The sequence below is a fragment of the Epinephelus moara genome, chromosome 12, assembly GCF_006386435.1.
Source record: "Epinephelus moara isolate mb chromosome 12, YSFRI_EMoa_1.0, whole genome shotgun sequence".
NCBI classification, from domain to species: Eukaryota; Metazoa; Chordata; class Actinopteri; order Perciformes; family Serranidae; genus Epinephelus; species Epinephelus moara.
Genome location: NC_065517.1, coordinates 12881490 through 12953578, shown reverse-complemented (window position 1 = coordinate 12953578; position 72089 = coordinate 12881490). Strand labels below are relative to the sequence as shown.

The 72089-nt window shown below is 38.6% G+C and overlaps 2 protein-coding genes across 2 annotated transcripts; one reads left to right on the top strand and one right to left on the bottom strand.

The window, feature by feature from the left end:
• Positions 1–15955: 15955 nt before the first annotated feature.
• nkx2.4b (NK2 homeobox 4b) lies at positions 15956–18872 on the top strand. The gene is made up of 2 exons (XM_050058053.1): positions 15956–16606; positions 17361–18872. The coding sequence occupies exons 1-2, from the start codon at positions 16105–16107 to the stop codon at positions 18041–18043; spliced, it is 1185 nt and encodes a 394-aa protein (XP_049914010.1). The 5' UTR covers positions 15956–16104; the 3' UTR covers positions 18044–18872.
• A 150-nt stretch (positions 18873–19022) lies between these two features.
• xrn2 (5'-3' exoribonuclease 2) lies at positions 19023–69836 on the bottom strand. Its single transcript, XM_050058052.1, has 31 exons — positions 69607–69836; positions 68173–68300; positions 67133–67244; positions 66682–66793; positions 65072–65130; positions 64741–64830; positions 64438–64510; positions 63975–64025; positions 63664–63821; positions 63345–63419; positions 62334–62467; positions 61647–61704; positions 61432–61539; positions 61246–61290; positions 60703–60834; positions 60543–60587; positions 58002–58093; positions 52565–52700; positions 46107–46214; positions 45666–45755; positions 45340–45412; positions 41816–41899; positions 41356–41453; positions 39327–39406; positions 39114–39170; positions 36714–36782; positions 35031–35159; positions 32747–32865; positions 23545–23605; positions 21147–21360; positions 19023–19394 (listed from the first exon to the last, which is right to left on the bottom strand). Exons 1-31 carry the CDS (start codon positions 69679–69681, stop codon positions 19329–19331), a joined length of 2931 nt encoding a protein of 976 aa, XP_049914009.1. The 5' UTR covers positions 69682–69836; the 3' UTR covers positions 19023–19328.
• Positions 69837–72089: the final 2253 nt, after the last annotated feature.

Here is a 72089-nt window from a genome sequence, read left to right as displayed (position 1 = left end):
CTATAAAAGAAAAATAAAATGATCTATTTACAGGCCTGATTTAGAGATGGTCAGTCACTGGAAGTAATATTTTAGGAATACATTTAGGTCATATTTTAGCTAATTTATAATATTCCTAAAACTGTCCCAAAAGTTAATGGAGTTGGTGCATTTGCAGATTTGTTTTTCTTAGAAAAAAAATATTGTAATGCAGCCTAATGCATTTATAGGAAGTAAAAGTCTTCATTAAAGCTAATTTATTTATTTATTCTTTCAACAGCTATTTTGCCTTAGTTGAAATATCAGAACAAATTCAGCAGCAGCATTTAAGGCACTGCCCAAAACTGACACTGTCTCATTTTAAAGAGGCTTCAAGTCACTGCAGCTATCATGTCCTCAATTAGTTAAGGACCGAGTTGAGTTGTTTTACTTTTACTCTGAAGTCAAGGGCAGGTTACCTACAGGGCAAAGTGGGCAACTAAAGTCCCAAGTTCACTTTGATTTAATTAATTTAATAAGTCCCACACATAGCATCAAACAAAACTGCAAATTGTTATTTTTACACTTTGGTTTTTGTACAAATTCAGCAAAAGAGATGGATAATTATCAACCAGAAAGTTTCAGGAACTAGAGAAACTGACATTCGGAACTGAACTGAGAGCTAAAAGTCTCTCCTGAACATCTTTGTTTTTGTTTCCACCACATCTGAAGAACTGTGAAGAAAAATTAGACCCTTAATGGATTAAAACGATGGTGAAAACAACATTTAATTATGTGATGTTCTTCGCATTTACTGTCGCCTGATTCTGGTGTTTGAGTTGGATGTGAAGAATAAAGAAATGCAGGGGAGGAAGAGGGAAACTGAAAGCCTCGTCTGTCTCAGATCTGCCTCCTGTTTGATGGTTATTTCTGCTTTTACAGCAAATAACCACCATGGAATTGTTAGTAAGTAAAGTTTATGAGTCATGAAGCTGACAACAAAGGACTCTCATCCTGATATAAACCTGGAGCAGGGACCGGTTTGCTCCATAGATCTACTGCACAAAAGTTAAAATGCAGGTTTAGTTCCTCAGTTCCTCAAAAAGCTCCTGTTCCCTGGGAAAATTTGGTCAAATCAGGCGAGCTGTTTCCCTCTGTTTCCAGTCTTTAAGCTTACTAACTTCATTTTTATTTTTTTTTATTATAACTAGTTCACTTAAGCAGTTGTGTGCGTGTGTTTTATATTTCATGTTGCTGTTTGATCGTTGTAGTTTCATCAATACTGACAGAGCTTTATTTGAGTTTGATTAATATAAACTTTTTAGACTGAGCGAAGAGACTTTTCTTCGTAAACAAAAACAAAATACTTCTTGAAAATTGGAAAATGTCCTCTATAAAAAGAATTGGATTATTATTTTATAGCACCAGATGTGTCTTAGCTTCAGTCCTTAAGTTGGTTGGGGGGTTTTATCATCTTTGGACTGAATATTTTTGTTTTCTTTTCAACATCTGACAGGATTTCCACAGCAGACGACTTCATTCACAGAGAGAAAACCAGCTATTTACTGTGTTGTGACAAAGAAAAGAAAGACCCCCCTATGTGTGTGTGTGTGTGTGTGTGTGTGTGTGTTGGGGGGGTCTCTGAATACAGAGGCGTCAGAGGTCAGCTCATCTCAGAGGGATGATGTCACAAGAGGATGGGGGGGGGATGTCAAAGCTTTGAGACAGTTATAATGTGTCACCTGCTGCTATAAAAGAGGAGAAGAAGAAGAAAAGCTGAAAGATACCAGGATGAGGAGAAGAGGGAAAACAGGTCCAAGAGTTTGAAGGAGTAGTCTGCTGTTTTTCATTTCACACTAAACACATAGATAAAGTGTTGTGTCAAAGCCTTCTATATCTTCTCTGTCTGTGTCACATGAGCTTCATTGTTGTCCAAATACTATTAAAAACACATCAGTAATCCACACTGCTGCACTGGGTGACATGTCCCTTCATTACCATGGACGCACACACTGGAGTTTTTTCTGACTCAATCCCATGTACACCGTCCTGCGGTTTGAAATACTCACAAGATTATTTAAAATTTAAACACATGCTGTAGCAAGATTTTTGACATTTGTGAAGCACTGAAACAATCAGTCATCTTCCTCAGATACACAAGGGAAGGCAAAGTACACTTACATGTAAATTAGTTCACACAATTAGCACACACAAAATCAAATTCAAAAGTAACTCAATATAAAGAGCACTGCAGTAACAAGAAAAAACATCAGCCAGATGCAGTCACGGTTTAGTAAAAAGAAAGTACATGCTGAACTTATTTTAGGCTTTATTCGGCAGTTATTATAAATCACATGGGTTTCGCAGTAAATTGGCTAAAACAAAAAAAAGGTACTGGCCTTTAAGGAGCTTCTTTTTCACATAAACCCATATTTGGAACAATGTCTGTAAGTTTCTTTTATGTTATTTTCCTCTATTGCTTTGATCAATGCTGTAGTAAAAATATTTATGTGCTAGGCTACTGTATATTCTTTATATTTCATTGAGCTTGTTTCTCATTTTATACCTTTATATTGAAGGAAACATCATCATTTTATTAGTGATTATTTTAGTAATTTCTTCTCACGTCTACCTCACTCTCATGTCTCATATTTGAGTTTCAATACAGAATTTCCCCATTTGTTTCATCTCTTTATCCTTTATTCCTTTTATTATTTCTACATGTGAACCGTCTATTATGACTCTGCATATATATATTTTTATATATATTTTGTTGTCACCCTCTAGTTTTTTTGTTTTTTTTTACTTATTTAAGCTTGGTGTAGTTTATTCATGCAGTATTTTTTCATTTGAACTCATATAATTCAAAGATGTAAAATGCAGCGGGCATCTCATTTGTTGTTCATAATGCAGTCAGCAGGTGGCAGCAAAAGCCTGATCAACACGTACTTTTGCCGACACACACACACACACACACACACACACACACACACACACAATAATATACCCCAGCCCCTTAACCATCACAATTAATACGTAACCCTTAACTTATCCTGGTTTTCTCAACCCTGCACACAAGCAGAAATGTCCTCTCTCTCCAGGTTTAAAACTCAAACTGGTCGTCACAAAGATAGACACACAAAATGGGACGAAGCAATTTTTGTCCAGTCTCTATCGCATCTATACATCATTCATTGTTTCAGTATTGATCAGGCTGTTCATTGCTCAGTAGATTTAAAATGTGTCTGTGGACGGCCTGAAACTGGAAACTGAAGTCATGATTCGCCATAATACTAATGACTGTATTCATACAGTCTCTTTTTAAAGTAAGTAAGGTAGTAATTTCCTTCAACAGCTGGTCACTGTAGTTTTTATCAAACAGGAATTACAGCTTTTGTTGGGGACTATTTTCAGCGGCGGATTAATCCACATTTGGTGCTCTACTGAGTATTTGTGGCTGCAGGACAGTGTTTGTGGGACTGAGTCAAAATAAACAACAGTGTGTGTGTTCATGGTAATGAAGGAACATGTCACCCAGTGTTTGTGTGACTTACTGATGTGTTTTTAATAGTTTTTGGACAACAATGGAGCTCATGTGGGCCAGAAGAATAAGATATATCAGGCTTCGATACACACACAGTATTTGTCAGCAGAAACATTTTTTTCTTGGCTTAAGTAGTCAAACACTAACCTGATATTTTGCAATACAGGTGACTTGCAGCTCTGGGTATGTGAAGTTTGACTCGTTGCAGTTCATGGATGATCTCTAGCTTGAAATCTTGTTTGAGCTGCAAGAACTTCCCTCCATCTGAAACACTCACACAAACTCAGCACACAGGTGAATGATATTTTGTCATAGTCAGGGCGATACAATAACGATGTGTCACCCCCTACTGGTCTGGAGTGGACGTGGTAACTTCAACAAGAATAAAAACACCAATATTGGCCTTTTTTGTCCCAGTAAGAGAAGCACAGGTGTAAATAATAAAATAAGTATTGGCTGAATCCCATTTAGCTGTTTCAGTTTCAGGGTCCTGACAACTGAAATGTCTACTACGAAAAATACATTTTGGCTTCAACAGTCATCAAGCAGCTGCTTCTGAACCAGTGAGGAAGAATGAAATTAAAGCTCCCCTTCAGATCCATGTTTTATGGCATAAAAAATTACTCTGCTTTAAATAACAAATATAACAAATTATATGATAAATCCAAAAAAGAGGTTCATTTAATTTGTTAATAATTCTTAAATTGACATCTTCTCCTTCTCATTTTTTAGAAAATGAGTGTATGAATGAAGATTGACATATTATTCATTTCAAATGTTTAACTAGTCACAAGATGTTTCATTGTTTAATTCTATGAAAATTAATTTGCAATACCATATGTGGCCAAAATGAAGTGCAAAGAAGCACCTGGTATGGTAGGTGGAGCTCAGTGTGGCGAAGGTGGGGAGCTGGGCAGACTATTGAATAAAACCCACTGTAGCAGGCTAAGTTTTACAGCGGGGATACTGGAATCGTAGATAACGTAAGACATCCATTGGTACCAACCATGTCATGCTATCTTGTCCAGAAGCAGCTAAATAATGCTGCAAACCTAGGTTAAATTTTGGCAGGCTTAAAAATGGCATTGTAATTTTTCATTATGGTGTATTTACACATTTCTGCATACTGGGGTCCCTAAACAGTCTTGGAGATGTGTGAATTGGGTATGACTGGAATGCTGTCGAGTCAGTCAGTCCAGTTGCATTCATGTGTGATGATGTTATCATGACACATGAATGCAACTCATTGCCCATGTTGGTATTAAAGCCAAGGGTGGGTGTGAAGTGTTGGTGCTGGAGAAGGTGTGAATGAGGCAGCCATCAGGAAATACTCAGTTCCTAAAGGCTGGCCTGTTGCATCACATTGTTAAGGTTAGAGAAGGATCATGTTCCTGGTGTACTGCAGAAAAATCGACTTTAAACACTAGACATGATAGAACAATCAATATTTGACCCAAACTCTGATCTTTCCTGCCTTAAATGTAACTACAGACCTGAAAATGGCAATTTAAATGTAAAACCTTTGCCTCTGAACATAATCCAGACAGTGATTACATTTGACAACATCATTATGAAAACAATTTATTCTTATGTAAATATTATTTCTGGACAGGGTTTCCACATCACATTTAGAGCACATTTTGAGTCACTATATCTTAATGAAAAATGTGTTGAATTTAATTCAACCTGATTGAGCTATCTCTACCTTTCCGTTTAGGGATCTTATGCTAAAAAAAAAGTCCACTAGATGTCGCTGTGTCTTTCAGTTTGATTTTTCAAGGACGTCTGGTATAAAAAAAAAAAAGTCACTCCAGACATGAGGGCTCTATGTGGTGGGATGTTTAAAGGTAGGCATGCTTATTTAACATGTTACAGTTTCAGAGGTCTTACCAAAGAAATTTAATGTAACATTATACAAATAATAAAAATCTAATAAGGGTCAAATAATTTTAAAACATGCCTCTTAAAAGGTACTGAAGCAAAGCTAATCTAAATAAACTGAGGATTTGCTAAGAAAAAAAATCTGATCATTCAGGTTTTTTGAACGATACATGATACATTATGGTGAAATACTTTTAGAAGTATACATTTTTACTGTCTAATGCCACGGTCAGCCAAACAGTTGAATCCTTTTATAGTAAAGATAGTGAGGCTAGAATAATAAATTTACAATTTTTATCAAATATAAAAGGATATATTCACTGTTGTTAATACCATACATTTAATGTTATTCCATTATATATTTCATGGAAAAGAAATCTATCAGTATAATGTTTCACCATTTCTGAGATGTTTTCAAAGTACTGTAATGATAAATATCTAAAATACACACATGGAAATAATACTAGCACTGGTAATAGTATTAATTCCATGGTCACAAATTGATATTTGTTGGTATACTTACATATTACAAGCATAATAACAGTACATGATTTGTAATTTTGATTTGTTTTCTTTCTGTTTTGCCATTACCATGAAGGGCCATCTCAACCGTTTGGCCGAGGCCTAAATTAAAAAACAAACAAACAAACAAACAAACAAAACCCTTGATTTTTGTTAATATAGCCCCAAGGAAATATGAAACGCAAAGATAAAAATCCATTGCCTTTTTTCGTAGGAGGACATGAAAGGGTTAAGATAAATATTGCACAGTGATGGGTAAAAACTAGTTGTGATGTCATAAAACCAGTTGGTACATCCAGGTGTTAAAATGAGATTTAAGGTGAGCGAAGAGAAACTTTCCATCTTCAGCAGGTGAATGTGAAAACAAACCGCACAATCATTATCTTGCAGAGTGACGCTCAAACATCCATGTGAACAAACGACATGCAAAACAGACAGGCACTCACATTTTTTACTTTTAAGGTAGCAGTACTACAGAGTAAAAATACTCCTTTACAAGTAAAAGTCCTGCATTCAAACTCTCACTTAAGTAGAATCAAAATATACTTCAAGTACCAAAAATAGGAGCACTTATTATGCAGAATGGCTCATTTTAGAGTCAACTTATTTTACTGGATTCACTGTCTGTTTTCCTCAGAGTCTGGCAACTACCAGCAACACAAGACACACTGTATTTGTGTGGACCAGTTACCTCAGTCGGTCCAGGTAATGGTAAACAGTGGAACAACTGAGGTAACTGGTCAACACATTCTCACTCTGACCTTGTCACATATTGATGTTTGGTTTCCAAGTCCAGATAAGTTGTGCAAGGTACCCTGGGTGTGTTGGTTGTTGACATTCGGGGACACCATGTCAAGTTCTGCCTGTTACATGCATTGTCTTTTTTCAAGACACTCTTCCACTTTCACAGGAAATTTAACGTTTACATACAGTGTCTTCCAAGATAAATGCACTAGGTTGGTACAACACCGCAAACTGATGTTTTTTTTCCTTCAGCAACAAAAACACATGGTTAGGTTTAGAAAAAGAGAACAGGGTTTGGCTTTAGAATCTTACGGGACGCAAACATTGCTCTCTCGGGTGAAAGTCGTGGTTTGTTGTCTGCAAAGTGACTAATGTGTAGTGGAGTAGAAGTATAAAGTTGTGTATAAAGTGGATGCTTAACCACAAGTACCTCAAAATTGTACTTAAATACAGTACTTTAGGAAATGTACCGAGTTACTTTCTATCACTGTTGGAGGGAATTAAAGGAAAACTTTGCCCATTTTCAAAATTCATAGGGTAAGATGGAGGAAGATGCCCCCACCCCCTTAATTCCTCTCCTAAATCTACTCTCAACATATGTATTAAATGGCTATGCTATAGTGCAGTGGTTCCCAACTAGTTAAGCCACGGGGTCCAGATTTCTCCTTAGTCATTAGGTCAAGGTCCACACATTTTAACATATTCAGTGACACACTTGCATTAGTCATCGAGCCAGTTTGCTGTATCTGTAAAGTAGCCATCTGTTAGCTAATCACTCTACAGCAAATGAAGTACATTTTTTACTAACTTGACATGTTTGCAAGTCACTTGCAGTCCATTTAGAAAGGACCTGCAACCCATTTTTGGACCCCGACCCACCAGTTTGGAAAAAGTAGCATTCATTCAATCATTAGCATTGCTAGCTATCTAGAATTAGCCAACATTGTTAGCAAGCTATCTGGAAGAAGGCATCCTGAAATATAAACAATTAGCCTGAAGGAAAAGCTGCAAGGCTTCTAGATCATCCATTAATGGCTCAGGGTGGGGATTTTTTTAATTTTATTTAGTTAGACAGCTCGCTTTGAGCTACCAATTTATTTCTCCCAACAGTGTGTTGGTTGATGCATCATCATCCTACACATATTAAACTTATATCCAAATATTTTTAAGTTTACAGTAAATTGACTTTGTTCTTATGGGGGCTTCTTCCTTCATATTGCCCTGTATGCTGTTTCTGTGGTCTAAGACGAAGATCTAGATAACACAGAGCACCCAGGGGAATGTTCTGAGAATATGAGCACATTTTCTGTGTCAGAAGTAAGAACACTACAATAGAAGAAAACATATTTGGGAAAAACGTTAAAATTTAAAGAGAGAAATTAGAAACAGACACTAAACATGTGAAAGAATATGAGAAGCCAAAAAATGAACACAGACTGACCTCACGCTGGCTCTGGCGCTCCCATCTGTAACACAGGGTGCATGGTACAGCTGTCTCTCTGTTCAGCTTAAAGCTAGACTGCTGCGTATCTGCTCAAAGGCTGGGTTCAAACGTCAAGTTTCCAAACTGCGTACAAGAATGTTGTCTCTGGCTGATAATATTACATCTGACCCCTCTCACATGTTATCTAAAGAATATTAGCTTTTGCACAGAAGATTCAGAGTCCCACATGTTTGACTGAACAGCCTGAGGAACTCATTTATTCCTCAGTCTGTCAACCTATTAAATCAGGGTATGGCCTCTGAGTAGCCTGGGTCAAACACTGAATGTAATATGTTGCACTGCATTCGCTGTCTGTAATGTCTGTTGTAACACACACACACACACACACACACACACACACACACACACAGCTGAAGTCATGTTTCTCATGTTTCTTAATGCGTCTTTAGCTGCCAAGTGGTGCTGAGTCGCCGCCTTGACCTCCGTCGACCCTCAAACAGACTCACTGAATGATTTCTGAAGATCACTTCTTCACACGTGACCTCTGACCTTTCCCTACAGGCTGTAACCAGGTTAAAATGGAGCCTTTTCTCCCCTCACTAGTACAGACTGAAAAAAGTCTTTAACACCTTAAAGACTTTTTTTTAAACTATGACCCAATAAAATGTTATCATCTTTAATCAAATAAAGCAAACCCAGGGAACAAGTAATAATCATCTCATGAGCGTATGCGATTTCGCCCCCTCAGTAAAACATTAAAGTAGCAGAAGACTTTTATTTTGACAAAATCAATAACATTTAAACCATAAATTGATGCAAAAAGGCACAAATTGGTGCGTAAAAATTCACCAGAATGGAGGAAATTAAGTGTTTGATGCTCAAAATTCTCCAGCAGTTGTGGCCACTAGAGGGTTCATCACATCACCTCAGTGAGAGTCCTCCCTCTCCCTCCTCCTGCCTCCTCCTCCTCCTCCCTCTCGGTGAGGAGTTATAGGTCAGTGCATTTTTCTACGTTTCAGGAGCCAGGTGGTCTGGATGCCTCCCCCTGTCCCCCACTCCTCCCCCCACCATCACTCGCTCCTGGATGGAGTGGGCTGCCTTTTCAAGAGGCGCTCAGGGGCCCCAGCTGCTTGGCCTAATGCTCCTCCAGAGAGCCGAGGATTAAACTGAGCGGAGACGGGCAGAGGAGCAGAGTCTGCAGAGGGGAAATGAAAGGAAGCGAAGAGGCAGGAAATGTAAAAGGAGGGGTTAGAGGTTGTAGTACCCCCCCACCCCCCACCTCCTCCACCACCTCCACCTTCAGCCCCAGCCTGAGACATGAGTCGACGCCAACAGGTGGTTTAACCTGAGGACCAGGTCTGGAGAGAAAGAAACTGGAGAGCTTGTCGTCAGTGGTGCGGGAAGTAGCCTGCTTAGATGTTTTACTTGAATAAAAGTAGAAATACTATAGAGTAAAAATATTCTGTTACAAGCACTAAATTCAAAATGGTACTTAAAGGTCCAGTGTGTAGGATTAAGGGGGATATATTGGTAGAAACTGAATGAGAGTTATCAAGTTTTCATTACCTTAGTATGAGCTGTTTATATCCACATAGGGAGTGGGTCTGACATGTTGCACTGGAATGTTTCTACAGAAGCCCAGAATGGACAAACCAAACACTGGCACTAGGTAGAGTCATTCCCATTTATGTGTCAGTCACTGTAGTTAGCAGCTCTTCCATGATGAACCAAGCAGTGTTGGAAAAAGAGTGATTTTTAAACATAAAACTGCTTTTTTCAGTGTTTTTACCAATTTAAATTTCCAGGTCTGTTTGTTTTGGAGAGCAAGAGATCTCTGCAGATAATTCAGCTCCTGGTAAAGACCTCCTGAACATCTGGATCTTAAGTTACCACAGAAAAAAGGCAAACACAAAGTAGCAAGTGCTGGGGTTGTGACCCATCTGGGACAAGCCAAACAGTATAAAAAAAAACACTGATTTGTAACTTGAAATTGCTTTATTTGGTATTTTTATCGGTTTAAATCACCCGGCCTGTTTGTTCTGGAGAGGATGAGACATCTGCGGATAATTCGGCTCCCAATTAAAACCTCCTGAACAATGAACACTAAAGGAATCTGAACTGTGAGTTCACGCTTGGCACAGTTGCAATCTACAGTCCTCACTGGTAGATGGCACTAAATCCTACACACTACTTCTTTAATAAAGTACACAAGTATCATCAGCAAGATGTATTTAAGGTAATAAAAGTGAAAGTACTCATGCAGAAAGTTATGTTATATAATTATTATAAAATTGTTGTTTTATACATGTAAGAGAATTTTAATGTTGTAGAATGTCAAAAGGGGGCCAGTTTTTTATGTTTTATACTACTGGGTACAAGTACAAGTGTAAAGAAGCAGACAATGGAAATACTCAAGTATTGTACAAGTACCTCAAATTTGTACAGTAGCCTATTTGAGTAAATGTACTGTATTTAGTTACATTACACCACTGCTGACATTACATTTCACCTGACCACCTGTCTACAGTGCTTGTGTAACCAGAAGGTCAGAGGGTGAGTGAGACAGATGGAAAGACACACAGAACACACAATAGCAACCAATGCAACATTTTTGACAAGGTTTTTTGGGTTATTGCAGGACACACATGCATTAACTTGAAGAAAATGTCATTCACTGCAGAGAAGTTTCACCTTCCCTCCACAGTTTGTACGTTCTCAGTGGTCAGGTGTGACCAGACCTGCTGACTTTGACTCGCTTATTGAGGTTAAAAATGACACAGGACAGGAAATAGTGTGTAAACATAAATTGCTGAAACTAGTGTGTCAAGCAGCTCACAGAAGCTTTCCACAAAGCTATCAATCATAAATAATACTTCACACATATATATACTGTATGTAACTTCAACAGTTCTGGGGAACATCATGAAAAATAAAGTGGGTCAGGGGGGCCCTGTGTTAAAAACACCAAAATCGCCCACAGCCATCTTCTCTGGTTGTTTCAGCTGGTAACAAGTTTAATAATTAATAATACTATAACATATTTATTGTTTTGACATTTTCAAACACAAACAAAAAAATCTTAAAAATTGCTTCTTTAAACTGTCAATAAAGTTTGTAAAAATAAGCATGAAGCTAAATTCAAACTTTATATTTAACATAAGCTACTGTTCTTAAAAATGTTAACATTCTCACACTGATACAAAATCAATATCATGATGTCTCTTACACGCTTAAAGCATTTAAAATCACATAGCATGAACTCGTGTGGAATTTTTTTGTGGTTAACGAGAACAAAACGAAACGAAAAATCAAGAATCTGTCATCAAATTAATAAATAAAACCAAAGTCAACAGATCATCATGAAACATGGGTTTCATTGTAAATCTGAACAGTTTCTATTCCAGAATAAAACTGTTCAGATTTACAATTTTATCACAAGAAGACAACAAAAATACAGTTTCCGGGTGTTTTATTTTTGTCAGCACTGCAGGGTTTTTAAACAAAGCTAATACATTTTTTTTTTTATCTTAGAAATTTAGATTGCTAAAATATTTAAATGAAAATCATTAAATCCTCTTTTTGGGGCCAAAAACCCAACAGATGTAAACATTATAGCAGCTCAGTGTACTTACTCATGGCTGTTAAAGGTCCTTCTGCATGTATCTGCAAATAAACACTGTGTGGGAGTCTCTTTTATAATTATTAAAGCATCTTATTTATAAAGCAGTCGGAGGTCGAGGACGCTGCCGCACTCTCACAGGCCTGAGGAAGCTTTTCATCTCTGATTTACAGCAGGATTTTTTCCTTATTGATTAGAAAACGTCGAAGCAGAAAGTTCACTCACCTCCAGAGCCTGATGACACGCAGCTTCACAGTCGAGACAAGAAGCTTCAGACCTGAAAGACGTCAGTGGTTCTGTTCTTTCTGCTCATTCTTATTTACAGATATGAATATGTTCTACAAAACCATGGAGGTCCAGAATCTTGGTACTTCTGTCTGCAGGGAAACCTTGGAATTAAATAGAGACTTTGAAAACAGGAAGAAGGCTTAAGCAACATCTAAGTGACCAACAGCTCTGTCTGAATAAAAGCAAACTACAAATACACCTGCAAAAGATCTCCAATTTATTTTTTATTATTTGGAATTTCATGTTCTCTTTATCAGTTAACTGTTCAGTTATAGTTTCTGTAAACTGTGCTCTCGATCATGAAGGTGTAAAAAGCTGTCTCTATACTGCAATAAATACGTCTGGGGAAAAAATGCTTAAGAATTTTTTAAATAATTACTGTTGGTCTTAGTAACACTTAAACATATTGTGTCTAAAGGTGCTGGAATCAGCTTATAAAATACAATAGTTTTGAAACTGAACAATGTAAACTTCCACCAGGTTGCTAAAACCATCCCCCTCCAAATTCCCAATAAATAAATAAATAAATAAATAAATAAATAAATAAATAATACTATAAGGCCTGATTTCTCACTATAACTCACTACACCTAGTAGTCTGCCTTGATACCTGGGAATATTTTGTATGATATTATATAACCTAAACTTTCTACAGAGAACCACAAACCTCCTAATCTGTGATCTAAGAATAATACCTAAACATACGAGTTAAACTCTCAATAAATTATCTAGACACTCTCTGAATTATAGTGATATTATAAGAGTGAGAAACAGCACTTAATATCAAATAGCTAATTAATCATTAGGTAATAACACTTATTTATACCATATTTTATACAAATATAAATCAATAAATAAAATGTAACATTAAGTCACTGTAATATTAGGCCTATAATATTTGTCCTACAGTAGTCTGTATATTATAAGTGCAGGGTAAGTAATATAATACAATATAATAATATAATAGGATAAATGATAAAAGTTTAAACTTCCTTCAGTATAAATAATCCATCTTAAACTCATTATTAACTATCAAAAGGTCCCTGTGGTGATATTATAATATTATTATTAAAAAAAACATCATTTAAGTTGCCATAAAGACATTAGCAGCAGCGATGCATTATTAATCTATATAAATCTGTTGAGTACCAAAGACACCAGTCATTCTCTAACGTCATAGTGATATCAAAACATACTCTGTACACCTTTAAATATAAATTACCTTAAACTGATAAACTACCACAGACACATTTTAAAAACTTCAAGGAACATTGTAATAATATACCATCATTCAAATCATGAAACAGTAGCATTTAAATCTGTACAATACTGAGGTAACATTTGAAACTTTAGAGTACCGGAGGCAACATAGTCCCTATAGTGTTATCATAAAGCATACTAATAGGAATTAAAACACCTTGCAGCTGTAATTAATTCACCATTAACTCATCAGAAAGGATCTAATAGACATTCTACATGTAAAATACTGCAGTGATAACACTAGAAAGACCATAAAGTAACTTTATAGTTCCTATATATTAAGGTAAGTAACTTTATAGTTCCTATATATTAAGGTAAGTAACTTTATAGTTCCTATATATTAAGGTATTATAAAATATAAAAACACCTTTTAGTATTTTGCTGTACTGTATTCACCTTAAACTCACCAGAAACTACCTCAAACATATTAGAGGTCCCATATGGACGTCTAATTTTTGCAAAAAGTCTCTTTAAGTTGCCATAAAGTCATTAAACAGTAGCAGAGGGACATTATAAATCTGTATCATAGACTTCAGAGGTAACAGGATGTCCCTTTAGCAATGTTTAAGTGACATCATTATAAATATTATAAGAGTTAAAAACGTCTTTTAGCAGAATTAATTCACCTTAAACTCATTATAAACTACCATAGATACATTATACTGTAAGTCACTGTGGAGATATTATTACTGTAACAGTTAAAAAGGCAGTAAGTCGCCATAAAGTCATTAACTTTAGAGTAGCAAACCAGAAGCATTATAATATTACATGTTGAGACATATAGTGATAAAAGCTAATTAAAGGCCTTTCATCTGTAATTAATTCCCCGCTAACTCCTAATAAGATGCCTACAGGATTAAACAGCTGCCACAGTAAACATCTGTAAACACCATTAGCACCACATTAACTCCATACAGCTGTTTGCTCTCCGGTGTTTCCGGTCCGTCCGCTCCCGGCGGGTTACCTCTCTCACCGGCCGCAGCAGCAGCAGCAGCAGCAGCTCTGAGCCCGGCTGTGAAGCTCCGGTGTGGTCCCGGTCCCTCCTGCAGCTGAGCGGTTCACCGGAGAGCAAAAAGCGAAGAGTCGTTTTTAATCCGCCGCCGAAAAACTACAAAGAGCACGTGAGGTGACGTGACGCAGCAGGTCAGCAGGTGATTGGCTGCTCGGACTGTTGACACTGAGCTGAACTACAGCTGCACTTTTTAAAGGTGCATTATCATTGATGGTTACAGAGGAACCTGCAGGGGAATATATGCAGCTGGATACTGATATAGCCTAACGCAGGCAGGAGAAGGAAAACCATTTATTAAATTATTACAGTAATTAATTTAATTATTAGAGTTTAAAACCGCAGGAAAAAAAGGTTAGAAAATATGGGATATAACTGAATTTCGAAATGTATGGATTTTACTTTAATTTATGTAACACGTTTTAAAACATAATTAATTTCTTTTCTCTGTGGCTCAGACTTGTAGCTCCATCCGGATAATATTCTATAAATCAATAAGTGATAATAATTTAAAAAAAGACCTTGCGGGTTTGAAATCTTCCAAAAGTCAAAAAAATCTCAAAGATATTACTTTTTTTTATTTCACAATGTTGAGTCAATTTAAACTTTTGTTAGAATCAGACAGACATAAGCTGCTTAAACAAAAACAAAAAAGTGTACAACATTTATAGTGAATTATCATAAACATAATAAAATAAGCTAAACAAAACGGACACAAATGAATAGTACGACGTAGTTAAATTAAACATTATAAAGTGTTCTGTTTGACAACTATATGCTTTTCTAGCAATGAAATGGCAACATAAATATTTCTAAATACATCTAGATGTTTAATATGGCTGTCAGAAATGATAAAATACTAATTGTCGTGATAAAAAAGCAATAATTCACTGTAAAAAAAAAAAAGGCGATTGGAAGCATAAAATTCAGGATAACAACAAAGTCGAATTAAAAATGTTTTTACAACATTTATCTTTATAATTAGTAAAGGAAAAAATAAACTTTCTACTTCCGGTTCAAGAATTAAATGAGTTACTGAGTCTTAAGATTAAGATAAAATTAAAATAGCATTAAACTGTACTTTTATGAATGGAAATTAAACGTAAACTTTGTGTAAAGTGAGTTTCCGTCTTGCAGCTTTCATTTAGATCCATTCGTGCGTAATTGGAAATGAAACTGAGACAAGAGACCTGAACACGCACACACACTTTGAACTTAATTTGAGAATCTAGACAGTGAGGATTCCCAATATGTGAATACTCTAAATATAAATGTGAATAAAACAGGCCTGTGTATCGTTTACAGCTGCTGATATTATTCTAATATCAACAATAATCATAAGATACCGGTTGGCAGCCTGACAGCATGGTCAGTGACGTGATTCCAGCTCGACCAGTTTAGTTTGCATCATTGTTTGTGAGTAATATTAAATGGGATAATTATTTCAGTATTTAATAACAAAGTAAATTCGTGTAAAAGTGAAGCTCATCTGTGACTTTAAAGGAATTTGTGCCTCCGCGTTCTTGTTTGGGTCAAACCTCATAAAGCAAACAGCATCAGCATAAGAAGAAAGTAGGTCCAAACCATTTTCTCCACTTACCTCTCTAATGTCAATTGCCATTGTTGGCTGCTGTGTCCGCGTCGCTCCGCCCCTCTATGTGTTGGAGTCTGAGTCCGGCGGGATAAGGGCAATTCGTCTCCTCCTGCAGCCGATCAGCTGGACTTCTTCCCAGGGAGACACAAGAAGCAAGAAGCCGGAGGGAGGGAGGGGGACGCAGGCACAGAGCCGCCGGACAGACCCGACCACATCCAGCCACAGCACGGGGTGTCCGCACCATGTCCTTCAGCCCAAAGCACTCCACCCCCTTCTCAGTCACCGACATTTTGAGCCCGATGGAGGACAGCTACCGGAGGTTTGGAGGTATGGATCCCGCAGCGGGGAGCCTCGGGTCCCAGCTGGGCGCCTACAGGCAGCCGCAAGTCTCCCAGCCCGGTATGCAGCACCATCAGCACCACCACCAGGCGCAGCAGCAGCATCAGCCGCCTCATCTCCATCACCATCATCACCACCATCACCATCACCACCTGTCCTCCTCTTCATCCTCATCCTCCTCCTCTTCCTCAGCCTCGGCCAGCGCAGCAGCAGCAGCCGCCGCTCTGGGACCCGGCGGGCCCTATCATGTGCCCCACGGGGTGCCGCAGTTCTCCGGGGCCGTCGGAGGGTTCTGCAACGGCGGCATCGGGAACGTCGGAGACTTGCCGTCCTACCAGGAGACGGTGAGGGGCGGAGGGGCGGCAGCGGCGTGGTACAGCAACCCGGAGCCCAGATACCCGACAAGTAAGAGCAGCTTTAATCAAAAGTTTGTTTTCATAACCTGAGAAGTTTGAAAGTTTTCAGTGTGACCTGGGCACTCCGGCCTGCTGCTTTTACGCACGGTGGAAAAAATGTTCCTGAAATTTGTCTGAACTAAAAAGTGTTTGAAGGGACATTTTATTGAATATTTTGTGGCTCCTAATTTTTTTTACAATTATCTCCCTGTATTAGGACTTCAAATGGGCCTTCTCAGAATCCAGTTTAGTGACTTTAAAACACTTTAATGTTTAAAGTTTACAGTTATTTAACGTATCTGTGGTGCTATAATGCTAATAACATTTTTAATCATCATATAGTGACCACTTACTCTTTATGGCCCTCCATATAGACTTTAATTGCTTTAAATCTTCTACCTCTTTATATAAACATTCATATAAAACTGTTATAATAATAAATAGCTGATATTTTTGCTTTGATAGTGGGATATAATCTTGAATTCAAGTATAAGCTTAACGCCAGACGTTTACTTGTTTTCCCCACTAAATGTTTGGCTTATTTTATTTTTAGATTTAACATAACTTCATTTCTAAAATGTATTTTTGACAAGACATTTAATTAATTGGTATTTTACTACAGCATCAAAATGTTTGATATATTTTAGGATGTGAGTAATTAGGTTTTTTTTTTTAAGATAAATTAAACAATGAGCTCGTTTTTTTTTTTTTATCATTATCATTGTTTTTAATTAAATTTAAACGTTGATTATTTCTTGGCTAAGTTTCCAGATTCATGGGCCCCTCCGCCGGGATGAACATGTCCGGGATGGTGGGCAGCTTGGCCGGGATGGACTCGACCGGCAAGTCCATGGTCACGCTGCACGCAGCGCCGCGGAGGAAGCGGCGGGTGCTCTTTTCCCAGGCGCAGGTGTACGAGCTGGAGCGGCGCTTCAAGCAGCAGAAGTACCTGTCCGCCCCGGAGAGGGAGCACCTGGCGGGACTGATCCACCTCACCCCGAACCAGGTCAAGATCTGGTTCCAGAACCACCGCTACAAGCTGAAGCGACAGGCCAAGGACAAGGTCGCGCAGCCGCTGCAGCAGGACGGAGGCGGTGGTGGCGGAGGAGGAGGAGGAAGCGGTGGAGGTCTGTGCACGACGACTCACCGCTCCTCCTCAGTGTCCCCGGTGCTCTCCAAGAACGGTAAGGGGTGCCGGAACGACTCCAGCGGCTCCAACCAGACCGGAAACCGACAGAGCAGCTCGGGGGATGCGATGACTGCGACCCCACAGCAACAACAGCAGCAGGTGAACCAGCTGTCATCCACGGAGGAGCTGGAGGATTTGTCTCCAAGTCCGCCGATGGGACTGCACGGTCAGATCAACATGACGCAGACGGACGCGGCGCTAATCGAGTACACAAACAGCATGATCGGCTCCAATTTACTGTACGGGAGAACTTGGTAGGGATACCGGGAGGAGGACAGACGGGAGCGGGCCTGCGGGGCATCATTCCTAGGTTGGATTTTTGGGATGAACCGGCTGGAGGACAGAAACAAGCACCAGACTCTTTTTCTTTCCGTGCGTAAAGTTCTGCTTCCTTTATGCACACAGGGACTCAAAAGACACTGAGTGGTTTTGAGCAATAAGGTGCAAAAATAAACTGTATATTAGATCCTTGAACGTGGTCTGAATGTTCATAATGTATTTTCGCCTCTTCAAAACAAATATTTGTTAAGTCTTTCTTTTTTTTTGGTAACTGACAGATGTGACTGCTGCTGCATTTAAACCATAAAATCTAATTTGTGGAGATTCAGGATGAGGCACGCGCACTATGCTTGCCACGACAAATTAAATTATTGCAGGTTTATATATGAAGTTAATACAAAATGAAGCAATAGAGGCCGGTTTGAGAAATAATCCCGGGCGGAAGTATACCAGCCGTATCTCGGTTCGTATTAAACGAATTGAGAAATATTTTCATTGGAAGTAAAATCAGTAAATATTCTTTGTCACAATTTGTTTCCAGTATTGAATAAATAATATTTTCATTTTGGACATTTCAATGTTTTTTTTGTGTAGCCTGAAGCAAACAAAAGAAAAAGAAAAAAAAAAAAAAAGTAGTTCTCAGTGTTTTTAAAATGTATCTCTGGAGCAACAACAATTTTAATTTACAGCAGCGGTGGACTCAGGCGGAAATGTGGATATGAACGGAGGTTTGCACCGCCACTGTGACGCTTAAATATATCGGAATATTCACCAGAAATTTCAGAAATTATTTCAGATGATCTGCAGTTAAATGTGCTGCGGTTTAATCTAAAATACCTCTTTGAGATTGTGAAGAAATCTTTATTCTATTGGGAGTTTTACTCAAAAAACAAGTTTAAGTAAAATTTAAATGTACATTTTAGTCTATTTTATAGAGGAGATTCCTGTTAGACAAACATAACCCCAACATCACTTTTATTTCACATGTTTTTTGTTAATTTTTCTAAACACATGAAACACTTTGGAGAGATCTATCTCAAAAAATAAGCACAATGGGACACTTTGTCCTTGACTCACTTGTATTTTACAAGTTTTACAGGCTGTTTGTCTTAAAAATCACAAGTTACAATACGTTTTTTTTTTCATAAGTCGAATAAAAAGGAAAAAAATGTACAAGAAGACAATAAAATGAAAAAACATGACATGTCTCCCCTACAAAGAGTCGCCCACCCTGAAAGTCCCAAAGTCCAACGTTACTTTGAGTTTAATTCCAGTTGTATCTTCTGGATGGAGGAGGAGGAGGAGGGTAACCTCTGCCGGAGCCGTAGCCCTAAAACACACAAAAAATTAAGTTACATCAAGTTCTGCTTCTAAAAAGAGGCACAATTTAAATAATACCACAACTACAAAGGCTAACAATAAAACAGTTAGAGGCACATCCATTTGGCAGCTACTCAGTGTAATTTAATTAATTCAATTTATATGTTTATTAAATTATATTTTTCTTAAATGGCTAAATTTAGGGTTTTAATTGTGATTGAATCTAAGGTTTTATGTAAAGTGTTAAATTAATTTTATAAACCACCACAATTCAAAAAATGAAAACACTTTTGTCAAACTTGGCACCTTCTTTTTTATGTTTTATTTTGTCCATTGGAACAACTTTATTAAAGGGCCAGTTTAATTCTCTAATGAGGAAATGGTGCTAATTAAAACCACAGACAGTGAGGTATGTAGGATATTCAGATTAGTTGCTGCTGAATCTTTAAATGTAAGTTTAAATTTTTCTGACTGTCACAAACTAAATTCCATTCACCTCCATTACTTTTTGGTGATGGCAGAAACCTCAGACAGAGTCATAAAGTCAAAACTGTATGGACACTTATGTAGAGGAGTTAAATTTTGTGTGTGAACAGACCCTTAAATGTTGCTGTCCCACTGATTAAAAATCACTGGTTGATCACAAACACTTTTAGCCAAATAAACCAAACAAAAACATTTTAATTCGTTTTTTTTCAAACACTGAACTTCCTCTAAAGTCTTGTCAGTACATTTGAAACTTTTAAACAGAGCAGAAAACTTTGAGAGAGAAACTGCAGACGCAACGTCCAAATGGGAAAACACTTCTTCAGAACAGAATGCTGATGACCAATCAGAGCACAGTAAGCATGTGCAATTCATTCATTTTCAGTTTAATGTGTTTCAGTGAGTTTAATTGTCTCATGAATGTAACATGCTTTTTGAAACACCTTGAAAAGTACAAAAATTGTTCAGATTTAACAATATCTATATAAAAAAAAACTAATGGATAATAGAGTAGAAAAAATTAGTTGATTATCATTGACCATAAGTAAATCATAATTGAAGTAATTTATGATGCAAAAACATTTAACAGTTTGATACGGTTTTACATACTTGTTATAAATTGAGCATCTTTTGGGTTTTAGACTGTCAAAATAAGCAATTTTTTATACACTTTTTTATAATCTGATATTTTACAGACAATTAATTGATTAATTGAATAAGTAACCAACAGATAAATCAATAACAGAAATAATATGGAAAATAGTAGTAGTAAATCTATCAAAAAAGAATCAAGACATCTAAAAAAGTTTAAAACCAACTTTGCATGATGTTATTCTGGAGAATAAATGTCGATTTAAATGTAAAAAAAACAGGATTGAAATTGAATATCAAACAAAAATGCTCCTAAAAATTCACACTAGCATAACGAATGACAAGATTATCTCAAAGGAGTTTCATTCATTTCAGAACAAGTTGAGTGAACTGGGAGGACTGGTTCAGCATCATCAACCATCAACAGCCAATCAGATTTCAGGAATTGTAGCTCTGACTGGGAAATCCAAACTGCCTGGATACAAAACTTCAGCTCTTTACAACTTTTATTAATAAGATGACAGAAATTAAAAGTTTTTAGATTTTAAGTTGTGTAATCAGCCTTTCTAGTCTCTGCTAGCAAAGACAACATGTTGAAGATGAAACTGTGACTCCGCCCACAACTTGTCAGCATACACATCATGTTTTTTAAGTGAAATCTCACTGACAGATTTTAAGTGTTTACCTGATGCTGTTGCCCCCGGTTGTCTCTCCGATCGTCCCTCCGATCATTCCTGCGATCGCGCCAGTCGTCTCTGCGGTTATCGTAGTGCTGCTGGTAGCTTCCTGCTGCTGCCCCTCCGCGGTTCACGTTCTGCTGGTACGCCGACTGCTGCATCTGCGTGGCCCGATCCCAACCGTGACCCCTGCTGCCCCCATACGGCTGCTGCTGCTGCTGCCTGGAGACACCAACACATCAAACCTGTTTAAGTACATTCTTAACAAGGTCTTAAATCAATACATTTATTTGTAAGAGCACTGTTTCTGTCTGAAGTGGATACAAAGACCTTGGGAGAAGAAGTACCTGCAGTGGGAATTCAAACATCCCTTAAGATGTTGATGCAGTTTAAACACTTTATCTTTGATCAGGAAGCACAAAATAAAACTCTACTATGTCAGATTTTTCAGGTAATCTCTGAAAATACTTTCCTGTAGTTTCAGAGGGAAGGAAGCCATTACAAACATATATCAACTTTTAATTAATTTCTGATGAATATGAGCTTTAACTCAAAAAGTGACACGCACTATCAGCTGGACAGTTTTATCCAATGTGGATGAAAAGAACCAGGAGTGCACGAATAAAAACCAGGGAGAGTTTTTTTGGTTTAATATTCGGCAGGACTGTAATTAAAAATCAAAAGCTCTACCTGCTTAATTCACTGGGCTGTGTATCATTAATACTAGAACAAATACAATATTGGAGATTTGGTGCCAAATTAGATTTTTTCAAGTGGTTCCATGTTATAAAACAGGCCAAACTTCTGTATTTAATGACGTTTAAAGTTAGTCAACAACAATAACCAGCAGCTATTTTGATAATCTATTAATCGTGTGGCTGCTCCAATGTGATCTTTAACTGCTTTTCTTCGTTTTTTATTGTTGAAAACTTAATTTCTTTGTGTTTTAGGACTGTTGATTGAACAAAATAACATTTAAAGACATCAGTTTGCACTCTGGGAAAAACTGACCGACATTTTTCTCTATTTTTTTTATCTGCAGATTCACTAATAAAAATGATAATCATGAATTGTAGCTCTTAAAAAGAACCTAAACATAAAAAAAAGCAAAATACAGCTGAACTGAGCAAAGTTATGATTTAGGTTTGGAAGTGCCTGACCACAAAGAAGGACCAGCTTTCTCTATTTGATTCTTCAACCTCTGCCCTTAACTCAGCAAGTCCCATTTTATTTATTAAAAACCCCCAAAACAAGTCTGATTTTATCACTCAAGAAGTTTAGATGCTCGTGTTATGGTGATTTTCCAGCCAACTGATAAAATGCAGGACCCTCTGATCCAAAAAGCGAGGCGGTCTTTAACTCTGCTTTTAAGTGACCTCCCTAAAATCTCCATCGGCGGGCGTTTACTGAGGGATCGAGCTCTCGAAGAGATAAAACAGCCTCTCCTCTCTGATGACTTTGCAAAGATGCACATGAAAGAAGAGTATGAAATGAACCATATTCACATATGGCTCGGATCGCCCTCATCCCGTGAAATTAGGCGGGCCGCATTGCGTCCGTGGGACGGAGCGTCGAGTCGGCACGCCACGGCCCTCCAAACCAACTGCTGGACAATGTGTCAATGCAGCAGTGATATTAAAAGTCTCTTCTTAGTAACAATGAGGAGAGAAGAAACTAAGAGCAGCAGCCCCATCCCTCATTACTGAACCATGTCACACTCTGGCCAGCGCTGGACTTAACCGATAATCCCCTCTTCTCCAAGTTCCTCCTGCGTTTCATTTGGTCCGGTCCTGAGTAGTTAAAGAAACTGTTTTCAGTCGCCGCTAATAACTACTGACCTGAGGTGACACCGAGCCACAATGGGCCTGAAAAGTTGAACTGGAGAACCTGATTAGGACTTTGGAGAGGGTCTGGAGCCAGAATCAATAGCCGGACTGTGCGGCGCAGGGAGCGACGCGGCCTCCAACAGCATTAGTCATGCCTCATTAAGTTGCACAAACCTCCTCGAGAGAAATTTGTTTTAGAGCGACAGGGAGAAATCTTAATTCAGCAGCAGCCCCCCCTACGGAGGAAAGCAGAGTAAAATCTACAAGAACCACACACCTTGACATGTTAAATACACTGTGGTTGTAAAAAGGAAACGTACAGAGGGAAGTTTGAAGGAAAGGATGTGGAAATTTCAAACCAACTTTTAATGCCGTGGTCGATAAAGTCCTTGGCTGATAGTGTAACAAAGACTAAGTCCTATTTTTGAGTTTAAAGGATGAAAACTAACACTTCCCCTCTTTTTCCTGAATCTGTGTTTATATCAAACTTAGAGGGAAATGCCAGAACGTTAACCATGAACTTCCAGCGACAGTCACAAAATGCACGTGCACAAAAACGCAGACAAACCAGCCGACTCACCTTGGATATTGGGGCTGGTGGAAGGAGGGAGGCGCTCCCAGCAAACTGTTCTGTCTGGAATCTGCGGAGAACAAAAGACGACATGTTCAGAAGTGGTTCTGGTGAGCTAAGTTTGAAGTTTAGAAAGACGCAGAGAGGAAACAGACCAACGATAAACGACAATTTATCCTCAGTTTGACCTTTTAATGCAACATGGAAACAGCAGAACGAGCAGGTTGTTTTTCTTTTGTGTGCTAACTCAAACTTAAATTCACTTAAAATATTCAACGTGATCATAAAAAAAGGAGACACACTTCACATTCACATCACCTGAGTCGACTTTTCTGAGTTAAACTGCGATGGAACCTGAGAAAATCCTCCAGTTTCATTGTTTAGAGGCAAAACTTTGAAGGATTTGACATTAAACATGGATACTAATTAACCCAATTCAGGTCAGCTTTAACCTTGAAGATTAAAAAAAAAAGAAATGGAAAAAGAAAAATACCAACTATTTCATTTCTGTCATGGATACAGAACGAATCAGTTGTCATGATAAAATTAAGCTCTTTCAAAACGTCGAATCGCGGCGGCTCTGGAGGGTGGAGGTGGAGGGTGGGAGACGAGGGAGAGCGGGAGCGCCACATTTGCATTTTTTGTTCAGAAAATGAAATAAGCATTCAGCCGGCAGCATTGTGGACGCCTCAAGTACCCTGGTTCCATCGCTGCAAGCCCTTCACAAAGACACACTTAAAAAAAAAAAAAAAAAAAAAAAATAGAGAAGGAGAAAAAAAAAAAAAAGGAGCTAACGGCTTCTTCCAGATTCACTGTTGCCAAGGCGATGACCAGCTGCGAGCCGCAGACTTGTTTGTTTATAGGGGCAGGCCTGCTGAGTGGCTCAGCTCAGGGTGGGTGAAGGGTGCCATGAAAAGGACCCTGAGGCTCACAGTTACAAACTTAAAAAAAAAAAGGATTTAGCTGATACCAGTTGACAGAAGGCAAAACTGAGTGTAGATGTTATCAGGCTGGGCAGTGTGACCAAAAATGAACATAACAATAACTTTACAGATTTACAACTAGGGATGCGACTAATTATTATTTTCTTGATAGATTAATTTGTTTAGACCTGAAACAATCAGATCAATCGATTAGTAAAATGACAGAAAAGGACATTTTTAAAGGGGACCTATTACTGTTTTTCTTAATTTCTGTCATATATATCATATTACAGAGGCGGCTGTTCATCTTAAATGTGGCCAAAGTTTAAATTAATAAGGTAAACCTGCATAAAAGTAATTCCTGTTGGCAAAAACCTCTATTTCAGACAGTTCTGATTACTCCACTTCCAACTTTTTTGCTACTTTTGAGACAAGCTGATGTCAGCTCGTGCAGATTTCTTTACAGGGTGATCTGCTCCAGGTACGCTACTGCAAGTGTTTACATTACGTAGCCTACACTACTGCGTGTAGCTACATGCTAATGTCAGGTAAACACGTAATCTTGGTTGTCGACGTCGTAAAATTTTCCCCGATTTCGGATCATATTCCTGCTGGAACATGTCCAGTTGTGTTTAGAGGCTTTTATTGGTGATGTTTTGCGGTAGAACCTGCCGCTATCCTTCATTAGTCATTCCGCAGCTGCAGTGTTGGTGCCCAGATGCAGGAGAACCAGAGGCGCTGACCAATCAAAGCAGACTGGGCTTTTTCGGGAGGAGTGCTTAAAGAGACACACACTAAAACGGAGTGTTTCAGACAGAGGGTGAATAAAGGTGTTCCAGCACAGACAGTGTGAGGGGGAAAAACAAGTTTTTTGACCATCAAAGTGTGTAAATATGCTAGTATGAATCCGAAAAGAGCACAGAAGGTCATCTTCAAGCAAATATTCTATTTTCAGCTTCTCAAATGTGAATGGCTCTTCTAAAGTCAGATTTCTATCCAAATGTAGCACTAACTCTTAATAAAATCTGCAAACAAATATTCATTCAGATAAACAGTCTGTAGCAAGTGCCATAAAACTACTAGAGAAGAAGAGGATACAACGAGAGAAGGTCATTCGCAGAGCCCCAGTCACAGCTCGAACGATGAAAAACATGATAAAAATATGACATTGTTTGTTTCATGTATTAATATGATGAAGGTTACAGTCTCCTCATACCTCTGCACATGTGATATTTTAAGGTCTTCAGTGACATTAAAGGTACATGCTTAGTGTACGTCCATTTTGTTTTGTTTTTATCAATACATCAACTTTTTCACCTGAATCATTTCCACTCACTTTCCAAAACAGGTGGATAGACACGCACTTTCTGATAGTCAACTAAATATCTCTGGGTTTAGGACTTTTGGTGAGACAGGACATCTGAAGATGTCACGTTGGACTCTTGAGACATGTTATGGACCAAATGATTCATTGATTAATCTAGAGGACAACAGGCAGATTAAACCATGATGAAAATAACCATATGTTGCAGCCTTATATCTGTTATTTTTCTGATTGATTTGTTTAGTCAGAGAGAAATACACCCATTATGAGTTCCGAAAGACGGAGAAAGAAGGTAACATCATGTGACTGATTATTTTGTCCAACCAACAGTCCAACCAACAGTCACAACTCAGACACAACTCAAAGAGACTCAATTTAAAACACCATTTGAAAAGGTAGAACCAGAAAATATTTGGGAGTTCTTCCTTTAACGTAATGATTTAAACATTTCAATCCCCAAAGTAATTGCAGATTCATTTCAGCTCTACTTGCATCACAAACCAATCGACAAAATTGATTGACAATAAACATTTTTACCTCAAAAGACACACAACCAAACCACCACATTCTCTAGTACTTTCCAAATTCCATCGAAACTACCATCCCAGCTGTATATACGTAAATATGTATTTATATGATCTGAGAGTTTGTATTTTAAAATGGTTCATGATTTTACTCATAATGTTTCTGGATATTTAGCTTTAAATGGATGAAGAAATTAACATGATGCGAGATGAGGTGTTTTCTGGGAACTGGGAAAACTTTTACTATACATGACGACATCAGCCTAAATAACGTCTCTCCTGGCTTTTAGCCTCAATACATTTTCAGTTTTTCAGAAGGTGTTCTGGTTATTGTGGTAGTTTAGCCACAATAGAAGTTCAAACATTCATGCCTCCATCAGATTAAACTGAAATATCTTTGATGATCATCTGACTTTGCATACTAGTTTATGACCAAATACCTGCAGAACTAATGACATCCCCATCAGCACCATCAGCACTTTGCGTTAAGTGCTAGTTAGCTAATGCTGGCATGCTAGCACGCTAAACTAAGATAGTGAACATGAAAAACATTATACCTCCTCGACAACGACATGTAGGCAGCATCCTACATTAACATTAAAACTTAGAAATTAAATTTTAAAAAAATAATGACGAAACAATTTTTTTTGCTGCAGGTTTACAAATCTTCTGTGCAAAAGGAGCCTCGATCATGTTGGATAATTGAAACTCATCAAAGCAAAAATTCAGTAGTGTCTAAAACTTTGGGATACTGAGGGGCGAATATTAAGCACTTTGGAACCAACATAAATCATTAACGAGGAAGAAAAGGATTAAAATAATCTGTCTTATGACCTGGTAACTTAAAAGGGAAGTGAGGCAGGAAATATTCAACCAGTTCTCTGCTGCAAAAAGTAGTAAACACAAAATTATCAGCCAGCAGGCAGACTGCTGTCAGCACATTATCATTTTGTTTTTGTCATTCAGTTTTCATGTTTGATTATCTCCTCCACCAACAAACTTTAAGTGGACCACCCAGTTGGGCTCCAATTATAACTCCACAACGCTCTGGTCTTCTTTTCCTCATCGCCAGCGATGACTCAAAAGAGAGAATTACAAGTGGACACCTGTCAATCTCCTTAATTAACAATGATCTGAAAGTGTATAGACCTCCAGTCTGTGTCGGACAAAAGCCAACAAAGGATTACGCTTTAAATCCTTAAAACATGCTGTGTCCACTGTATTAACGCGGGGATTACAACCACGCTAAACAACTAAACGTCTCCCTCCACCTCTTTTCAATTAGTTCAGCGACTATTTGACTCAGCTCCCGTCCAGCCGGCTCAGGTCTGACAACAGATGCAGAACAGTAACTTTTCTGTGGACAGACGGACTCACAAAACTTCATCTGCCACTGCTGCTTCACAAGACGAGTATACAGTTTAGAAAAGATTAAAACCTCTAAATGACAGACAGCTGAGTGTGCTACGGTTAAAATCCGAAGTAGAAGAGTTCTCTGGTGTCAATATTTATCACAAAGAATAATGAAGACCCGATGATACCTGACTTTCCGTACACAATAAACCAAATTTCTATAAAACTGTTGGAGCAAAGAATAAATCAGAACAACTAAGAATGTGACAAAGAATTCAATACTATGGGCACATTTTGTTCAGTACTCAAAAAGCCTTGAGGTACCAAGCATTATGAATTACATCAAGCAGAAAAAAATGACATGCAATACATTTAACGGTGTTCCACTCTTACAATTTATATCCAATAAAACTATTCTTATAGGTAAACCTCAAACCTCTCTCACTTATTTCTTGGTTTTTAATTACATCCTTGGAGTCGATAAATACAAGGTTATTGTCAGGTCCTTGAATACCTTCTAACCTACTACAGAAGAAGTTTCTGGTAAAGTCCTGATGAATGGTTTTCAAGCTGCATCTCTGAGGTTTCAGAGCTGACATCAATGTGGGAATAAATTCACTTATTGTGAGAAGAAACGACAGAAATCTCCTGGCTTATCCTAAAGTATTAAAAAGTAAATCTAATGTTTTCTAGGACATTTCTAAGACTTTCTTCTTGACATGAGAGAAAAGTTTTGTGAAAATACGGAGAATGGAAATCCTGTCATCACCAAGGCCACATGAATCTGGTGACTCCTTGTTATTGAAGTTAGTTCGCCAGCCAGAGTGAGCAGCTATTATGTGCAATTGTTATTCTCAAGTGGCTGGGGAGTTGGGAGGCTTATCAGCCACTGTGGCCGCTGGATGAATCCGTTACTTTGCTGCCCTGGTTAAAATTTGGTGTCACTGTGTGTCAAAGACAATAATGGCCACCAGCAGAGATTCCCTGGCTGGTTATTAAACACCAGCTGGTCTGACTGCGGCGCACAAAGCCCTACAGCATGTTTCAGAGGCAGCGTGTTGACACATCACGGCAGGAGGTAGCAGCGCCGTCAAAGGGGGAAGTTAACTTTGGTTTCAACCCTCTTCAGAGCGCATCACACACCAAATCAAACGGGATCCTCCCGGATGCTTTTATCAGAGGGGGCCACTGTGTCCAGCGGACCCACTCGACAGTCTCATTACTGGCCCAGGTCTCCCACAACGCTAATCAGCAACCAACCCCCCTTCCCAAAAAAAAAAAAAAAAAAAAAAATCACAAAAGCTCAGAGCAGCAAAGCCTGCAGTGATTACTGGCCAAGCAGAGGATTGGCCCTGAGAAAGTGTAATCTGAACAAAAGCAAGTCTCTGGCCTCCTGCTGCAGAATAAGGCCTACTTGTCTGGATAATCACATTCCTTTCGATGGCAATATTATAGTTGAGTAAGTCCAGATTTTACCGTTAATGTTAAACAGAAATCAGAGTATTTTAAAATAAGTTGAATAATTCCAGGTGCTGATAGTTAAAAATCTTACTTTAGATCAAAGTTGAGCATGTGATGGTAATCGCTTGAGGGAAAAGTCAGAGATTCACAGCTTTAAACATTCAAAATTATGCAGAAATCAAATCTAATACCAGTGCTACCTTTGAAAATGCCATTTAAGCTCCTGGTGCTTGATATCATAAACTTGATATAATAAATATAACGAGAATCAGCCACACTGAACATTGGCAAATACTCCTATTAGTTAAAGTAATAATTTCCCCAACGAAGATGGAAAATGTTGAGATCTAAAAAGAGAATATCCTGGACTGCTAATTGGTGAGTCTAACATTAAGAACGAGCAGCAGAGGCCAGGGGAGGTGCTACTGCAATCCGGAGGAGCCAAAACCCCCCATTTGCATCAAGTGCCACCAGAATAGCTGCGACTCCCCCGCACGCCATCAGTGGGCAGATGAGATTATTCATCTACTTGCAAATTGGCACATCAAAGTCAAACTGCAGAAGAGCTGGCAGAGGACCACGGGGCCGAGGCCGAGCACATACCGTGATTAGGAGAGAGAGATTTTGCCTCCACGTGTGATGACGCTCAACAGTCCCTCACGTGATGAACAGAAGGCAGATATGTAATCATATACACCAAATTTCTTTGAGTCTTAAAAGGAAAATTTTCCGTCTTTTTGTGGATTTTTCTAATAAGTGTTGACGGTAAATGTAGTCAATTGAAGCAACAAATTTTTAATGCGTGCAATATTGACGGAGAAAGCGGAGTTGCTGGCTGTGCCTTCATGTACCAGGATGCATTCCACGGAAGCTTTGCGAGCCAAAACATACTGTTCGGTCAGTAGTCATCTGCCCTCTTGGCCCTGCTGGTCTTGGTTGTCTTATCCAGCTTATCCTCTGGATCTTGGAGAAGGTCTCCAACAACCTCTGTCCAAAACTTTCATGCAAAGTAATGCACTCAAAAGTAATGTGTGAACCCTACATATGCAGCCGCAGCCTCTCTCTGTTGCACTTCTTTGGCCGTATACTCTGGCTCGAATAATTACAGCTAAATATCCAACTGAGCCAAAACACTGAAATGTATCCTGTCCATAACATCCTCAGCACTCATATTTTGGGATATTTTTTCACTGTTGGAGATGTAGTAAGTTTGCAGAACAAGGAAAGAGAACAAGGAACAATCCAAGCTGAAACAGTCTGTAGTGCTTCTTTGTGCCCAACAATGCCACTGTAACATCAAATGATGGCGCTGGATGCTGTTAGAACAGAGTTTGCAGCTTTGAACTCAGCTTTCTTGGTCAGTACAGCATGCACTGAGGAATTATTGCTTCAGCTGACTTCGTTTACCATCAACGCTGATTAGTCATCCATATAAATGGCTGTGAATTTTCCCTTTTTTGAACAAATAATCTTTTTCTTATCCAGGCACTGCAGGTAAGTATAATGGAAAATATGGTCCTGTGCAGAGGTAGGTCTTATGTAGAAACAGTTATTAGAGCTATTAGGTTCAGTGGTAGGTTTAACGCTTTGAAACATCATTAATGTGGACTTTCATGCAGAAAAGCTTGACTCTTTTAAGACTCTCTTTTTGTTTCATTAAGACCTCATAAAGTCAAATTCAAGACTATTTAATGACTTTTAAGGCTTCATATTTATATTTTTTGTGTTCCTCCACCAACAAGATGCTGTTTACATCTATTCTCTGCCCAGACTGTTATGTAGTGAAGATTTTGAAAGAATTCATATATATTTATATAAAAATTAATAAGTGCATTTTTTGGCAAATCTTCAACATGTCAGCACGAAAGATCTAAACAATCACCACAGTATCATGAGCACCCAAGATTAATGTAATCGATTCAGTGTCCTTTTGTTCCTGAGATATGATGCTAAAAAATGGCCATTAAAGTTAATGGTCAGAAGAGTTATGGCAGAGATATCACGTTCACGAGAATGAGACGTATGGAAACCTGAAAACATGATGCCTCTGGGCGGCTGTGGCTCAGAGGTAGAGCGGGTCGTCCACCAATCAGAAAATCAGCGGTTCGATCCTAAATTGCTCCCGATGATGCGTCCATCGTAGTGTGAGTGTGTTAAAAACTGAGTAGCAGGTGACACCTTGTATGGTAGAATGCACCAGTGTATGAATGTGTGTGTGTGTGTGTGTGTGAATAGGTGAATGTGACTCGTAGTGTAAAAAGCACTTTGAGTGCTCGGATGACTAAAAAGGCGCTATACAAATGCAGGTCCATTTACCATTTACAGAGGCATTATAGGAGCATTCGCACGCCAAGTTTTCCCCCGGCTGTCTTTAACCTTGGGGCATTATAAAACTTTGGCTAGTCTTAAAAAACAGCAATGATTGCATAAAGTTGCTATTTTTTAATGTAGAATGACCACAGAGTGAAATGTAAACAGTAATAACCACCTTGTGCTATAAGTAAATAAAAAGCATACAACTGCTGTTCCAAAGAGAAGTGTACAATCTCTTGATAGCCTTCATACATACGTAATGCTTTAGCTTACAGGTAAATTGAAAATGTCATCACAGTCTTTTTAAATGAACTAGTTCACTGCCTTTTTTAAACATCCTCTTTAGAAACTGTGGAAGGTCTATTATTATTAGACTAGTAGCTACAAATACTGTCAAAAGAGCCAAAATGAGTTTAATGTTCCATCTTTATTGATGCAGTTCTGGAAATAACACGCTTTATTCCATACCCGAATTTAGCCCTTTTTGACGTTTTGAGTATGGATGAAATAAAATAATAGACTTGACGATTAATCACTGCATCGTTGGTTAGCAGACTGAGAAAATATGTTTTAGATGTGGGACTTAAAAGCTGACTTCACTTGGTGCATTGTGTTCAGTAATGGCACTGATCACTCTATCCAGCCACCAGCTGGCAACACCCACATGTAGGCTGTGACATTAATGTTAGCTATCATACATTTACTTACCATACAAAAACTGATGATGTTTGCTTATCTGGTGACAGTTGAATACTTTTTCATTGGTTCACTTTCTTTAACAAAGTTGTGATTAGCTTTTAACTTGTCAAGGCTTTTTTGGGTGGGTGAGCCTTGCTTGCTTTATAGAGGAGGAAAGTCATCCAATTCACCTGTTCAACAACAAGCCAGTCTATTTTACATTTCTCAATTGTAAATTGCAACTTTCTTTTCAGGTGTAGTTACAGCAGCTTGTGTGTGCAAGTGTGAACAACAGCGCTGTTTGTATGCATGTGTTAGAGACAGACATGGAAATTAAATGAATTGCATGAATATAAAATGATGGCTTCATGTAGGAGTAGGAAAAATTGCATTGCCCCCAAATCACAGTATTTATGGGCATTCTGAGTTATCTTGGGCCATTTTTGCCCTTTGCTCACATTAATTTCTAATGTTGTCTCCACATAAATTAAAAATGTTCCAATAAAACGAGTCCCATGTAATCTGTGGTGCAAACACAGCAGAGGTAAATTCAAATACACAATAAACCTATTGTAGTTTAACCAGCACCTCTCAGGATGTATGTATGTATCTATGTATGTGTGTGTGTTTCTTACGCTGGAAGGGCTGATGGCCGCCACTGTGTGGAGCACGGTAGTTTCCTTGTTGGTAGCTGCTTGGAGGTGGGGTGTTGCTGTACTGTCCTCCACCATGTTGATTTCTGCTCAGACTGTGACTGAAGGAAGAGAGAGAAGTTGTGCTGTAAGAATCTAATTCATTCATTCATTTTCCATAACCACTTGTTTGGGGTTGCGGGGGGCTGGAGCCTATCCTAGCTGGCATTGGGCGTGAAGTGGGGTACACCTTGGACAGGTCAACAGACTATCACGGGGCTGACACATGGAGACAGACAACCATTCACGCTCACATTCACACCTACGGACAATTTGGAGTCACTGATTCACCTGCATGTCTTTGGACTGTGGGAGGAAGCTGGAGTACCCAGAGAAAACCCACGCTGACATGGGGAGAACATGCAAACTCCACACAGAGGGGCTCCCCCACCCCGAGGTTCTAATCTCCTACCCTGGGTTTGAACCAGGAGCCCTCTTGCTGTGATGCGATGATGCTAACCATTGCAACCACTGCTTGTTCTTGTGAATCTCATTCACAAGAACAAAAGATCTGTTATATTTTTATCTCGCTCAGTGACAGCTGGGATAGGCTCAAGCACTCGTTCTAAAATGAAAATGAATCTGGGGGTGTCTTTCACTTAACCTTTCCTGGCAAGCACTAAAAGAGAGGATGGGGATGAAGTGGAGTTGGTTTATTTTCTTATCCACAGGTAGGTTTGCTTCGTTAGCTTGATAAAGTATCGGCCTTTCCATTACAACAAAAGCAATGTGCAAATAGTACAGCCGCGGCTTGCAGTTTACTCATAAGCAATGTACGGAGGAGGGGCCAAATTTAAATGTAGTCTTTACAAACAGTAACCGACAATTTCTGCATAGTACGCTTTTTAACTTCTATCAAAATGGTTTCAAAGTCAGTTATGTTTGTATGAATCGTGAACACAGTCCTGCAGATTTATATGATGTGACATAAGAAGACTGTGGGTCTGCAGGTAGAGCGGGTCGTCCACTCATCGTCAGGATGGTAAATCGAGTCGGTGCTGATCTGAGTCAAAATTGTTAAGCATTATATAAATGCATCCCATTTAGATGATGATACCTAATGAAATGATGATGAAAAAAGCTGTTTTCAGATGGGAACCTGCACTGTATAAGAGGTGTACAACACTGACTGGAGTCCAGTACTGGCTTCATGCCTCAGACTGGACTTAACACATCTCTCAGTCAATGATCTGAAATCAAACCAAAACAAACAATCCCTTTCTTAACAACTGTCTCCAGGTTTTCCTGCTCACCATCCTCCGAGCACCTGCCTCCGTGGCCCCATCAAGGCACATAACTGCCTGAATTACTGAATTAACGACTTAGTTTAGCAGGAAAAAGAAGAAAAAAATTGGAATACATTCTGTTTCTTCAAATCCGTGCATAATTAATTCCCAAACACGCCACAGTCGGACGGAGCCAGATGTTCAATTATTCACATTTCCTTAATGATAATATCAATGTGTGGAGGAGAGAGCTTAGATCATAATCAAGGATGGCTAGTTAATGGGGAGCCTTAGTGGGGGGATACAAACATTTTAACACATTTTCCATTTTAAAATACTGTACTCTCCTTCCAAATCTGAATACTGAGTCACTGCAGAATCAGCCGTCATTGTTTATCAGTTCTTACTATAAAATTATATCATCATACCCTGCAGGATGTTTTACAAGCAGGTGTGTGTTTCTGCCTCTTTATTAAGCTGTGGAAAATGGAAAAGGATTTTACAGTCTATGTTTTTCTGTGTGTATTTCATAAGACTGATATCATGAGTGATGTTTCAAATGTGGATGGACAAAAATATAGCTTAAAAATCTGATTTTTGTGGTTATTTTCTGTGCTCAAGATGTTTCTTTTCCAGGTGTATAAAAATTCCAGACACTGCACAAGCCTTGCAACTCAACTACCTGTCTGCATTTGAATTATATGGAAATTTACTGAGCAAATCTATTGTGTTTTTCAGGTACCTAACCTACAGTATCAGTGGTGACACTGGACAATGCCTGACTGGTCAAAAATATGTTTTCATGTGTAGTTTCATGTGTAGCTTAATAAAAGAAAATTAAATCCCAAATTTCTCCATTTATGGGCCCAAGAGAGAATAAAAAATAGGTATCTCTATAACAACAGTAATTCTGTAGATTCGACAGACCCTGTAGACGGACAGATGTGACTTCTTCAGTGTTTTAATGGGTGTTACAGTGAACAGTAACAGAGAATATTTACCCCAGAGCCCGGAAGCCAGACTGGTCCAGGTGAGCCTGCTGCCTGTTCGGGTTAAAGCCCAGCTGAGGCCTCCATGGTTCCCGGTTCCCCTTCTCCCAGTCCCCTGGCTTCAGGACCTTATTGGGTAACCTGACAGAAAAAACAAACAGAGTTAAAGCTGCACCACTAAAGATTTTACGCTAATGTGAAAAAACTATAAATCACAGAGAAAACAGTGCTGGAATCTCTACTGAAATCCTGCAGACTGTCTTGGTCTGATGTTTCTCATTTAACCAAAAAATGCCATTTAACTGAAACCTAACATGTACTACAGTTATGAAAAATAATGAATATATTCTGATCACTGCCCCACATGTACCAAGTGTTGGTGTACATTCATTTTTTTCCTATCATTTTTAATAGAGGCCTTTGTGTATTTTGGGAATAAATCAACAAAATGAGCATTTTGAAGACACCACTGTGGTCAATTCCGATGGACATTAAAGGTCCAGTGTGTAGGATTTAGTGGCCTCTAGCGGTGAGGTTGCGGAAGTGCAACTTCTCCTGTAGACCAAGCATATAGAGAACTACGGTGGCTAACATAGAATGCAAAAGGCCTTTCCTAGAACCAGTGTTTAATTTGTCCCTTCTGGGCTACTGTAGAAACAACATGGTGAACTCCATGGACAAGGACCCGCTACATCAGTGGATATAAACTGCTCATTCTAAGGTAATGGAAACACAACAATTCTTAGTTTTAGGTGATTATCAACTAATGAAAACATGGTTATGAATATGATAGACCATTTCTGCCAATTGATGCTCCTAAATTCGCCACACTGGACCTTTAGACATTTGATGGACTAAAGGATTAAATCAAAATAACAACTGATTGACTAGTAACTAATACAAATATAGATAAAAAATAATAAGAATCACCAATAGCTGACATTGTCCAAAGAAAGTGATGTAATAAACCTTCAAAGTAAAATTCACAACTGCATCTCAAAACAGAAGCAAGCGAATTAAACTGGACTCACCACAAACAACAAATATACTTTGTGGGTTTTAAAATTTACAAAGTTAGTTTGCAATATAGTTTTTTTTAATTGTCCTGGTGATATTCTACATTTATTGTCGGCAAACACCATGAAAAGGCTAAAACCAACAGTGAATGTATCCACTAACAAGTATTGTGTGTGAATCAAAACCAGATATATCTCCTTCCTTTGTGTCCAAAAATTATTAAAAACACATCAGTGAGTCAGACTGTTGCACTGGGTGACATGTTCCTTCATTACCATGAACACACACACTGTAGTTTATTGTGACTCTGTCCCACATACATGATTCCCCAAATACTCACTAGAGCACTAAATGTGGATTAAATTTGCTGCTGAAAATAGTCCCCAACAAATGTACTATTTCCTCCTGTTTGATATGAACTACAGTGACCAGCTGTTTTAGGAAACTACTGAGCGTTTTCTGTAAATCAACCAATGAGCTTAGAGCTGAGAGCCACAGACAGAAAGTCAGAAAGCACAGAGAGTCTGGCTAACATGTTGTTTTTTTTGTTTTTGTTTTTTCTTACATTAAAAATTTAGAATATCACCAGCCTTTAATAATAAGAAAAACAACCCAATAACAATCTTTCCACTGTTTCAGTATTTCTGAGATAAAGTTTAACAAAACAAAAAGTCTCACTTGGCTCCAGGAAGCATGACGGCCTTGAACACAAAGCCATCTGCATATTGGGGATCCCTGAACTTCACTCTGGAAAGCAGAAGAAATTGAGGACAAAAGAGTTCCATTAGCTCACTTTTTTTATTATGAAAAGGAACATCTTAAAAAGTAAAAACCTCCCCTTCAACAAAGAGATCCTGAGGTTGTGATGTCTGAAGTTGAGGATTATTCTTGTGATGGAGTGTTGTCATTTTCGACCTGCCTCGTCTACTTCACCCTGTCATTTTCCACATGCTCCTGGATGTCTTTTCTCTCTCAGAGAAAGGCTGCACACTTACATTACTCTAATGAAAGGTGGGTGTACAGATACACAGCCGAACACTGTGATGGGTCTAAAAATAATCTGCTTTGGAGCTGTGCTGCAAAGATGTGGATGTAAGTAAATCACTGAATCGCAGGGACAAAATATACAGGAAAGAGGGGAAAAACATGAAGGTATCTACCTGAGATGGTTTGTTTACATAAAGTATATGTATGTGTACATGTACACAGAATACTAAGTACTGCTAACAGTCAGTTGTGAGTCCCGCACTGTGATGCTACATACATACAAAGGTTTGCTGTGTTTATTTCTAACTTCTTTGTGCTTCAAATTGCAGGTTTTATTTACACAGAAGGGGTGGATAAAATAACAGGAACACCTTACCATGACCACAAATCAGCCACAACATTAAAACTACTGATTACTGACTGACAGGTGACGTGAAATACATTGATCCTCTCGTTTCAATGCAATGTTTTGCTCGGAAACCTTGGTATGACAAGCACCGTCCACCCAAACACTGCTGCAGACCAAGTACCTCCTGATGGCGGTGGCCCGCCCAGCAGGACAGCACTCCATTACGAGAAGCTCAAGGTGTTGACCTAGCCCTTACATTCCCCAGATCCCAACCAAATGAGCATTCATAGGACTTGCCAGTGCCCTTGGGCCAAGTCCAACCCTTGGTAGGCCCTCCTTGGATCAGACTTAGCTCTGACCTGTCAAGGCATGGACACAGGAACTCTGAGTGTGTCCTGTGGTGTCTGATACCCGGGTGTTGGTGGAGGATCCTTGGAGTGCTATCGGTTGTGAAATGGGGTACCAGAATGGGATTTGGGAAATTTGTGGGGGGCAGCTCTTTGTCACATTCCTTGGGCCATTCCTAGGCAGTTTTTGCGGTGTGGCATTGTGCATTGTCCTGCTGGTGGAGCACTGACATCTGGGAGTGCTGTTGCTATGAGGGGGTGTACTTGGTCTGCAATGGAGTTTGGGTGGGTGGTGTGTGTCAAGTGGCAACCACATGAATTCAAGGACCTAAGGTTCCCCAGCAGGTCACTGCATTGTAACAAGATGATCGATATTATTCATTTAACCTGTCAGTGATTTGTATGTTGTGGCTGATCGGTGCATTACAATTTAATACAACACCTATACTGTAAACAACAGCTAAGGAACGGCCACAGAGCCGAACCAACAATGACACAGTCTTAGCAAAACTCAATGTTTTAAGCAGTACTGAATTAATCGGTCAGTTAATCAATTAGTTGATCAAGGGAAAATTCTGATAACGATTTCAGCCAGTTCTCAAGCAAAAATGCCAAATATTCTCTGGTTCCAGCTTCTCCAATTTAAGGAATTGCTGCTTTTCTCCCATTTATATCATTAGAATCCCACCAAAACAAGATATCTAAAGATATCGCCTTTATCTTATGAGTGCAAATTAAGCAAAAAATTGAAAATGGCTGTGCTCCCCATTGACCGAACATGTTCTTATTGTCTATACCTAGGATACGTAAAATTAGGTAGAACAGCCTTTATGTATGCAGCTCCATTTACTGTATGTGAGATCTCCTGCAGAAGGACAGATTGACTGATTATGATACACCTCTAATTATAAGCTTCAGATAAAAAATTGATTTGCTCCCTAGCTGCTGCATCCGACAGCATTACATTTACAGGCGTTCCTCTCATTGTATCGACATCCTCTCACATTTGACATCAGCTTTGTCTTTGTTGCGTTTTCCCTCATCTGAACATTTATACTCCAATCGCTCTTTATTCCAGTTATACAAATATATGCAGAGCTAGAGTTCAAGTACAAGCATTTGGAAAAATAGCAGCGTGACTTTCAGTGTAATTTATGTATAACTGCAGAGGAGCCAGCCTGTCAAGCTGCTACAGTATCAGAGCACGTACCAAAAACCAAAACAGCCACCAATCTTTTTTACATTTAGATCTATTTACAATGTTTATGAAGTGCATTTAAATGTCAGATATCTCAACCTGGAACAAAAATACCACAAATATGACCCTATTTTTCTATTCTGTGTTTATTCCTTCGCTTTTTAGACAGTTAATGTTGATGATTGACGGTTCCTTACCCAATTGCACTGTTCTGTGAAATATCACGCAGCATTGGGATAGGTGACATCACTGACCTGAAAGATCAATGTAAAAAAAAAAATGAGTGAATAAATAAGTAGATCAGAGTTGTGACACCTGGACCAGCTCTACCTTCAGTAGAGCGTTCGTTGAAAACATAAGAACATGAGACAAAATGCACAAAAAGTGAGAGTAAAGCAGCGTTTTCTTACTTATCTGGTAGAATAGGGTCGTCATCAAGATTTAATGTACCTTGGATTCCATGGCACAGCTCTGCGGGGATCTCAGTGCCCTGAAGGAAGTAAAGGTTGAGTTTACATCAAGTCATAAAGGGTGATTTGATTAAGGGTGTCAATGCAACAACCGCAGAGCAACAACATTTACTGGTCAGTATAATATCAAGTCATACTGGTTACAGGACTCTGGATTATGCCTCCTCACACCTTATTAGATGATGGAAGACGCGGACTAAAAAAACGAAATAAGATGCATCACAGAATATCACTTAAAAGGTTTTTTGTCCTGCTAACAAGGGAATACTTGCCATGACATTCACTGATCACATTTAGGTTCCTGAGAGGACGAACTCTTTTCATTTTGGACAATGGGTCCACTATAATCTAATGGTGTGTACAGCATGGGAGCTGTTTCAGCCATGTTTTTCAATTTTACTGGTCCTATATGTGCGTTAACAGTGACCCAAATTGTATTTTCGTGCTTCAAGTTTATCTTCTCCCATTTTATGTACGTAACTACATTCTTATGATAGTTTATTGGGCTCTGAGCACTGCCAAAATATGAGTGACCTACACTCAAGACTGCGCCTGAACACACTGTGTGTAAAGCCAAGTTCACAGTTCACGGCTTTCAAAGTCGTCACATCTCTGTACTATTCACATAACACAACTAGCTGTGGAGTCTTGAAGCCGTTAGAGTTTTTAAACTACAGGACTGAAGACAGGTGGTCACACACAACAAGTTCTTTCACCAAGGGGATTCTCTGATGTCACATGGATGTCACGTGACCTGTGGGTAAGATCCTTAATATCAAACTCCGTACTTAATGAGCTAATAACTTGCAGATACACTGCCTGTAATTATAGACTGTATATTAAAGATGGACAACATGACTGCTCCCTAAAAGTGAAGCCAAAACATCTTGATCACCCCCTGGGGGCTGGCTGCAGTATAGGTCAAAAACCCCGCCCCTCCATGTTAGGGCATGAGACATGTGCCAATTGTTGCGCTCGCAATCAAAGGCGCCGTTTGCGATTGGTCAGAAATGTGTATGAGCAGGACCTCGATAACGCGGAGATTGCTACTATGCAGACTCGGGCTCCAAATGACATCACTATGTAGGTTGTGTAAACACTTGACAGGTTTCATCCAAATTTTGTGCAAATTTTAAACAAAAGTTCTGAAAAACTCTGCAATATATAAAAATGTATGTGTGTTTCCATCCACTATTGTTATGTGAATATTAGGAGTTAATTAATGGAGATAAACTGGAGTTGATGGAGCTATGTTGATGTTATCTGGAATATAATTAACATGAAATAGTTGGTTTCAAATGTGTATCTTGTTTTGAGGAAGAAAGCCCTTTATGGTGTAAAGGACAACTTTCCCAGGTATCTGAATCCATCTTTAAATGACTGCAATTACATATCAATCTCATCTAGTTTGAGCCAAATCGGATCAGTCATGGTTGATGTATGCAGTTTTGCGTGCTGCTGTATTGTTCAGAAATAATTATTCGGAAGTTTTCATCCAGTGAGTAAAGTATGAGTCTAAACAACAATTGCTTTGGTTTACAAATGCATAATCAACAAGACTAACTCAGACTCAGATGACACCTGCAGAGCCGCACAAACACATCTGCAGCACAATGACGCAGCGGATAATGCTGAAAGTTTGATCCACAGAACCACAGAAGAAGACTATTATTATTACAGACACGTGTAAAGCTGACAGAGCAGCTGCGTGATGCACTACACCACTGTTAAGATATTCACTATTAATTTAAAGAAACAATGAAACAACATAACTACGACAGTACTGCTCCCATTTATCAACAAGAAGACCACATTTCCTATGAGCCCCTTTGTTGCTTCATGTCTGAAAGTGCATCAACTGTCTGAGGCTTTAAACTAAATTTATCTCCAAAGACAGACAGAACTCAGCCATCAGTTTGATTTGTATTGAGTGTGATTTTGTTGTGACCAGAGTTTAGTCTTTCTTTACCTCGTGAGATTCTGTGCGGTAGAGTTCATGGATGAAGTCGAACAGCGGGTGAGACTTCCCGAGAAACATCACGTCGCTCCCCAGGCTGTTTCTTTTCACTGCAACAGAGAACAGACAGAAGCTGTGGTCAAGAAGGGGAAAACGACTGGAGCTCTAAAATTGCACTGAACAGGACAGTAGACAAGATCAACAGAGAAATGATGGGTTGGAAAGGAAAACGTAAAACATTGTGGCTTATAACTAGAAAAAAAATAAGATACAGTTCAAGCATTTCTATTGGAGCACAAGATTCTTTAGTTATAGACTTCTCCAGTACTCTTCCAGGTTATATAACACATAACTAAGAAGAATTTAGAAAACAATACTCTAAATTCAACCTAATCTGAAAAATACTAACTCTTAGAAAAAAAAGAAGAAAAAAAACCTCCAAGAATATTTACACCGTGGGTGGTTAACTCACCTTCCTCGGTTGTGAGGTCGGGGTAGACTTCGCTCAGAGCTGCCCTCAGCCGACGTTCATCCACAAAAGGCAACAAGGCCACACCTTCAGAATAAAACACATATAGACAAACTTAATGTCTAGTAACAGCAGTGTGCCACCCACTGACTGACATGAATGTACGCCAGGACGGGAAGAAACTAGATGCAGATAATCTAATGTTTTTTAGTTGAGTTGCTCATCAGTAAGGCTGGCAAGTTTGCCAAGACCAAAACAAAAAGTAAATAAGGCATTTCCCTTGACTCCATCAAATTGTATCCCGCCCTTGGGAGAGCAAACCTACACCCAGGGAGGAATAGATGGATACTTAATTTATCCCCGGGGGGATATTTACAAGTTACTCCAGCAGTACATGAATAAACCATGCAGTACAAAGAATAGTGCAAAACCAAAATGTCAAAGTACAAACATTAAAGTAAAAAGTATGGCCTTTTTACAGATAGTGTGGGTAACTTTGCACATGTGCTAATAATTTTTTATTGCCAATGGGTGAACAGGTTGTAATGTAACTCCAAAATTGAGACCTTCCCCACCTAAATTTATCAGATTCAGTGCCCTTAGGCACTGGAAAGAAATCCAACACTGGAGAAAAAACTGACATGAGAAATGTATTGTGGTTTTAACTGGCTAATGTAAGCTAATGTTAGCTTGCTTGCTAACGTGGAGGAATTGCTCGCTAGCTAATGTAGCAAAATACTGTCTTGACTGATTAACGTCATTTAATACATCCAAACTACAGGGCTGATCTGGCTCGTAAATTAGCTAGCTTGTCGTAAATTAGCTAGCCATTTGTGAATTACTTTATCAGCTAACATTATGAAGCAACCAAGGTCAGATCAATACAGCATAACTTAGTTACAGCTTGCTGGCAAACTTAACTTGCTTGCTTGTCAACGTTATCACTCACAAAATGCTATCCAAGTCGATGTGTCAGTTGGCTAACTTGCCATATTACTTCCCCAGCTAACGTGACACATGATGCTTACTTATGCATTATATAAAATGATACTGATTTAGCCAACAGTAAAAGATATAATGGTACAAAAGTGCTTTCTACTAGCCATGAGCGATGCAAGGGCCCAACAAGCTGACTGTAACCTGAGCTAAGGTTAGCCATCTAGCTACTCTACATGGATCTGCAGCTGGTTGCTTCATAGCGTCAGCTGATGAAGTAATTTGCAAACGGCAAGCTTCTTAGTATCATGGAGCCAATGGTCCAAAAAAATATATAGGAACATTCGCAATAGTAACGCCAAATCTAAATATGATTTAACGTTCCCGCCTTTTATCACCATAATGACGGTCATTCACAACTGGTCTCTTTTTCATCGCTGTTTTAGGTGCAGGTGCTCACTCGCAGCTATGGAGTGCATGCACCAGAGCCCAAAGAATAGACTGCATAGTGCAGTTCATTGCTTCAGAGAGAGGGGTAACTGATAACAAGGATTTTGTGGAAGTTACATACACAACTTTTGTCCACATGTATGCATATACAGTTGTGCTCATAAGTATTCATACCCCTGGCATTTTGTTGGTATATCTTGTATATTTCTTTGCAGATTCCATTTATTTGACAACTAATGATATACAAAGGTTCCAGTAGGCTTTCACAAATAAAGCATATGTATTTCTGACGAATTTCTTCCTTATTTTTGCTTTATTTCACAAGTTTGCAACAAAAATCATGTTCAGAAGTATTCATACCCCTGTTTACAACATAACTTAATAATCAATGGCATAGCCTTTACTTGCAATCACAGATTCAAGACGTCTTCTGTAGTTTACTACTAGGTTCTGGCATGTTTCCACTGGGATTTTGGCCCACTCCTCCTTTGAAATTCTCTCCAGATCCTTCAAGTTGGTTGGGTTTCTTGCGCTGACCTTCACCTTGAGTTCCCTCCACAGATTTTCAATAGGGTTGAGGTCAGGGCTTTGGCTTGGCCACTCCAAAACTTTGACTGTGTTGTCCCCAAACCATTTCTTGACTATTTTGGCAGTATGTTTGGGGTTGTTATCTTGGAAGATCCAGTGTGGCCCTAAACCAAGTTTTGCAGCAGACTGTCGGATGTTCTCCTGGAGGATCTCAATGTACTGTTCCTTCCTCATGAGAAACAGCCCCACAGCATTATGCTTTCTTCTCCATGCTTGACTGTTGGCACTGTGTTTTTTGGTTTGAAAGCTTCTCCCTTCTTTCGCCAAACGTAAGCAACATCTCTGTGCCCAAAGAGTTCCATTTTCAACTCATCTGACCATAGAATCGACGACCAAAATCCCTCTTCTTTATCGAGGTGACGTTTGGCGAAGCCCAGACGTGATCTTGTGTGGCTGGGTTTGAGAAGTGGAGTCTTCCGTGGTCTGCGTCCATTGAGTCCTGCCCTGTTCAATGTTCTCTGGAGTGTTTGTCTTGAGATACTGGTTCCTATGTCGCCGAGGCCCTGCAACATCTCCTTGGTGGTGATACGCGGATTGATGGTGGCAGCCCGCACCAATTTTCTTGCATGCCTGGCTGAGACTTTGGGCTTTCTTCCGGGTCTTTTCAGGTTCTTCACAGTGTGGAACACCTTAAATTTCTTAATGATGCTCTGAACTGTGGCTACATGGACCTGAAAACGCTTGGATATTGCTTTGTAGCCCAAACCATCCTTGTGTGCATCCACAATGCGTGACCTTAAGTCCTCACTCAGTTCTTTCTGCTTGACCATGGTGGAGATTCTGGCACGGACTATGAACTGACAGTGGACTGACCAATGCCCCTCAATTTATAGGGCCAAAGAATTTTCTGGAAACCAACACGACTTTGGAATTGGGCTTGTAATTAAGTCACCACAAGTCAGGCCACAAGTCCTTTCACTAAACCAGTCTCAGGTAAGAAGGTAAACAATGGCAAAAGGAATGGTCGCATAACATTGCAGGGACCAAATGGGCACACCTTGGGAGTGGGAAAGTACCTGAACCATGAAAAACAGTTGCCTTTGTAGTTCAAGAGGACACAGGTATGAATACTTTTGAACAGGGGGGAAAATAGAAACACTATAACAAATGACATAATCCTCATCAGTCCAAATCCAATGTGCCCTGGATTGTTGCACAACAACTATGTCTCCCTGAATGTAGGTGTATTTCCAACATCCAAGCTTAATTGTAGAAAACGATTGAAAATTATTAGATTTTTCAAGGGGGTATGAATACTTATGAGCACAACTGTAGGTTGCATTAATGTAACTATAAGTTTAAAAGATGCATTGCGCTGCGCCAGAAGTTACAGAAATGTAATTATGAGTCCGGTAAGAAGTCCAAAATAGTGGGTAAAACTAGTCCAGCTCCTTAAAAGGCCCCAAAAATTTTAGTCTGAGAATGATTTTATCGCCTTATATGTGTCCCCTGTAGAAGGTAACAGGTATTTATTCATAATAATGTTACTGAACTGCTGGAACAAGACTGTTGTATTATCTCCACAACACCATTAAAGGCTGAGAGTGACTCACCCTGCCAAGCGTATTTCTTGCCGTTGAGATCAATGGCAAAGTCGTCGGGGTAGAAGTCGATGATGGAGGAATCCTGTGTCACAAAAAGTGTTGGAAAGAAAGTGAAGAGACTTGTGAAGAAAAACATGAGGCAGCTCATTGAGGCAGAAGTTGCAAAAGTCATTAAAAAAAATAATTTTGTGTCAGATATTTATTCCCTGCAGATCTTTTACATTTTGGTAGTTTATTTTTCCCCAAACATATCTTGACCTGTGACATTTTTAAAGACCTCTAAATTGTCATAGTTTCCCAATCTCTCTGCCCCTCCCTCTGGACTTAAGACTTACCGGACTGCTCATGAGGTTCCGCCATGTTGGGGGTAGGAAGTTGCCGCTGGCAGCAGGAAACACTCCCATCAGCTGCTCCAGTGGCTTGAACTGCACACAACAAATACACACAGGTTAAAGACATATTCACACTTCCTCAGCGAGTCTTGTCTTGTTTTTATTGAACTCTATTATTATGAGGATCATTCATGTCCACATAAGGAAGAGGGGTGTCAATTCACCTGGATTTATTGGCATAATATTAATTGTCTTATTGTGATCCAGGACACAAAATAAACAAGTAATTTTGTGATCATGAGATGACCTCTTATTTCATGTCCTTTTATCTAATATAATAAAACAACAACACTGGTTCATGGAGTGTGATCGTGGAAAGGAGACAAGCCAAAACAAAGGCAACAAAATAATGAGAAGAGACCGAAATTTTTCATCTAGTCTCACCGGTTTGGTCCCCTTCTCAAACTCGGTGAACATCCCTTTGATGTCTTTGAAGTCGGAGGCGAACGGAGCGTAGTGGAACGGGAAGTACCACTTCCAGGAAGCACAGCCCTGCAGATCAACACAGAAACAATCACTGACTTTAATACGACTTTACATGTCAGAAAAAAAATCGACCAATAGGCCATGAGCTGCTTGTGTTTTACCAAGCAACCATAGAACCTGTACGTTTAGCATTGAACTGAAGCTGCAACTAACAATTGCCTTCATATGTAATTGATCTGTGGATTGTTGTTAAGTGATTTGCTGTTTACATTAATGTTGCAGAATAGTGAAAGTGTCTAAAACAATTCCCAATAGCAATCTTCAATCTGGTTTGTCCAACAGTCCAAAGATATTTAATTTACTTTGATATGAAACAGAGGAAAGGAGCAATTCCTCACATCTGAGAGGCTGTCTGACATTACTGTTTGACTAAAGACTCGATAAAGAAGTGATGATTGATAACGTGTAAGCTTATTTTCTGTTTGATTAAATACTTGCTCTACACCAAACACTTCACTGTTGGTGGCTGGTTTTGATTCGTTGCTCTTCCCTTTGTGTTACACAACATTTTCAGTGTAACTTGAATTAATTTCCTGACTGTAACAGGATAAAATGAGAAAAAAACACCTTAAGATGGTGAGGAAAAAGAAAGAAAAAAGCTTTTCCTTGCCCTTTTTCCAACAAAAGATCCACTGCAGCACAAAGCTTAAAATCCAATCTGATCAGACCAACGTGACTACGCTGACATTTAAAAGCCTTCACAAGCTTGAATCCTGATCAGACACTCCAGTACGTTTTAAACTATGTGTGAAACTGCCTTTCAAACTCTAATGCTGATGGCGTGTGAGGGCTCATTGTTGTTGCTTCCAACTACAGTGGCGCAAAAAACACGATCCAGTCTTTGGAGCAGATCGACTGTACTGTGAGCTGGGGCTGAACAATTGGCAGCATTCAAACCAACATCTTGATCTAATGGAACACAATTTTCGAAGTGCAAAAGCTGCAATAAAAAAATACAAAATATATAACAGGTCAGAAACACCTGTCCCCATGGCCTTTACATGCACACATGCTGTGAATGAAGAAATGACTTGTAAAAATGCCACTTGCAGTACTACTGAGTGACAATGACCAAGGCCGGGTTACATTGTGAGCTGTAGTGAGTGTGTGGTCAAAAGGGAGAGAGAGAGAGAGAGAGAGAGAGTTACATCATGTGCCGAGAGCGGACGGGTGTTGGTGACTGGAGCAGAGTCCATGTGCTTTGCAGGAACTGCAACTGTCAGTGTGCTCTTTAGACTGTACAATTTGTCACTGTAACTGACTAGAGATCAGTAAGATTCAAATTTATTGTTGTTGTTCTCTTTTCAGATGATATTTAAGTCATGATGATCACATTGGGTGCACAAGGCCTGAAGTTACAAGCGATAATATTTTACTGTGACTTAAGTGTTTTTAGTTTTATAGGTGAATAAAGATGTCATTCATAACAATAAATCTAACTTCATCATAATATTCAGGCCAGTTTACATGTTGACTGTATCCAGCGCTGTGTTGGTCATACTATATAATCATATATTAGTTGTGTACAGACTAATACAGCAAATAAGGAACTTTTATAAAGTGCATACTGAATTGTTATTCCAATTTAAAAAAAATCGCAATTAGATTATTTTCCAATGTTGTTCAGTTGTACCATGAACGCTTTAGCATCTGGGCCCAAAATATTCTCCCACACCTGCTGAAAGACCCTTGTACCTCAAAAATCCCCCCCCCCCCCCCCCTCCTCCTCAGCCCTGTCTTTTTGAAATGTTTATGTGGGAGCGAAGAAGAGGAAGAAGAGCGATAGAAATCTAACCCTGCAGATCCGGCATTTGGACCACTTATCGCCTCGCACCAAAGAACGACCTTCACTTCCCACAATCCACCTCTGAGAAAACAAGGCCCTCTGATAAATCCACCAATACTCACATCTCAGCCAATCTCACCACTCTATTATTAAAGATGGTCATTCAAATGATAATATGGGACTTTACCATAATAAAAGCTGGAGGAGGCTCCAATCTCAGCGCTCAAATAATCGCAGAGATCATTTATGTTAATGTGACGAAATGTTTTGTGTTGAGGAGAAATTCATTTGTGACCTTGGCTGGCGGGGTCAAAGACCACGATAAACAATAAAGAAAAAAAAATACTGTTTCACAGTATAAGGTTCACGACATAAGGAATATATACCATATAAATGAACTAGTAGAACTAAAGGTTAAGCAATGACTCACTGTTATCTCTGTGAATAACTGAATCATATTCAAAACACTTGTGCTGCCACTTTAGGGGCTGCAACTAACCCAATACTTTTATTATCAATAAAGCTGTTAATTATTTTCTTGATTGAGTGATGGCCAACAAAATGTCCAAAATTCAAAAGATACTGCATTTTTTCTGTTAATTAGGACAATGTAAAAACACAGAAAAAAACATCAAATCATCAAGTGAGAAATTACAAACAGCAAATGTTTGATTGTTTAAGATATTTATCAAGAAAAAAGTTTCAATCCACTGAAAATTTAACTAATTGTTTCAGCACTAGTCACAATTAATGCTTAAAATCACATTGTAGTTAAAAAGAAATCAACTACAGTGTGCGTAGACTGACTGATTATGAATAAAAACTAATGAAATGATTTGTTGAAAGTTAAGTTTCACAGTGTTTTGTCTGATGTCATGAAGAACAATGCAGCAAAACTCATTACACTGAATATCAGTCGCATTATTTTATGTATCTATGATTTTACTGATTGTATTTTGTCAAATCGTAAAAAAAATATTCTTATTGAGTTCAATTATGTAGAACGGAAAAATCTGCACCTTCCATTCAGCGTCACACACAGGTTGACATTTTGGGAACTGGGAAGTTCTGTCAAAGATCAGGACCACTAAAGGATAGTTAAGTTTCCTTTACAAACCAAATATCATAAATACAGCAAATTCAAAATAACGTGAAAATGAACAAACAAAAATATATATAATATAAAGCAATAATCTAGGTTGTTGATTAAGGTAGACTTGGCACTGATCTCCAAATTAATTTAAATTTTGATCGAGGACGTCCTGATTTAATTTGTTCCGACTAAAACAGTTTAAAATCTCAAGATCCAAGTAAATCAGATGAATATCAATATCCAATAATAAAGTGCTTTTCAGAGTGTGTAACTAAACTGTATTTAAACTCCACAAGTCAGCAACACTGTTTTCTTTTGAATATGAAATAATCCTAAAGTGCAAATTCTACACTCACAGTTGCCAGTTTATTAGGTACATCTAGCTACAAATTATGCAGAAATTCTACTGAGGTGTTCCTAATATTTTGGCCAGGTTAGACTAAAAATTAGAATCACCTCTCAGTAAACAATGTAATTCAAGGGCAGAGTCAACAGCCTCCAAAATGACCATAAAGTTAAATTAACACTTCTCTAAAACAAAAAAGAGAAAAAACGAACTCTATAACCCCATGAAGGTAGATATTATGTCAGGGCTATTGTGTTAAGATGACATTAGTTTTCATTACGGTGGATCAAACTTGAAAGTTGTGGATCAAACAGCCAACACATAATTCATATCCACAGAGAAAAGGCAGAGACACAAAGGCTAACACTGAGATTGTAAGAATCAATACTGCATCATTTCACTGAAAATTGTGATAAATCTGAAAAATGTATCAATGTGCCCCGTCCTATTAGTTAAGAAACTATTCTAATTTGTTGTAAATAAATTAATTCATGACAAAGGGGGTCTTGTCTTGCTGTTTTTAGTCTGTTTGATTATTTAAAGAAAAATAAAATACAAAAAACAGATTTATGGGTGAGCCACCCCAAACAGAGAACGCCGCCTTCTTTCACACCTAAAAACTGAGACACAGAACAAATCTTTAAAATCTTTTGGGTAAACCCAGCTCTGCCTTTCCTGATCATTTGGCGAGGTGTGCGTGACCATAACACTGCGCCGACGGCGGACAGAACCGTGAATGTGTGGCAGCAGAGAGCAGACACGTCCCTGTCCGCCAAGGGCCCGCTAATAAATTCATCCAGAGCGGCCCCCTGAGAGGGGCTTTGGATTGGCGAACATGTGGAGTCAACACAGAGCGTGCATATAGACAGCTCACAATCAGCCCCGGACAAATCCCCCTGGCTCAGCCCTGAGATGCCCCAGCTCCTCTGGAGAGGGCCCACAGCTGATAATTTCATTTTGAGATAAAGATCAATATTTTACAACAATAAAATGATTTAGTGTATAATCACACTGCAAACAACAAAGTGGAGATACTGATATCTGCTGTGTGGAGGTTTATTTGTTAAGACACTCCACAGTAAGCAGGTCTTGACTTTCAACAAAAAAACCTGTCGCGCTGTTGAAAACGCTGGATGCCCATTGGTTGTCTTTGCTTTAGAGAGAAAGTATGAATGATCTCAAACGATCAAATTAAAACTCAATTTACTTTAAAAATAAAACTTGGGGATAAAGAATGAGACTAAAACCTTTGCAGCATGTTTCTGGATCTCTGACTACAGATTTATATAGTGGGGGAGTTTCTCATCAAAGTAACTGAACATTAATCAAATTTGTTTACTTCTCATTATTTGTTGTTTATACTGAGGTAATTTGGGGATTCAAGGCTTTTTCTGCAGTTGCAGAACATTTAGCCGCTCTAGAATACACCTGATATTGTATACAATTTAGATTCATACTTTTTTGCTTTTCTTTCCTTCTCTTTAATTCCACTCCTTGCATATGTAAACCTCTCATATTCTAGGTTCTCTCCTACCATGCTAATACATACACTGCATCTGAAATCCCATATTATGCTATAAACACCAAATATGTGTTCTATCATTCAACATACTTGTGTGTAAATAAACTCTATTATACATCTTTTTGGAAGTACTTAACACTTCACTTCCTGAGAGTCGACTTGTCAGTTGGAGAAGCGTTACCATAGTAACCCATGCCAACCTCTGCACTATGGGCAATTTAAAAAGAATTTTAAAATGTAATACATCTAGCAAAGCGTAATCTTATGCTTACACTTCCGCTTACTGATGATACAAAGCTGTCTTGGTCACTGTCCATTATATGCGCTGTCGTCTCCCATATTGCACAGTGGTGCACAGTGATAGATATTATACCGTCCAGTGTTTCCATTCTATAATATTTCACTATAAATAGTATGCAGTTTACATACTATTGATTTTACACTATGGTTTCAGACATACCAAAACCCATGTTGGGGTGGAATTCTGAATGTAGCCAAACAGCACACGGTTGAAAATGCAACGTTTTCGTGTAGTTGGAAAATGAAGAGAAATCTGCAAAGTAGCATTGGTGCAAACAGAATATTTCTATTAAACGCAACACTTTTAACATTTTAGTGTATTAATGATTTTGATGCCATCTTTGGAGTTGGTTGTTTTCACTCTATCTCCATCTATGTTGCTTTATAAGAATATCTGTGGCATTTCATCTTTATTAGATAGTTAACAGAAGACACACTGAGCAGTACACATGGAGAGAGGCACACAGAGAGTGGTATCACATGCAAAAAAGGTTCTGCATCGTAATGGAATCAGGACACTGTGGTTATAGGGTATGGGTCTTGTATGTGGCAGGTGAGGTTTTTTTATCTTCCAGTTATCACTGTCCTCTTTGTTCAAGTTGTCTCTATGTCTTCCACCTTGGATTTTCCCTTTGTGTGCCCTGAACATTAAAATGTCCAGTTCACTCCACAACACAAAACTGTTCGAAGTAACAAACATACTGATGGTTTAATTATTATTAGAGCTAGCGCCAAGTGTGTGAACATTGTCTTTACATGAAAAATGTGATGAAACATATTTCACAGCCTTTTTCCCCACATGATGAGAACTGCAAGGGTCAGCAGAAAAAAGTTGTGTGGATATCTAGACCCACTAATGCTAAGGAAAGTCAGAGTGTGTAGTAGTGTTAGGAGAGAATACTTGTTCCGTGAAAGAAAAGTTCATTAGGAACCATTTAAAAAGAATTATTTGGGGTCTCTAAAAATTTGATTGTGTAATTCAGAAACAGGATTGGAAAACTACGTCAAACATGTGATACTTATTAAGTAAGGAGAATTACAGCTCAACTTTCTTGTGTAGAGGTGGACATTTTGGTCTTATAAAGCAAGATAAAAAGGTGAGGGTTTGCCAGAATTGCCAGAATAGTTCAAAGGAAGCCATTTAAAAGTATGTAACTCAGATATTCAGTAGTAGCAAACATTTAAGCACTCTAAAAGGACTTTCAGGCCACATTTGGCAAAGAAATATGTAGTTTCTCAGCAGAAAGTTCAGATTATGACACTATTTTAGTGTGAGAATACAAAACATACTGAGTGATTTCAGTGTTACCTGGTAGTAGTAGCGCAAAACCCAGCAGAGACCCTCCACGTACGACTGAACCACCTTCTTCCTGAAATCCTCATCTGTCACATCAACGTCAAACTTGGTCTTGTAGTACCTTTGCTTCCAGCCCTCCTCCCACAACCTGAAGGACACATGGACATACAGAGTACATATTATACTTGTGATGAATGAAGACATCAAGTGCAACTGAATTAATAGATCAGAATTTGTATGAGCATGAACATGTTAAATACTAATATTAAAAACAAGCTGACTGAAGTTTACAACAGTTTTGTGACAACAGTCACAGAGGATAGCTAGATTGTTGATTGTTTTATCGGACGTCACAGCCAGTGGTGGAAGAAGTTATTAGATCTTTTACTTAAGTAAAAGTAGTAATACTTATTAGTACAAATAAAGTTGTCAGTATTCACCATGCAGAATGGCACATATTAGATCAATATAATACGAGATTAAAGGATTATATTAACGTGTTTATCACTTACATGTTGTACAGGTGTAAAGGTGGAGCTAATTTCAAGTACTTTATTTACTGCTTGGTCGCTTAAAGAAATACTTCTCCCACAAAATGACCATTTGTAAATCAGTTGGTCATTCCTTGTTAACTTGACTTTGTGAATAAAATTTTGTTTTCCTCACATGCCTCTATGGAAAACAGTGAACATATTGACTTACTGATTAACTGGGGATCATGTTTAACAACAGCAAATCTATATCAAAGCATTCGTTTACCATCTGTCACACAACTCGAGCAGTATAATCTGAGCCTCATTCATATAGTCATATGCTCAGTCCTTTCCAAACATATGCATTTTCAATAAACCTTACTGAAAGTGAACCTTACCTATGCTCTCTTCAAAGCCAGACTCCAGTACTGAGGTTTAGTGAAATGCATGTGTTTGAAAGTACTGAGCATATGACTGGATAAATGATTGGAATGTACTGCAAAAGGTGCGTGGGAGTTTACAAATGGATGTTTTGATATACTTTTGCTCTTGGTCAACGTGGTCCCTGAGCCATCATAAATCAAAGTGTTTACCATTTTTCATGGAGGCATGCAAGAAGAACAAAGTTTTATTAAGGAGTTCAAGGTAACACTGCATGACTAGCTGACATACAAATGGTCATTTTGTGGGTGAAAAATCCCTTTAACCTGTAATAAATCGTCATTCATTAGTTGATTTATTATTTGTATTAATAATCTAAATATGCACAGTAACCTAAGATGTCAAATTGATGTTGAGGAGAAAAAGTTCAATATTTGACTCCAAAATTGAGAGTAGGAGTATAAAGTATAATATGAAGTGGAAATGCTCAATTTCCTCAAATGTTTTACACAAGTACAGTACTTGAGTAAATTCCACATTTCCACCACTGGTCATGACCCCTACAACTTAGCGCCAAACAACAGCCAATCCGGGGAAAAATTTGGTCCTATGCTACAATTTGGCAGCAACCAATTAAAGGTTAAAATCTGGAATAATTTGTATAGTGTCAGAACAGTTTAATGCGCACAGTTCTAGGATCCAGAGGGGATTATCACAACCAGGTGAACACAGATCTGGAGAAGCCAAGCAACAATACCAACAATAAGATGCTATTCTATTGTTGCCACCTACACTGATGCCAAAATGTACAATGATCATCCTCAGACACACGTTATACCTCTGCATCAAGGATGCACAATATATTGTTTCTTTTTCGTGATGTCAACTTGTACACTAAACACATCCAGGAAGACTGCTATATTCATTCATACCTCTGTCTATAAAGCTTTTTAACAATGGCAGATAAAGCCAGATCTGGCACTGGATTATAACGATTTGCCGATTTGCATTTTTAGCAAATTATATTAAATTATTATCTTTTTGTGTTGCCTACTGCTATGTTGGGTATAATGTTGATTTGTCTATGTACTATGTTGTAGGTTATTTTTCTATGGCTGCAGTATGGGTGTAGGGCCCAAGACAAATTTCCTGCTCTGTGGGACAATAAAGTTAATCTTGAATCTTGACCTATATTGTACTCAGGGATATTTTTGAGTTAGCTGTGAGAAAAGAACAGTAGAAAAAGGCTCTTTAAAATGTAGCTATCATTCTTCTTTTTTTTATTGGTGCCTTTTGTGTTCAGTTATATGGTTTTGTGTCTGTTCAGTAAAACAATGATGGATTAATTTCCTTTTTTTAATCAATCGTTTGTTGTATTTAAGCAGCATAAGTAGCAGAGAGGCAGAACTGAGTACACTTTATTATCGGTTTATTTATCGATTTATTGTAACTAATATCGTTATTGTAATATTCAACAGCGTTAGGCAAATAATAGAACAGCTACAACTATCTGGTAAATTCATAAGATTGCATCAATCTACTGTAACACAGCCTTTAAAACCAGGAAAGACAACACTAACAATAATACAATCATCAAAATCTAAGATAATATCAAGTCTCATATCATGCTATCGATAGAATATGGATATATTGCCCAGTCCTATTGCTAATGTATTGATGAATTGTATGTATTGATCAACTCTCTTGGGAATCAGCTGCCTGGATGCTGTGGCTTTAAGATTATTTCTTCCATTACTTCGGTTGTGTGTAACCTTGCAGTCTAAATGTATTCCACTGTTGAATATGAGTGTAAGTGACTATTGGATGAGACAATCACATGTTTGTAGAGTAAATGTACCTAAACGATACATTTGCTTGTTTAAGTGCTGCTCTGTTTATCGATACGCTGAAAGGAAAAAACTGAATTAACTTCCTCCCTGCCGCTGGAATAGTTTAATGGCTTTGACTTCTTGGTAGATTCAGGGTGGCGATGCTGTTCTGCACACATAATCAAGGCCGTCCAGCATCTGTGTGGTGGATCCTCGGAGCAGCCCGCGGGGAGCGGCAACTCCTGAGAGGAAAGCCTCCATGAATACCAATTTAGCCCGATGGATTTAGCAGCTTTGACGAGTGCGTCACAGAGGAATTTACTCGAATATTCCTGTTTTCCATATTAATCACGTGCAGAGGGAAGTGGGAGCTGTTCAGCAGAGGGCTCTGTGTGTGTGTGTGTGTGTGTGGAGAGAGACAGAGAGAGAGTTAAACAGCTTCTGCTGCAGCACTGTGGCATTAATGAGTGCATCTCTCTGGCTGTGTTTGTTAATGACTTGTTATGATTGAAGCTGGTCTGTAAAGATTTATTTTAAAGGGATTTTATTGACCAGAAAGTATGTAAGTGTCCAAAGAGTTTACTTTTGGCTAAGATAGTGAGGCTGGTGATTAATTTCAAACAGTTTTTGTTTGTAGAGGTTTTAAAAAGCTGTAATAAGTCACCACGTGGAGGAGCTAGCATGTTACCACTGTGTGTAGAGCAGGCAGCCAATTGGAAGTGTAAATCAAAAGTTTTATCACGAAACAATATATCGATCCTTTGAACGATACAACATTTGCAATGTCTGATACACTACGATTTCGATTCGATTTGGGCAAGCGATCAATATGAGATGATAACAGAAACATCCTCATTGTCTTTTTCTTGGGCACTTGCCATTATCTGCTTGGTGCCAGGCTGCTAGTGCTGTTTGAATGTTTAGGAAGAAGGTGAGTTTGAATGTAAATGGTGACACAAACATACCGTGGAAATTTCAAAATAAAGGCATATCTGTAAGATGACAATATCTGAACCAATGTTTTCATTTTACATTAATATTAAATAGTTGCTAACTTAATCTGTAGATATCAAGCCAGATCGATGAATAGTTACACCGCTAATCAGCAGCCTTTTTGATAAAGGAACTTTGTTGCTTGAATTTGATTGGTTTATGCTCAGAGATAGTACATGATGGTCAGCAAAGAAAATGTTTTACAGCAGGTACAGGTACTGTGTGCAACTGTCCTCAAGTGATGCCACTTGAATCAACATCTGTTGGATCTGAAGATTACAAGTTTGAAAAGTCAAGAAAGAAGAATGTGGACATTTGCAGGATGGAGAGTGACTGTGGATGTGAATTACAAGAGGGACCTATTTGTTTCACGTTGGAAGAAATGGATGGACTATATAATACCACGCAGCCCGGACTCTGACTCTGCTAACCTTAGATAATACACTGTGTGTATGTAGCAATAACCACATCTCACTCCCTATGTGTTAATGTTCTTGTAATGCTTTTCTTTATTTGTGTGTGTTCTTTTTATGCAAGAAAAAAACAAAAGGACATTCAGGCTGATATTCTGTGACTAATAATAAATAATAAAGTATATTATAATTGAAGTAGATGCACATACTACATTTGTCGCTGAATGTCAATAAAAAGTAAATTAAAAAAAGAAAAGAAAGAAAGAAAGAAGTGTGGAGTAAAAAGAAGATGATATCTCTGGTGTTGCTCAAGCAGCAACGTCCAGGGCTGAAAAATGAAGCCAATGTCATGTATCAGAAACCGCAGTTCCACTTATGGCCACTTGAGGCTGGCTCCGAAACAGTCAGTCCTTATAGAGTCCAATGTTAAAACGGCAAACTTTACAGCAGAAATTTACAGCCTGGTGCAAAAAAACGTTTCGGTCGCCATAGCCATTTTTCCCCATTGGTGACAACACTTGGGTGGGTGAACTCACCTTTTAACATTTTATTATGGCTTAAAGTTATGCATATTTAAGGTCGGGGCAGCTTTGCGTGTCAGGCTGTCTGGGAGGTGTCTGTCCAGTCTATGAATAAGCCCCACCCTCTCGTCCAAATATGGTCACTTTTGGCTTTAAAAATCCAAAGAAAGCGATGGTCTAATTGCTGAACTCAGGGCTTCAAAACTGGAGTCCACAAAACAATCAGTGATGTCACAGTAGCTACTTCCTTTTTGCTTTCACAGTCTATGGTTCTGCTGCATAAAACAAAATCATATTCCTCTCCCTACACTATCGCTTTGTAGCATTTCTAATGGCCTTACTGCATCAGAGCTGAGGAGTCTCTAATGCAGCTGTCAATCATGCCATTAACTGATCGCAAAATGCAGTCAAACTGTCAAACTAAGCAGTTCTGATCACATATAAATCAAGATTCTATTGCTGCATTGCCTGTTGCTCATCTCAAACGGTTTCAGAAACATATTTTAGTGTATTGTTTAGCTGTAAAATGAGAATGTTTGTGACCTGCAGCACCAAGCACCGTCCACCGGCCGGACCAACTCTCTCATTTTACAGCTAGACGGTACTGTCCCATTTCTGAAAACATTTGACGCATGACAACAACTGAGACACTTTTGAGGTGATAAATAAGTCCTTCTTGTAACAGTCACACAGAAGCAGAACAACTTATTAGTTCCAACGGTTACTTCAACAGGCGGCAGCTTGTGTTCACGGTAAATCTCAACACAAGATGTGTCCACAACGCCATCCTGACCCCACGCTCCACTGTGACCCCAGCCACCCAGCTTGTGCAGGCTTACCTGACATTGTCCTCAGGCTCCGGCTCGCTGTCACTGTCTTCAGCTTTCCTCTTCACCCCTCTGTTGTCTGCGCTGCCGCTGGGCCCTGCAGACTGAACAAAACAGAGAATATACAGATCAGAAACCAAAGCAGAATATTAAAACTCTGACACATCAATTTTTATCAGTGCAACAACAATCCCAACAAAACACAATTACAAACGTCATCTCATAATATACTTTTTGTTTTCTTCTAGTACGTTGGATGTAAGACAAAGACAGGAAATCTGCATTTTGAGTAGATACACTACGAGTTGTTGCTGTAAATGTTAACTGCACGTGACGTGCTTCTCTCTCAGAAGCAGTGTTGAAGTGTTTGAACAGAAAAAAAGCCACGAGAGGCCTTGAGTGTGTGAGGTCTAACATCTTCAAAGTCACTCGACGAAAAAAAACATTTGTAACATTTACTTTTCAAAGTACATATTGAACATAACATTGAGAAATGAATAATGCTTCATGAACACCTTGAAATGCACTTTATACTTGTGAATAAAATATGAAGAAGATGTTTACCAGCACCAAAATGATGGAAATAAGACTGTAAACTTAACAAGAGGAAAGATTAAGCTGCAGTTTGTTTAGGAGAAGCTGAGGGATCACAGATTGGAGCCCACAAATCAAGCTTTTTTTTTGTCAGGTTTTCCATCGTATTTAATGGATTATATGTCGTTTTTTTTAATCAATGTACGTTTCTTTTGTTTCAGGATAAAATAATACAGCTGTGATTTTGTTTGTTGATTTTGTTGCGATTCTTCAAATTGGCTGGCATTTTCTTTACATTTATCTCTTACTAAAACAGTCAAATAAATGTTTTACAGATTATTTTTCAGAGAGAAAACTCTGTCTGATCAGACACAGGTAACTAAAATATACAAAAAAAAACAAAAAACGTATCAATTATCAGCTTTAACTGACAATAATTTTCAATATGGATTAATTTGCAGATAGTTTTCTCAATTCATTGATTAAGTAGTCCAAGATAATGATAAAGTGTCTTGTTATGGATATCCCAAATATATTCACTTTATTATCACATAAGACAAAGAAAAGCAGTAAATCCACACAACCAAGAATTTAGAATTTGGGAAAAGTGACTCAAACAATTAATCGATTGTCAAAATAGTTGTTAACTATCATATTCATTTATCAACTAGTCATTACAACCCTTAAGGTTTTCTATTTTGCGGAAATATAATTGTCCTCTTCAACACAAAATCTAACAAATACATTGCATTACATGCTGTAAAGACATAGTCGATGATGATGTCAAAATTTAAATCTATAAAATAAAGTAAAAAGTATCATGGTATGTTCTGTTCAGTACAGCATCACTTAAAATGAGGTTTCAGGGTTATGTTCTGTATTTGACAGTGACGTTTGTTGCAGCATGCTGTCTGTCGGTCTGTCCGTGTTTGTTTGAAGGAAACTGATGGAAAGGAAAAAAATAACCACTACCCTAGCTACGTAGCCTTCCTTTTTCTCTGAAGCCTTTGTGCTCTTTTCATTCATGTGCTAATGTATGGCTGCCTATTGTTGGTCGATACATTTAAAGCTGCACACAGGCAGTAAACTTAACAGCTTGAGAGACATGTTAAATAGACACATGACCATGAACTGAGGCACAAGACAGCGTCCACGTTCAAACAGACTGCTGCTCAGTGCAAACAGCCACAATACAACGACGGATAGTCGATAGAGTTTTAACCAGACTACAGACGTAATTCAAGGATTAAGTTTTCATAGTTCGCGTAAGGAAAGATGAGTTTCAGACTTTTGACTTTCTGTGTTGATCAAAGACTTTAAGATTACTGCTGGGTGAGGAAGACATCATTAATAGTCTTATTTATGCAGCAAAGTTACACTGCATTCCCCAGGGACCAGCAAATTTGCACCTCAGGGTCCAAAGTGGATCCCTGTCCAACCTCATCACATGTAGACAAATGAACACTCCAGAGTAAAGAAGCACAGGAGAGTGTGAAGTCAAAGTGATGATGACAATGGCTGATAGGTATATTGTGAAGGAAAGAATATCAAAACAAGTAAAATTCCGCATTAAAATATGGTGAAGACAAGGATGAAGAAGACAGGTTAGACTTAATAAACCACTAACTCTACTTGATGGATAATGTTCTTCTCTTCCAATAAACTTTTTTAAGGCTCCACCATTAAGAGGATGTATAAACTTAATGTAGCCTGAAAGCCAGATGAATCTGCCAGCTCATGTTTTATTTTCTCTGACAGATGGTCCCCCTCCTATTCAGACAGATTCCCAGCTGTCCAGGCCCATGTCAGGCTGATCACAATCATTAATCTAATAGGAGACAACTTGAGGAGCCGTCTTGCTTAATGCAAAATACGTGATGTTATTTTTGGCTCACGCACCCTTGCACCATTTACACAACAGGGAGTATAAGCCTCATTCAGTAAAGAGAATCAAACCGAACCAACACCATTTATGTTTTCATGTGAATGTGTCCACTTTCAATTTCACCAACAACTTACATTGCCACCATTCCTCATTGAGGCCTTCAGGGACTGCGCAGCATCCTGGAAGGAAAACAAACAAACAAAAAAACACTTCATCATCATGACCTCACTCCTGCAATAACAATTCATCATCATGTTCTGTAACAAAATGTCTCAAACAAATAACCTTTTGTACCTTGTTGTGCTGCATCCTCATGTCGTAGGCCTGATGCCGGGCATTCTGGACAGCCTCGGGTCGGTCTCTTCTCCCCAGGGCCTGAGGGGCAAACTGGCCCGTGGTAAGGTAGGCAGGGCCCCGCTGCTCCGCCTGCGGTAACACAGAGGGGGAAACAAAAGTGTCATCCCTGTGAAGAATTCAGTATATGAGCGATTACAGTCTGTATACTCTGCAGCATCTATATCATGTATCAGATATATGTTAAAATGGATGAGAAACTTAACACTGCGGCAGGGGTGGAAGGGTTGGACTCATGCCTACATCAGTACTGAAAGATAATCACCTATTGCTGATGATCATATGTGGTGAGTGTGACACATCTCTGAGATCGGTAACAACTCTAAAACTATTCCTTGATGACTGAATAATCAGATCCTGTCAATGCAATCCTCAGATTTCGTCTGTACAGTTTTATCGGGCAAGATGTGCCAGCCGGCATAAAAACAAAAAGAATAAACATACCAAACACTATCATCATCACCATCCACCTGCTTAACTCACCTTCATCCTCTTTCGTTTCTCTTTCATTCTTCTCTTGAAGCCTTCCTAAAAGGAGGAAAATGCAAAGACATCAATCACAGAGAGGAATTAAGAATAGGACAGAGGTATTTAGTACTGTGGTTACTGATGGGATCATTTAAACCTCAATATTTACTTGATTGCTATATCAAGTTGCAGAAATCTTACATCGTCCTCTTTGCGTTTCTTGAAGATGTTGTCCTCAGCCACGCCCACCGCCTGCATGATCAGCTCTACTCGCTCCAGGTTGACGTAGCCGTTCTGTGTCAGGTAACCCTACAGACAAACACAAGCCCATTTATTGTCGCAGTGCTAGGGCTGCTTTGAAGAAGAAATAATCCACAACTGGAAACTCTGAACGATACAAACGTGTGATGACTCACCCCAGTTTTGTGCACAACGTCTTTGTAGATGTTGACCAGTCGATCTATGGCCCCCTCTCTGTAAGACACAAAAACAACACTGGTGAGTAATTACAGAGGAGTCATTCAGTGTAAATTTAAAAGAGAGTCAGGATGGGACATTGAACCGACACCGAACACTGATTTATCTCTAACAGCATGATGTTTGGCTGCCCTTTCAGCCACTCTGGCAGGTAACCAACAAACATTTGGAGCTCTATTTATCGGACTAAAGAAAGATTAAAGAAAGTATTGGAACAGAAGAATAAAAGTCTGAGCTTCTCAACCAGTTTTCAGTCTCATCAGTGTTGGAGGTCAAAGTGAAGTGATGGCAGGATTACAATCACTGTGAAAGTGAGTAATGAGGCTGTCGTACAGACGGTAAAGAAAACACCTGCACCATCTAAAGCAACACAATACAACTGCCCGACAATTAACCCTGTTTTTGTGCAGCTTAAAGAAAGCACACGTCTCAAGAAACTGTAATCATTAAGTCGGCAGGCAGCGTAAAAAATCCTGTGACTGCATAAATACACTTAATATACCTCAGTACTTTTCAAGGGATTTAAACGACTGAGAGCTGTTTCTGAGTTTTTAAAAGACCTACAGATACAACTGTTACCACTTTTTCTAAAATCCTTCAACATAAAAAAATGTCCTGTAGATCACCTGATCTCTAAGGACGGCAAATGTGGCAGGAAGTCATTTCCGACAAAGAAGCACATGAAGACCCAGTCGTCGACGCTCCTCTCAAAGTCAAAGGGAAATGGCAGGCTGGCCATGGTCAGCTCTCTGGCCAGGTACTGAAAACAGTCAGGGAAACAGGAAGTCATTTGGTAGGTGCTTTTATTTCTTAAGGCCAAAGTTGACACATTCTAGTTCAAACAAAGCCATAAATAAATCAGAAAAATTCGATACAACTCTTCAAAATTGCAAAATTGCTTTTATAACTGATGGATTTGTGTATTTGTGTATTAGAATACATAGCAAAAATTGTACAGCTGTCTAATATAATGGAATGAAAACACGGAGAATACATTATTACCTGGAAATATTAACATGCAGCACTTTTAAAAGTATAAACACTCCAGAGTTATTTATACTTTTAAATTAAAAGTATAAACACTCCAGAGTTATTTATACTTTTAAAAGTATAAACACTCCAGAGTTATTTATGATAGCTGATTATCTCCTGGTATTCAAAGTTTAGTATTTGAATTTTCATTTAAGCTCCAAAAATGTCTAAGAAATCCGTCTAATGGGATGTAATGTGGTTTCTACTCTGAACCAAATTAGTCTGGCTATTATCAATTAGTTTTCTATGGTCTCAATCCCTGACTGGTCATGTGATAAAAACAAACAACAAATGGAGGTGCAGCAAATAATAAACAATTAAAATCTTGCACCATTTTTGGTACAATTTTAACACTGTTGAATGAAGGTTTGACACATCTCTTTGCCCTAAATGTCTACAAATACAATGAGCAACATGCGTACAATACACTGTGCATGATGTTAACACAGACAACCAAATCCTGTGCCACCTGTGGGAAATACAAAAAATGTCCTTATAGACTAATGATCAGCGACATTTTTTAGTATCTTACTGGACACCTATGACCTAATGCCAGAAGAAAGCAATGACATGATTTCTTCCACCAAAGAATTTAAATATCATACCTCCCGCAGCACACAGAGTCTGATAAATATGAACTCCTGTTCAGACACTGGCATCGTGTCTGCAAACTCATCATGCTGACAGAGAAGAAGAAAACAGAGAGATCAAGTCTTGTTTTGTGGCACATTTCTGGATATACAGATAGGAAGTTGTTATCATTTAAAACATTAACATATCTGCAAATATGAAAAAATATCGTCACATAAGTCAAAACACTTCCTGCCACAGTGATTCCAAAATTCACGGACCATGTAACACATTTTCTATATATTCTACATTTTGACAAAAAACTTAAACTCCAGAAGTCCAAGCTGAGCTCACCTCTCCCTGTTTCTCTCTGGCCGTCCCCTGACAGTCTTTAATTTCATGGCCCATCTGTCCGCAGAGTGCGCATGGGCGAGGTTTGTTGGGTTTAAACTCCTCTCTGATGATGGTGAAGTTTGGCTCGTGGGTAGCGAGGCCCAGCATGATCAGGTCAGCTGATCATCAGGCACCACAAAGAAAGAAAAAAGTGACATTTCACGATGAGAGTTTTCCGAGTAATCACAAATAATAAAACCTGATACCATGTATCAATTATTTAACTTGTTAGTTATTTCTTTTACATTTCAGACTGAAATTTAAAGTCTTACCATCAGCACCACACAGACAGTGGTGTGTGTTGGGGTCGTGGTTGGGTTGAGCTGTCAAAGTGAATCACAATTGTAAGTCGACAAACTGTCTGACAGTGCGTGCGTGCGTGTGTATGCAGAACATTCAGCCATATATTTGACCTACAGAACAAAAAGTGTCACCAACCCCACCTTTATCTTTCTGTGCTCAGTCAGTCAGTCCAGGCTGACTGAATTCTGCCTGCTGCGAATAATGTGTGATACTGACTTGTGACTTACTTTGCATGTTTTGTATGTGTTCGATGCCTTCTGTATTTGCTGTGTCTTGTGGTCTTTTTAAATGTTTTGCCTTATGTTTTTTTGTTTTAATTTATGAATGCGATGGTGTTGTTTAATAACTTGTGTTGTTTTTCTGTCTGGGCTTTATTGTAATCTCTTGTATCACAGGAGACTTGTGTGTATTAATAAAGTCTCTCAGCTGTACCTCTCTGTCTCCTGATGAAGTCCATAATCTTGTGTTCACCTTCACCAGGAACACTGGCATCAGACAGGAAGACCTGGATTAAAACACGTAACTTAAGTTTAGCGACTGTCAACACTTTCCATGTCAACATACAAAATGTTAACTACCAAATGCCAAAAACTAAAACATAAAATAAAAAAAGCACAATTTATTTAAATACTGTTATTTCTTAATGAAACTATCAACTGTTTTGTCTCTAAAACTGACAAAACATGAAGTAATTTCTGGCTGTGATTGAAGCTTGAGCACCAAAGTTACACGCACCGTGATGTTCTTCCATCCTGGATCATTGCTAATTCTGTCTGCAACGTAGTATCGAAGACACCGTGCCAGGTTGTCCATAAACTCTGTTCCCTGGAGATAAATGAAGTCAAATCCAGTTATTCTGCTGCTTAACTCAATATACACGTGAAACAAAAAAACAAAAAAAACAGAGGAATGTGCGCCGTGTTTTACAAGTGTGCCAAGTTAACATTATAAGAAACACAAATAAATAAATAAAGCCAACAAACTAAAAATCTGCAATAAACATTTTAAGCATAGCAGTAAAAGACACTCAGCTACTGAGTTAAAAGTATGAAAGACTGTTACTTACTGGAGTGATGCAGTTGCTGTCAAACCTCTCTTTAATTTCCTCAGGTGGAAGATAACCTCCTGTGGAGGAAATGCCAAGTAAGATTTCATGGAGCATAAAGGGTTAACTCTGCGTATGTGCGATTATCAATTGGAGAAAATTACTTCAACTCTAAATCAATCAATCATCATCATCATCTCTTGAGACTGATTTAGGACTTTAAATTTTAGCTGTTAAAGCTGATGTATCTCTAAAGTTGCTGGTTTGGGTAAAGCGAATGTTTACTTCCTCAGACAAGAGTAAACAATACTTTAGATACATAAAAAACAAAAATGTGCACCATGTAATATCACTGCACAAAGAGATTTAAAAAGGACTCAGTAATGATACTTCTTTTTTAAAACAGAATGTCCAAAATGAAAAAGCAGCACACCAGGTGTGATTTTAAGTCTGGATCTGCTCTCAAAGAAAACCAAAATGACCAAACATCAGCTTCTTCCACTCATTTGCCATTAACAATCAGTATTCTTTTTCCTGGAGGAAGAGAAAATATAATCCTGGAAGGGGGAAAATGTCATGCAGCGTTTCCCTTAGGTTGACTGCTTTGGCCTGGCAGGTCCATGAACCACTCCTCACATCACCTTAGATTCACTACACAGCACTTATTTAAAAAGGAAATATGCCACTTTTAAAGCTGATTCTCTTGTTACTCCCATGATTTCCATCTTTCAACAGTGGTAAGGAACACCAGGAGCAAATGCCAGGAGCTGACTTTTCATTAAAATAAATTATGACTTGTGTGTGAACTGCATGGCAAATTAATCAGAGCACACAAGGCCAAACTGCTTCCTACGTTACCATGTGACCAGTTGCTGACATGCGATGTAGCATTTAAAAGGCTATTTTTAAACAGAGTCCAGCACAGTGCTTACTCTTCTTTTACTAGGGGAGGGAATCACCAGAAGATCTATGATACAATATCTTCGTACTTAGGTCATGATACAATATTGCAATTTTAAATATGTTGCAATATGCTGAGTATTGCGATCAAATTTATTGTGCTTTATTACCTTTTTCCAACTGTAAATTATGTCCCTAAAGAAGAACATCTGTTCTGTCTAACACGATAGTTTCCAGTCTGTTTATCTCACTTTAGCTATTTTTTGCAGCGGCAAAATGTATCTTTATTGTTTGGTGGAGCCCAGCTAAAAACAGAATGATACCAAATGCATCAGCACTTAAGCTCAATGTTCACAACTGAACCCGTAACCAATAGCCCACCGACAGCGTTATTTTCCCCTTGCCTACTCAACTGATGTCAGCAGGGTAGATAACAGACATTCGACTATCCCACTGTTATGACAGACAATTGCCTTGTTCGTGGATTCACAATGGTGCACCGCTGCAGAATGAATGCAGGGGAAACATTAAAGTGAATATTTGGCAGCGTTATTTTTGGCATTAAAAGAAAAAAATATTTTTTGGCATGACAGGGGGTTCCCATTGGCCTAGCAGCCCACCAGGCATGTACAATGATAAGAGAAACTCTGTCATGTGATGCTCTGTACTATCTGAGGTTTAAGACGACATACATTCTCTGTATCTGTAAGGATTTAAAAGAGGTCACACACCTCTTGAGATGATCTCTTCCCTGATGCGCTGCTTCTCCTCCACCAACTCCACTCCCTCTTTGGAGGCACGAAAACGTCGAGAGCGCTGCTGGTTCATCTTGGCCCGTGGAGCCTGGTAAGTTAAACAGGATGTTATTTCAACTGTAAAGCAGCTGATTTCAGGTAAGTCATCAAAGCATATTTCCTGTCTATATTAACCCAGTTACCTCAAGATTATTTTGGATAGATGAATCCTTAGGGAAGGGGATGAACAGCAAACCAAATTCCACCAAAGTACTACCTGACCAGCCAAGTTTGATTTTGATAAAATAATTGATGTGACAGATAATGTAATAAATATTTGATTCTTGGGCAGATGTTTCAATTAGCTAGGTTGTGGTTTTGCTATGGATATGAGCTCTCATCGAGACTTTACTCTGGCTGCAGGTTTCCATCATTGAAAGTTACTTACCACTCCATCGATGGCCATGTAGAGAACTCTCCTGGGCCGCACAATGTTGAACAGGCGGTCAATGTACTCAAATATGGCGACCATCATCTCATCTTCATTTTTGGGAGCTGGTCTGTGGACAGCAGAGGTCAGAGTATGAAGTATGCAGAGGGTGTGTTGGCTTTTTAAAATTCCCTTGATGAGTATAAGAAAACATACTTTTGTTTGTCTAACTTCAAACGTTTAAAAACGAGAGGCAATTCTACAGTCAAAAATGCATTTTTTTTTTTTTTTTTTTTACAACCTTTTGTTGCTACAATCAAATACCCAGCTTCGATCATAGGAACAAAATACCCGATTTGTGTGAGTCCCCACATCACTCTCAGCGCAAACTAGGGCTGCAACTACTTTTTTTCTTTTTTCTTTGAAATAAAGTACTTTTTGTAAGGTGATTTTCAGTTTACTTAGTGTCAGAAAATAGTGAAAAATATCTGGCACAATTTCCAAAGACCAAACAGCAAACAGTGTCAAACCCCAAACACTGAATTCACAATGACATAAAGGCATGGTTTGAAATTATCACCAGCCAAATGCTGATAAAATATGCAAGTGGCTGCAAGATTTGCTCCCTCACCAGCCAATAAAAAATGGTAATCTATTGAGTGGCTGGTAGATTTTGGAAACACCAGTTGCTGTGGCAGATAGACAAAAACATTTATTTCCATCCCTGATTAAAAGGAGAGAAAAGCAGCAAATAGCCACATTAGAGAAGCTAACATGAATGTAACACATGAGTACATCATCATGACCTTTCAAGGTCAAATTGTATTCAAACTGTTTGGCTTTTATTGATCTGCCAAATTTACAAAAATGAATAAATAAAGTCAATCTCACAAGGATAGTTTGTCAGGTTTTTTTTTTCATACCAGCAAGAACAGTAAATAATCAAACTAAACCTTGACTTCAGAAACATAAGCTATCACTAAAATGAACTGAAAACAGAAAATGTAATACAAACAACAAAGTATTAAATGTCCAAACTGCACAGAAGGGGGTCCTACTTGTCTTCTGGGTGTGTACAAGGGTGAATGATCCCATTCATGTCCAAGTACAAATTGTCAAATTCCACCTCATTGGGGTTTGGCTTGGTTGTGTCAACAGGAATACGAACTCCATTACATTCTTTCCCCTGCGAAGACAAAACACACAAAGTTGTCAGAATCATCACTTTGCTTTAAGACATCACTGGGTTTCGCTAGAAAATGGCTCAGCAGAGCCTTAAACAACTGGCACTCTCATTATACATATGGCAATTTCTGAAAGAAATGTGCTATTCCTTCTGAATATCGATTGCATGATATTGCAAAAGCAAATCTTTCATTTCATTCCCATATTCTGTGAACAAGAATGTCAGGTCATTACAGACTGTATTTCAGTCAACATTTTTCTAACTACATGGATGTTTTAACATCGTTCAGTTAAGTATTCAGACCCATTACTAAAGTAAAAGTGCAAATACCACACTCAGAAATTACTCAATTACAAATTACAAGCAAAAGTCATGCATTCGAAACCGTACTCAAGTAAAATTATTCAAGTACTTTGTACTTAGAATACTAAAAGTAAAAGCACCTATTGTGGTCTATTATGTTTTCGGGTGAATATGTGACTGCTGATTAAATGTATATGTTGCATTTTACTGCTGTAGACATTTAAGGTTGTGTAATTTTAACTGCTTTAAATCCTGCTGGGTAGTTTATTCTACAGCAATGCATCATATTAGCTGATACAAAAGGGTTTAAGTGTTTATTTAGCTTCAGAAGAATTTTCTCAACACATAAAGGAACACTGTATCCCTTAGATTATCACAAACATTCAAAATAAACACATCTGGACATACAGGGTTTTCACTGGACGGGGAGGGGATGAAAACTTTAATGTGTTCAGTACCTAAAGGTGTCAGACAAACGTAGAGGATTAAAAAGTACGGTATTTCCATCTGTGGTGTATTTAAGTAAAAGTATACAGCGACATTACATGGAAATACTCAAGTACTGTGGAGGTAACGATAAACTGACTTAAGAGTACCCGAAAATATGAACTTAGTTAACGCTACATTACACTACTGACGTCATTCATAGACATTAAAGTTAATTGTGGTTTCATATGGCGATAACGTTATATTAAAAATTGTTTTTCGTTGGTACGTTACTCTGAAGTTTAGCACAATAACGTCACTACCGCACCGCGTTGTTTACAGTCTCTCGAAGAAGTACACAAAGTTCCACTATCTTCGGTCTTGTTGGTGACGAACCGAAACCGAGACACAATAATGCATCGACGACACGGCGTTGATAGTCAAGAACACTAATTATCGACTGAAAACAGGGGATAAGATGTATTTCAAATGTATAACACACGTTAATCTTCCCGCTAACGTCAACGACACAGGTAAACGCACCCGGTAGCTAGCTAGCATGCTATTAGCCACTTACCTTCTCCTCAACACAGTGCACAATGATTGATGCATATTTTCGGCTAAGCCAACGGAAAAACGCCGGGACTCCCATCTCCGGTAAAGATTGGCTTATCTGTCAGCTTATAAAAATATGAACTCGTGGGGTAACAGTTAAAAATGCTGAATTAAAACACGAGACTTGTTATAAATGAGTCCAACACTTCTGCTACATGCTGTTAGCCATGGCCATTGTGTACTGTTTCCGGCTCATATGAGCTTTTTCCGGAGCATTCCGGAGAGCCACGTGGACCCACAGCGATCCCAATGACCATAAACGGTACTGCAGGTATCTGGCTGTACTGCTAGCAGGCTGAAGTTGAAAGTTTTTAAAGGGGAACTACGTCCATTTTAAAAATGAATAAATGTTATTCCTATAGTCAAAGACAGTCCAAATATATTAGTAAACATGAACAACTCTCTCCCGAATCCAAAAAATTCGAGTAGGATGCAGGAGCAGCTGTTACCTTGATTACCTGGTAACAGCAATGGGGGCAACGAAAGTGTCTCACTTCTGGAGTGATGAAGAAAATGGAGTTTTGTGTTTCTATTATCAAAGAGTTAAATACAGTGGATAGCTTTTATGGGCAAGACATCGAAATGCTGACCTATTCAAGTCTTTAGTGGAAATTTTCTCTCCACTCAGAATCAGTGAACTCCATCATGACAACTCTATCCCACCACTTAAAGCTGCGGATATTCATCCACTGGCTTTGAGAGAGAGGTGGTCATGTTCCATAATATTGATTGAACTTTCCTCTGCCATGGACATAGCATATTGGAATTCTGATTTTAGGTGGTGTTCCCCTTTAAGGTCTTCTAGTGTTGGATTATTCAGATCCTTTAGGCTACTTTAGTAAAAGTACTTACTGTAAAAATACTTTCCCACAAGTAAAATACATGCCTTTATGTTCTAACTTAATACAAGTATGTCAGAATAATCAGGATAATGTTCTGAAGGTAAAGAAAAATATCTCCTGTGACTGCCATATCATTAGATTATTATCAGGCTACTCATGCTTTAATGTATAATCAGGTTTTTACTATTGTATTTTGTTGAGGTGGAGCTCATTTTAAACTATTAACAAATGATTATTTTCATTATGGTTTAATCTTGCTGGGTCACTTTCCCCATTAATTGACTGAGTGCTTGGTTTGAAAAAAAATAGTGAGAAATGGCATCCCAATTACCAGAGCCCAAAGTGACACCTAAACAATGTTTGTTTTGTCCAATCAACAGTCCAAACCTCAATATTACAAACATATTAAAAGTGCTAACATTATTAACACTTACACTACTTACAGTAAATAAAACATGCCATATCATCATTACAACCAAGAGGTCAAATCTGGCCTGGAATAGGGTGCTAGGTGGCCCACAGACCACTATCTGGATCACTATGAAAATAAATTGATTTGCAATTTAAATTGTAACCTTTTTTTTGTTTCTCTGTTTGTTTTGGTGGTTGAATGAAAATACAGTGCCAGAGTGCATAAAAATAATCAAAATAGAGCTTGTTTTTCAAAAAATAAATAAATGAAAAAGTACAATTTCACAAAAAAAATTTGCAAGGCGGAAGTTCCCCTAGATCCCTCAATGGAGTCCAGGGGCCCCTGCATACACCTGACCTGAAAACAGGCTATTCATTTATTATAATAATGAATGCTAATCATAAATATTTTTTTTTGTCTAAACCTTTTTTTTTTTAACTGGCCCCTGGCCTCATGTTGGTCCCCAGGCAAAGAAAGTTGAGTATCCCCAGGGTACACCTTACCCCAAAGTTAGAATTAAAAGTGATATATACATAATTTTAAAAAAGAAGTACAAATAAATGCAAACAAAATGAAGGAAAACCTACTCACAAAAAACTCCATGGCAATTTAGCACAGAGTAGAGAGAGTAGTAATCAGATTATCAGATTGGAAATAAAAGCGAAAGCCCATCTCTTTGTTCACATTTATTTAAATTGAAATGATGCAACAAACCAGTAAATGTCACCAAGTGTGTGAAATGTGTGAGCCTTGCAGACTCGTGTCCACGTTCCCTGTAATTGTATTGTGGTTGAATCTCCATCATCCACAGACTGATGTTACATAATGTTCCTTTAATGGGGACTCTCTGAACAGATGCCCTCTCGCTTTCCAACCCTGCAGCACCACATTTAAGGTGAATTAGATTTTTTTTCCCTCCTCATCTCTCTGGTTCATGCAAAGGGGGAGGGCGAGGGGGGAGGGCCATTAGCCTCCCCTCTTCAGGCAGGGCGGGTCTGACATCAACACTGCAGTATTATTACTGCAAAGAGCTGCTGATGGAAAACACTTGGCCTGCTCCAACGGGCCATTTCCATAAACATTTACGCTGGAGTTGCAGGTAATAGGATGAAGCCACCATTTCAGTGTTTGTGGAGGGAAACAGAGGAGATGAAGGAAAATCTGATGCAAATCCTGAATGTGAGAGAAACC

Excerpts from the sequence above, each read along its gene's own strand:
- nkx2.4b (XM_050058053.1), top strand. The coding sequence starts at position 16,105 with ATGTCCTTCAGCCCAAAGCACTCCACCCCCTTCTCAGTCACCGACATT. Across the intron at positions 16,607-17,360 it reads GGAGCCCAGATACCCGACAA|TTTCCAGATTCATGGGCCCC; the intron begins GTAAGAGCAGCT and ends TTCTTGGCTAAG.
- xrn2 (XM_050058052.1), bottom strand. The coding sequence starts at position 69,681 with ATGGGAGTCCCGGCGTTTTTCCGTTGGCTTAGCCGAAAATATGCATCA. Across the intron at positions 67,245-68,172 it reads TGTACACACCCAGAAGACAA|ACCAGCTCCCAAAAATGAAG; the intron begins GTAGGACCCCCT and ends TGCTGTCCACAG. Across the intron at positions 58,094-60,542 it reads CAATGAGGAATGGTGGCAAT|TCTGCAGGGCCCAGCGGCAG; the intron begins GTAAGTTGTTGG and ends TGTTTTGTTCAG.